The sequence below is a fragment of the Canis aureus genome, chromosome 28 (assembly GCF_053574225.1).
Source record: "Canis aureus isolate CA01 chromosome 28, VMU_Caureus_v.1.0, whole genome shotgun sequence".
Classification (NCBI taxonomy): Eukaryota; Metazoa; Chordata; class Mammalia; order Carnivora; family Canidae; genus Canis; species Canis aureus.
Genome location: NC_135638.1, coordinates 18,624,319 through 18,696,407, shown reverse-complemented (window position 1 = coordinate 18,696,407; position 72,089 = coordinate 18,624,319). Strand labels below are relative to the sequence as shown.

Below are 72,089 nucleotides of genomic sequence, written 5' to 3'. Positions count from 1 at the left end.
ACTAATATGAAAAGGACACTCATTTACACTATGAAAGCTAAAAGAAGAAGGTAGAGTGTTGCCTTGTTTGATTTCAACCTGGTATGTATGCATAGGGTGACTCACATTTTTTGCTGCTCTACACATGTCCAGGAATAACCACACAAGTGCAACAGACATGGAATTTGCAAACTATCAGGCAAGTCTGCAAATGCAAGCTCTATGAATAATAACAATCAACTGTAAATATTGTCAACAATATCCTCACCAAACCCTTTCCCCTGTGTTTTATTTCTAGATCTTGATCTGGGTTAAGGTTTGCACGGTCAGAAAAGAGGCTCTGGGGCCACTCCCTTTGTAATGTGGTGATTGAGAGCCTCACTTTGGAATATGACATCAGTTGTCTTTCAGTGGCTCATAGAAACACGGATTTTAACAGTAGGTGAAATATACTTTTGGGATTGTACTAGTTGTGTTTGCCTTTGCAAGAACAGAAACCAAATCCACAAACTTAAGCCAAAAATATATTAATTAAGATTATATTAGGAAGAAATAAATAGAATTTTAAGGAAATCTAGAGGACCTCCCTTGGAAAACAGGCCAGAGTAAGGGAGACTGGGTTGCAGCCAGGACCATTAAGGAGCCTGCAAATGAGAGCAGTGCAGCTGCCAATGACCATGGCTGAATAGCCGCTACTGCCCTTTGTTTATTCTTCTGGATCTTACAGAATCACCTGCTCCCAAAAAGGATTCATATTTTTCTTTGTCAGCTCATTATACAAAGTCCAGAAGAGGTATATATGATTGGCTGAAGTAGGATTATGAATTCCATGTCCTCCATGCAAAGGAAACCGTGAAAATAAAGATGTAGCGTTTTCAGTTTCTTGAGTGGGAGAAGGGCTCCATTTCCCACAAAGACTCATAAAGTGAAACATTTACCATTTTAAAAAGACGGTTCAGATATTTGGCATCAGAACATGAGGACTCATGCTCATAGACTTCTATGATAGAATCAGAAGAAAGTACCAAACTCTTCAATTTAGTTCAATTAAGAGATCCCCTTCTAGATCTCCTTCAGAATGCTCTAGAAAATAAATAATCTTAGGGCCTTTGCTTGAATTTTAAAAAGGAACTCTTCACATTGCCATAGTATACTTTCTAATCTTCTGCAATTCTCATCCAAAAAATTTATTTTGATTTCTGATTCAGGAAATAATTTCTTTTTTAGTTTCCTTGACTATGCAGTTTGTCTTTATAGGGATGCGCTGTAGTTTCTAAATGTCCTGCTTATTCTATGGCAGTCAGACGTGACTATAGTATTTTCTCATGGGCTAGAAATGCAGAGGCTGTTTATTTCATTAACAACTTGAGCTTGTGTTGGCTCTTTCAAGCAACCATAGCATAATAATTCATAATAAGCTAGATATTTTCACCTTCTCTCCTTTCTCATTCATGATTTTATTAATTTGAGTCTTCTCTCTCTTCTTTTTAATAAGGCTGGCTAATGGTTTATCTATCTTATTAATTCTTTCAAAGAACCAACTCCTGGTTTTGTTGATCTGTTCCACAGTTCTTCTAGTCTCTATTTCATTGAGTTCTGCTCGAATCTTTATTAATTCTCTTCTTCTGCTGGGTGTAGGATCTATTTGTTGTTTTTTCTCCAGCTCCTTTAGGTGCAAGGTTAGGTGGCAATGTGAACTGATACAGCCACTCTGGAAAACTGTGTGGAGGTTCCTCAAAGAGTTAAAAATAGATCTGCCCTACGAGCCAGCAATTGTATTGCTGGGGATTTGCCCCAAAGATACAGAAGCAGTGAAACGCCAGGACACCTGCACCCTGATGTTTATAGCAGCAATGTCCACAATAGCCAAACTGTGGAAGGAACCTTGGTGTCCATCAAAAGTTGAATGGATAAAGAAGATGTGGTCTATGTATACAATGGAATACTACTCAGCCATTATAAACGATAAATACCCACCTTTTGCTTCGACGTGGATGGACCTGGAGGGTATTATGCTGAGTGAAATAAGTCAATTGGAAAAGGACAAACATTATATGGTCTCATTCATTTGGGGAATATAAAAATTAGTGAAAGGGAATAAAAGGAAAGGAGACAAAATGAGTGGAAATATCAGTGAGGGTGACAAAACATGAGAGACCTAACTCTGGGAAATGAACAAGGGGTAGTGGTAGGGGAGGTGGGTAGGGGGTTGGGATGACTGGGTGATGGGCACTGAGGGGGGCACTTGGTGGAGTGAGTACTGGGTGTTATGCTATATGTTGGCAAATTGAACTCCAATAAAAAAAGAAAATATTAAATGGTTTCAGAGCAGATTAAAAAAAAGAAAATTCTTTGTTGGGGGACAGAGGACATGTAAAATGTTTAGTAGCATCCCTGGCTTCTACCCACTAAACAACTGAAACATCACTCCATCCAGTTGTAACAATGAAAAATGTCTTCAGACATTGCCAAATGTCTTGGAATAGAGTCCAGGATAGAAGAGAGAAATATCACCCTGGTTGAAAACCACTGCTCTAACCATAAGAACTTTAATGAATTGTCACATCAATGTCATATCATTGTTTAATTGTAATTATAAAATATGTATATGTGAAGAACTCTTACAAGTCATAGAAATGAAGTGATGCACTTCATTATTCACTTATTACAACCATGAAAATTTCCATGATTACTCAAGTCCAAAAGGATCCCATTTCAGTTTCCTAGAAAGTCTCATAAGTTGACAATTAATAGAGATATGTTTTATTTAAATATCATATCCATACTTTATTAAATAAGCAGAATTTCCTAGGATGTTATATGAATTCTGAGGCTCCTTTAGAGGGTTAGATGACTAACATCTTGTTGGACACTGAATAGTAGATTGTAGATTGTGGTAGGCAGTCCCCCAAGATGGCCTCCAAGATCCCACATTGACTTGTGTGATCAAAAAAATAATCAGACCTCTGTGAAAATGAGAAAACTCAATGTTCTTCAGATATTCTGTTATTTTTAGTAATTTGGGGGAATGAGATGGTAAATTATATAGGGTATGGAAATAAAATCAACTAAGGATGATTCAACAATTTTTACAATCTCCCCTCCCCTCCCTTATCCTTACCTCTAGCCCAGCTAATGTCATGATATGACAGTCATCACTCTGGATTAGATATGATTGAGAAGCATCAGATTTTATTCAATAGATTCCCAGCCCTCATTATTGTGAGGGACAATGTTTATTACATATGAAGCATTACAAAAGTATATTGGTCATCCATGAAGACATATAGAAAAGAAATGATTCATGTATTACAGAGGAACAAAAAGTTACTGATAATATTCAGTTAAGCCAACTAAAAACCAGGAACATTTTAATTATTTTTTTTTCTGGCCATTCTTGGAAGTATTCCTCTTCAAGGGCAGCATTTTCTCACTGAAATAACAAAAGCAACAATGCTGGCACCATTGCTTAGTTATGTCTTATACATTTAATGAGTTTATTCTTCCAAGGAAAAGTTGGGAAGGTAGAAAATTTAGTGCTACCATTTGACCATATCCAATTATACTAACAAGGAAAAAAATCTTACGTCTCAAGCTTTAATCTTTGTGTTGATTGGTCATAGGCCATTAGAATAAACTCAGAGATGCATGTGATTTCTGAACTTATACCCTGAATTTAAAGTATAGAGATTACAGAGAGAACAAAAGCAATAACCTCAAAAATAATGAAAGTTTTAGGTCTCCACAGTATAGATGAATATGGAATGTTGGAAAAACTCATAAAGAGGCCTATAATACAAGGTAAACATGGAGATATCCATTATCTTGACAGATTTTTTACTTTGTTAATTGGCCAATCCTTATCAAACCGTTCCACAAGTCTTGGAAAAAAAAAAAAAAACCTGCGCCAACATTCTCCTTTCAAATATGAAAAGCTGAACAAAATCTTTAACCCTTTGTTGCTAAAATTAACTGACAAGGAGCTTTTTCACTTCCTGGATGATGCAGGAAGTGTAAGACTAAAACAGACCAGATCAGATTCCTGTCAGAAAGGATAATTCTTAAATGCCATTTGCACGGCTACTGGAAGTTAGTGGTGAGTTCATGACCTTTATCCAAAACTCATGCTTGGTGATATTATCATAATAATAATTGCTTAAAATCAAATTACTATTGTGAACACTTAAATCATGATTCCATGTACTAGGAAATGAAATTAGTGAAGAAAATAGTTCTTCCTACTTATTAAATAAAAGAATACAGTTTTTGTTTTGACAGCAAATAGCAGAGAAATTCACTGTAATTCAGCCACACAAATTGCATTATTATAACTTAATTGATCGGTCCACTGTGAGAGAAAAAAGCCAATTCCTCAAAACAATAGAGCTGATGGTTTTAAAAATGGAATTGACTTGCTCATTAACTGGATTAACTAAACGAACTTTTTTCTTTTTCATTGTGAGAATGGTTTATAAAACCAAAGACTATGATACAGGGAGACACAAGGAACAATATTAAGAAAAAACCCACTTAACCAATGAAATAATGCCTACTCTCTTGGTATCCAGCTGACCAACCATTGTTTGCTTTGAAATGATACTAGGGGTGAGCACACTGAAATAATGACAGGGAAAGGAAAGAAATAAAAATGCTCATGTGGAACCTGCCAAGAAAGTCTTTGTATCCTTTTGGGTTGTTTTAACTAGGACAACGTCCGCAGTTATTTTCTCGGATAAATCTGGGACATTTAACAAAAGGAACATCAATAATAATGTTGAGCTCCTGCTTTGAGCTAAGTTTCCTGCCAGGTGATTTATATAAAATTTTATCCTGAAAATAAGTTAGGTGAGCACCATTACCCAAATTTTACAAATAAGAAAGGTAAGGCTAAGAAGGTTAAATAGCTTTCCCAAGGTCAATTTTAGTAAGTACTTGAGATAAGACTCAATGCTAGATCATCTCATACAAATTACACTACCTTGATCTGCTTTGTTGGAATATATATTCATATATTCATATAAATATCAGTATTTTTACATACTGTTTTATGAGCATAATGTTCTAAAGACTGATGCTAACTTGACGTATGATCTTTTCTATCTTTGGCTTTTGATTTCCTCAAGTTTTCAAAATTGGAACAACTTGTCACCAAATAATATTTAAACTATTTGAGATTGTTGGCTTAGAGCAACTGTCAAATTAGAGGACAAATCAAGGCCAATGGAAAAACATTCCCCAGGAGGGAGAAAAGTTTCTAAATCTGAGAAAAGGAGTTGAGGGGGACTTTGCATATTTCTCCAGCCATGGCAGAAACTTCTGAATAGTGAAAGAAAAGATATCTATGTTTCATTTGCTTTGTTCTGCATTGTTTAGTGTAAACAAAGTGGAGCTTGATGACAAAGGTCTCTCTGAGGGTACCATCTTCCCCTTCTCTGCCAAATTTTTAGAGAAGCCAGTATCTTGGAAATCAGTCAGTGACACTCAGAAGTCCTACTTGAAAATAAATGGACATAGTCACTAAATGTATTCAAGGAGGGTCCTTCAATGCATTTACTTATGATGATGCTTTCTAAAGCATTAGAAATGAATTCTTTACATTGAGACCACCAAGGTGCTCTGACTTCTAAAGGCAGGCAGTCTTCACATTTGTCTTTATTTTTCCCTATTCTCAGTTAAGATGAAATCCAGACACTTGGGGGCTTGGGAAAATACCATGTGTGGTTTGTTTTAATACATTCTCCTCTAGCATTCTGTTGCCAGCTTGTAGAGCTGCCCCTTTACTCCCCCCCCCCTTCCCATGCATGCACCCTGTGGCCAGAGAGCCAAATACTATGAGCCAAAAGTATTTTCAATAGAAATACCAGGAAAATGTTGTTTCTAGTGGCATGAAAAAAGCAAACAGAATGAAGGCCAACTTTATGGAAATCTCAAATCTAGACCTCTGAAGAAGGAAGGTGTAAGCACAGCCGAGTACAGTAGGAAGAACATTCCTGCATTCCAACAGGAAAAGTGTAAGGTAATGTCTCTTTTCATGTTTTTAAAATGAAATATGTCACATTTCATATTTTAAAAATGAATACCTGCAAAGTAACATATCAGAAATCTTATTGTTATGATTAAATACATGAATATTTTAACCTCTTTGTCCAAAAAATAGTTATTATTTACCTGTTTACATGAGCTTTATTACAGGTACAGAGGGGTCACTTCTTTCTTTTTGCTGTATAGAATTATGTCTCTGAATGCACATGTGACTTTCCTATTAGATAAGGTCCATTTGAGACAAAGGAGGGCTCACTTCACTTATTGTTTCCATAACTCAAAACATTTTCATTGGTTTATAAAGTCTCAGATTCCAGGGACTTACCATCAAGTAGGAGAATTAAATATTTATGGTAATAACATGAAACTAGTTATGAAATATTGAACCATGTTAGTGGAATGGCCCATCTATGATTTTGCAGTTCAGATATGGCTGCTTCATTGGGGATTATGAGGGATCAGGAAATGTTCAAAAGAAAGTGATGCTTATGCTGGCACTCAGAGAAACAGGTGGGATGTCCACAGGTATAGAAAGCAATAAAAAGAGCCTGAAATAAGGAGGGGATACAGGAAATGCAGGATTAACCCTGTTCTATGAGATGAACTGTTCATGAAGTTCAATCCTAAGCATGATTTGAAGTATATTTATAGTGGGAAACAACATGCAATAAACCAGTCTTCGAATCAGATGAATACAGCTTCTAAGTCTGGCATGAATTCTTAGGTATACTGTTTACCCTTTGTAAGATTGACATCTTTGGCTATGTAATGAGATTATTGGTACTCTTAACTTATTATATCCCCACTGCCTTCAATATTGCTTTTCATAGAGAAAAAAGTCAAAATAAATATTTGGTGAATGGATGGTCATCAGAGGAACAAAAATTAAATAAAAGAATGCAGGAGTGCCAAGTACATAATATGTACTCAGTAAATAAATATTGGTTCCATAGCTTTCTTCTTTCTCTTTCCTGTTCAGAAAACTTTATTATCTTTGCATGGCATGATCAAGCTCTCATTTACCTTTCTAAATGCATTTCTCATTATTTTTGTGTACAGAGCTTACATTTCCACCGAGTATATCATTTATGTTTACAGTTACCTATATATTATCCATATCTGTATTAAACTATCTCCTTTTCCCATATTATTCTTTGCCTTCATCTCCATATGTCTAAAAACTTGTCCATCCTTCAAGGTCCAGCTGAGACACTAGCACAAAGAATTCTCTGATCCTTGAAAGCAGATTAGGGATGCCTTTGTGGCTTAGAGGTTGAATGTCTGCTTTTGGTTCAGGGCATGATCCTGGGGTCTGGGATTGAGTCCCACATCAGGTTCCCCACAAGGAGACTGCTTCCCCCTCTACCTAAGTCTCTGCCCCTCTCTCTGTGTCTATCATGAATCAATAAAATCTTTAAAAAAGAAAAAAAGAAACCCAGATTAGTCTTTCCTTTCTCTGGAATTCCTTAACAATATACATTTTCCTTTGTGGCACGTAGTATTTCTGAACCTGAAGTATGAGGAAAAACTGATAAATTCATTCTGATGGAAGGTTTTAATGTATCTTTACCACTTACCAAGGAGCCAAAATTGACACAGACCCTAGTCTGCTGGGGTAGGAGGGTAGCAAACCAAGAACCACCAGGGTTCAAAGTATCTTCATTCCCTAAAGGGAATGAGCTTGTTAGTCAGGACCACAAGACAGGAACTGTTCCCTGTCACAAGTGGCATAGAGAGAAGTCATCCAGAATCCTGAGACCTAGGGATAGATAGAGCTGGCAATTAAAATTCATCATCACGGGCAAAAAGATCTAATTTCAGGACATATTGGATACAGAATGTGAGTACTTTTATATGTAATGCTCCAGTCTAGAATGCATCTAGGTCCATAGACAGAACTGAAAAGCATTCCTACTGAGGGGAGCTGGCTAGGCAAAAAGAAAGGAAACACACTGGGGGCAAGCAATGAAGAGAAGGGAGTGAAGAAGGGCAGTCTTAGGAAGATCAAAGATAAGGAAACATGTGTAACAGATTCCTCTCACCTAAAACTAAAAGTCCACAACTTCAAGAAACTAAGCAGTTACAGAAGTGCTGTTGATCCTACATCCCTTTGTTTTATTATTTAAATAAAATATTCCTTGCTATGAAGGCAAACAGAAAAGCCGGGTCTTTCTTCTAGTATTGTTATCATCATTTTTAAGCACAATATTAGGAGATAGAATAAAATAAACAATGTTTTTTGAACAGATGTTTTTTGCTACTCTGCCTGGGAACAGCTGATATATATGAGGGTCCAGTCTAAGACCCAGTTCAAAAATAATATTTTAGTTGGACCAAGTACTCTTGTGATTTACACCTAACATTGCCCTTAACTCTGACTAAAAGCCAAATTTTAGCAACCAAAAGAAAACTAGTGTAATTTCCTGGTTTTGAGCAACATTGAAAAGCTTGCAAGGACACTAATCTAAGATCTAAGAGAACTTTCCCATCTTGTCATCAGATGTCTGTGGGTTGATAAACTCTGATTGTGACTCTTTAAAAATCTATGGTCAAAGTTTCCCATGTACGTTGCTAATCCACTTGTGATAGTAACGGAGCTGAAGGAAAGCATTATTTATCTCCCTTCACGAATCCTTTGTGCATTTTCAGTAACTCAGAAGTTGAGCAAGCTAAATTTTGAAAATATTAAACAGTTCCTAGCTTTTCTTGATTCTCTATTTTCTCTGATTCTAGGAGGTTTATTGTACTTTCCTGGAATTCTTGACTCTGTTCTCTATGCTTTACAGGCTATAGCTTCTCTGTTGTTGTTTTTTTTTTCTCTGAATTCTTTTCCTAATTTCAAGACTTGCTCTTTGAAAGCTTCTGCAGCCATTATTTCATCAAATTTTCACATTCTAGTCAGACACATGAAGTTACCTACTGGGTAGATTTTTCTATGTGAAAATCTGAGTTCCTTATTTGGGCTGATCCTATTCAGGAAGCAAATATTCATTGTAATAATTGCATAAGAAATACAAATGAGAATATAAACCTTTTATTTAAAAAATTCCTCAAACAAAAAACAGTGGTAAATTATTAACTCACTATAAATAATTTTTATAGTAGTCACTATTGAATTAACTATCCTATATCTCACTTCTATAATGGGAGTATGTCAGAATTAAATATATTGTATTATATCTCTGCTTTACCCTCAAAATAAGGAAATATATGATTCTCCCTTCAGGAAAAAGTGTTGTTCATCTTAAACTCTTTCCTGAGTCACATGTATTTGAGAAAAATATTTCTTAGAGAATTCTTGATGTTGCTGAGTTGACTTTGGAGTAAGAAGAAGTATGCCCTTCCCCCAAGTGCTTTCAGAATGCTGTGTCAGAAGTGTAAAAAGAAAGTCAACTGAAGGGAAAAAGAGGGGAAAGGAATTGAGGAAAAAGGGTTGGAAGAGTCAGACACAGGACACATTTTAATGCTTGCGAACATGATGATGACATCACACATGGGTCTACATTAGCAGAACATCAGTTTAAGCAAGTGTAGCATTGACTTCTCTCCTATATTTCATTAAGTTTTTTGCTTTGTTCTGCTTTAAGAGTTGCATCATTTGGTTATTCAGGTGTGAAAATGGTTTTGAAAGTGAAGTAATATTTATTGGTCAACCACTTATTTTCCCATAGTCATTTATTCCTATAGTCTCTGTATTACATCATTTTTTAAAAACTCAATTTGATTTTCTTAACAGGTCCCATAAAAAACCAACTCATGAATTGATTCATTTGATGTATCCGAACAACTGTGATAAGCTTGATTGTTTTATATTTTTTTGTTAGTGAATTTTTGAGGTGTATTTGGTGGCCTGGTCATTATATTTGTTTTTTCATACTGATCTCATTATTCTCATAGATTCTGTTGACTACAATGACCATCAGTTCTTTAAAAGACCTTATACTTCACTTCAACCATATTGTAAACTTGGTGCAATTATTCCTTGCAAATTGTAAATGTTTGCCCTTCATATTTTATTTCTAAACCTCTGCAGAGTTAATCTGACTCAGAAATTTTTGGTCTAAATTAATTGTAAATGTTCCCAGTGCTTCATAATTTATTTATATTTTTTAAAGCTGGCAATAATCATTTATCAAATGAGTAATTGTCTTTTAACCAATAAGTTTTCTGGGATAACCAGTACACTGTGGCCCTGTCATTGTCTGTGATTGTGAACACAAACAAACAAACAAAAAAACCCAGTTGGGAAATGCAGCTTCCCAATAGCAGAGATTTAGAATTAGCGGTGTCCAGAGTTCTAAAGATGGTTTGGAATACATTTACAGGCAAGGTTCTCATACTTATCTAAAACATATCAAAACAATCTCTCTTTTTGGCCTCAAAAAAGACCAAGCTATCTAAAAAAGTTTTGAAGTTATACTCAATCCAGCAGAGTATAATCAGAAAAAGCACTAGACTTGGAGTCAAAAGAATTTGGCTGGAATCCCAGCTTTGAATTTATTAGTTTATTTAATCTTTGACAAGTTAATTTACCTTCTGAAACCTTAGTATATTGGAGTGTAAGTTGAGGATAATAATACTTACCTTAAAGTGTGATTTTCAGACTGTTCCTTGTATAAGCCTAGTCTGTATTAGATACTCAATATATAGTAGATCGATCTTAGTCTGATGCTAATTTGACACAATGGAAATATCCAGTAAGACTGATAATAGGCAATCTCATTTTTTATGTACTATGGTTCTTTACTTTGAGTCATCTGAAATATTAAATTTCATAAAAATAAACAGACTTCAGATAATTTTTATTCCAAAATTAACATTATTCATGTCTGATTTGTAGAATTAAGGATAGTCAACATTGGTTTGATCTTTATCTAAATCCATGGGTTTCAGATAGATGACTAATTACCTCTATTGTTTTAAACCATTCCATTACCTTTCCCAGAATTGTGGAAACTTCTAAGTAATTTTTGTTTCTTAGTCTATGCTGTTGACAGAAAAAAATGGACCAGTATTATTAATATGATAATTATATGAGATCATAAAGTGAGAATCATGATTTGTCACATTGCTAATACCTGATAGCATTTGGGCAGTTTTATTTACTGAGACTGAAAAGAAGGAATAGCCATTTTATTATATTTTAAATATTTTATTTATTTATTTATTTATTTATTTATTTATTTATTTATTTATTTGAAAGAGAGAACTTGAGCACAAGCAGGGTGGGGCAGAAGGAGAAGCAGACGCCCCACTGAGCAGAGAGCCTGATACAGAGCTGGGATCATGACCCAAGCCAGAGTCAAAGGCAGATTCTTAACCAACTGAGCCACCCATGCATCCCAGGAATAGCCATTTTAAAAGGCCATAGTTCTAGGTCTACACAAGAAGCAAGTAGAAAATTTTACTAACTGGATATCTATTCAAATATTTGTATTTTCTTCTTTACACGTTTCTCCCTGTTACTCCTTCTTTATCTCAAAAATTTTAATATCATTTCTTTATACTAAAAGAAGGATAATTATAAGGAAGCCAATTAACCACCTCCAAATATCGTTCACTCTTATTCTCTCCCCTCCTCCCTTTTGCTAATCTCCTATTTTCTCTAGTGTTTCAGTAATGCCCAGAACTTTCTACACTGCACTGACTTTTACAGATTATGCTTCTTTCATATTCTCTCTTATTTTCATTTATGTCTATTCTGTAAGGTCAATCAACTTTGTATCTTCACTGGTTTAGTCTTTTCCCAAAACTGACTGAATCATTTGCTATTACTACCATGCTAGGCAGTGTCAGAGACAACAAGATTAAGAATATGTAGTTTTATCAATTTGTTTAGTTGATAGGAAATTGAGACATATGCCCAAACAACCACGTGTATTTGTTAGGATTCTTCAGAGAAACAAAACCAATAGTATGTTTGTGTGTGTGTGTGTGTGTGTGTGTGTGTGTGTATACTTAGCACTTGGTCACATATTCTTATGTATTAGTACATTATTATTTCACGTTTGTTAGCTTTGCATCTCTCAAATGCAGTGTTTATGTATTATACTTAATAATACACATAAATATTTAATAAAAGTCTTGATTAACTGGTAAAAATGCTCACTCTACTTTTTCAATATGAAATATCACAGACTTTTTCCAAAGATAATTTCAGACTTTTGGACTGTGGTACTTGTGTTATTTTAAACTTTTTAGTATTCTGCTCCCAAAATATAATACTTTAGCGGGAAATGACCTACAGTATCTGTGTATATAGCTCATGAGTCAGGGAAGGCATGAGGTAATTTCCCAGTGGAGGGAGAGCAAGACTAAATATCCACATCTGGGATTTAGTTAGTAAATGAAAGAGAGAAGAAAGGTGGGAAAAACAACTGCATACCTTATACATTCTGCTTTCTCTCCAGGGTGTCCAGATGAAATAGAGTACTATATGATATACATATTCCTAACTGATGGGAGACATCAGAAATGCATATCCTATGTATTATATCCTAAAACTTTTCTAAATAAACAGTTTTATAAGATGAATCAAAAGTATAAACAATGCAGAAAAAATGACCATGAAATCCCACTACTGATTAGGCTTGTGAGGCTAGGCTGAGATTTCCCATTTAATTTGAAGAAGATAATTAGCAAGTGAACTTGAGTTGCTTGGGCAATTACTGCATCATGAAAACCACCTGCCTTGTTAGGCTTGCTGAAATCTAGATGGGCCTTTGCACTAAACAAAGACCTTTCTACTAAGCCATCTACACATATTCAAACATAACCTTTCTCTGTTAAAAGTGTGTGTTGTGGCTTATTAAAGTTTTTTTTGTAGGATATTCTTTTGTTTTAATAATAATTAATATCGGGGTGCCTGGGTAGCTTCGTCAGTTAAGCATCCAACTTTTGATTTTGGCTCAGGTCATGATTGCAGGGTTGTGCAATGGGCCTCGAGTCTGGCTCCACACTTGGCGCAGAGTGTGCTTGAAATTCTCTCTCTCCCCCATCCCTTACCCCTCTCCCCACTCAGGATCTAAATAAATAAATAAATAAATAAATAAATAATAAATGAAATCGTAAAAAAACAATATTTTTGGTTATCTCTTACTATTAGGTCTCTAGTTTGATAATTAAGGAACTATTGTCATTAGACACCCTTCAAAATTTATAAATATAAGGTTCTGTGATTTAGTAAATAGACTATTCAGTGCACAGGTTTTCCTTTTCCCACCCATTAATGAAGCAGTGATATAAATTACATTTCTGCATCAGTACAAGGACATACATAGAACATACAATCCTTCTTTGTAATTATGTGGTGGGTAGGTATGAGTTTAGAATAGATTGTAGTCATCAGTAAAATGTAGTAGGTTTGGATTGAGTAGAGATTAACAGTAAATAAGTGGCATGACCTATATATTCTAAGTATCAAGAGCTGTTTGAATTGCTTCCTTAATGGTCACTGTAACATTGCTGGCATCTTTTGTACTCACTTCAAAGTAGAAATAGTTGCTGTTGTCCTTGTAAAAGGCCTGGGCTTTTCCTATAGACTCTTGACAGGCATTTAGGTTAATCTTATTACCTCCAAATTGCAAAGTGACACAAAGAGATGGAAAATTATTCCAAGCTCATGGATTGGCAGAATTAATATTGTGAAAATGTCAATGTTACCCAGGGCAATATACACGTTTAATGCAATCCCTATCAAAATACCATGGACTTTCTTCAGAGAGTTAGAACAAATTATTTTAAGATTTGTGTGGAATCAGAAAAGACCCCGAATAGCCAGGGGAATTTTAAAAGAGAAAACCATATCTGGGGGCATCACAATGCCAGATTTCAGGTTGTACTACAAAGCTGTGGTCATCAAGACAGTGTGGTACTGGCACAAAAACAGGCACATAGATCAATGGAACAGAATAGAGAACCCAGAAGTGGACCCTCAACTTTATGGTCAACTAATATTCGATAAAGGAGGAAAGACTATCCATTGGAAGAAAGACAGTCTCTTCAATAAATGGTGCTGGGAAAATTGGACATCCACATGCAGAAGAATGAAACTAGACCACTCTCTTGCACCATACACAAAGATAAACTCAAAATGGATGAAAGATCTAAATGTGAGACAAGATTCCATCAAAATCCTAGAGAAGAACACAGGCAACACCCTTTTTGAACCCGGCCACAGTAACTTCTTGCAAGATACATCCACGAAGGCAAAAGAAACAAAAGCAAAAAAAAAAATCTTACTATTTTTAATATCTACATAATGCATGAATTATTTCCTTTGGTTGCCTGAATCCTGGAAACTTTGAATATCATCTATACTAAACTTAAGAAGGCAGTCAGATCCCTTTGGCTTCTGAATCATTTTGGTCAGCTTTATGTTCATCCACTTTGTAATCTCTATTTTAAAACTTCACACTTATTTTGTGGAACATCTGCATATCAGATTTACTGGTTACATATATATTCATAACAGAAATCTTCCCCCCTCCAGGAACTACAAGGAAAATTACTTGAAAATGCTTGTTTGTTACAAAATTTTAACTCCAGAACTGTATCAAACATATCCAGTGCTTTTTAATCCCTTCGTGTGGATCCAAGATTCCATTTGGTACATTTCTCTTTATCTTACAGAACTTCGTTTAGTATTGCTCATAGCATGGGTTCACTAGTGTTAGATTTTTCTCATCTTTCTTTGATCTGAAGCATATTTATTTCCTCTTTTATATTTGAAGGATGATTATATTAGATGTAAAATTCTAGGTTGATAAGCTTTTATTTCCAGCACTTTAAAGATGTCATTTATTTTCTTTCAGTCTGTTAATATTGTTGTTTTCCCCTTTAAGTAATGTCTTTTTTTCCTCCCTGGCTGCTTTTAAGATTCATCTCTCTGTCTTTGGTTTTCATCAGTTAATGGTGTGACTATGTGTGGTTCTCTTTATAGTGATCTTTCTAGGGGTCCTTTGAGGCTGAAGTTCAAGTTCACATTCTCACCATTTGGGTTGCCTCCTTTGGATAATCAGTAGGGTGTTGTTAGTTGAAAAATGTATTCAAGAATTAACCACAAAACTAGCTTCATATCAACAAATAATAGTGACAATGAAACTAATAATAATTTTAAGTTACTGAATAGGTAGGACTTAATATTTCTTAGGCTGGACACCATGCCATTCACAACCCAATCCAAGGTTATTAGCTTTATTTTCCCAGCAACACTTTTGCTTCACACATTTTGAAGTCTTTACTATATAAACCGTTGCCACAAAATGGGATGTTGTAGATTAAGATTTTTGACATGCAATTAACCAGACTCAAAATGTGACTCTGGGAATAGGGGGTTGTAAGATACGGAATGAAGGTGAAAGCTGCTAAGGTCCCAGAGTAGAGATACTAAATTTAGTGAAGATACTTTACAAAGTAAAAACTCTAGGAAAACTCTTCTGTGAAATGATAAACTCCCCTAGGATGATATCAGATATTTGAACAGAAAGAAAGGCAATACATCAAGTAGCAAATTCTCAATGACTGAGGATGAGTTACCAAGAGGTCAGAACACGACAGTGATGAAGGGATAAGCCAAGTACTTTTTTGTTTTTTGAATCAAAAAGACTTTTATCACTAGTTTTCAACAACTTCTTTATTAATTGATTTATTCAAAGTATTTCTTGGAAATCCTTTGAGAGTGATCTACTCTCGTATTTTTGCCTCCTTCTGTAGGCCATTTCCTTTGTCCTATAGTGATTCCCTTGTCTTCTATACTTAGCAGAGATGCAATTTTAATATGATTTCACATTAAATAGCATGGATCTGCTGAGAATTTATGTGTGACATTCATATCCAATTCTAACCCAGGAATCTGCTTAGTACTTTCTATACACTGACACTTAACAACCATTTCTTTTCATCTGATAGAATCCCATTCTACACTCTAAACTAGAATTATTAGCAATTTATTGTCCACTAGTCATCATTTCTTTTCCATCCATCTGAGTCATAAATATATTTTCCTTAATTATCACTAAATCTTCTCTAATTCTTTAACCTTAATTATATGCAAATTAACATCCTTCCTAAAATATTTGGGGACTAAACTTCAGCATCATATGACATCAAACAAATTCTGATCACTCGAATTCATCTAGTTTCGTCTTAGCACCTTGGTCTCCCATTTTCTCAGGTCACACTGTTTTGCCTAAAGCTACTATTTCTTTAGCATGCATGACTTGAAGTTGTCTTCTATCTCTTTATCATCCAACATGTGCCCTTATTCTTATTCATGCTCCATCCATAGATAAAAATGGAACAAATGTCATGTTGTTGATTTTTCCCCATTTATTCACATTATTAAGAAGCATTTCATGCAGCTTTTTTTATATTATAGAGACAGGTTTAAACTTAATTGAGTAGAGATGTTCATTTGTCTGTTTTGCTAAGTGAAATGAGATGGAATAATTTCTAAGACAATTTCCAGCTTTCACATATAATTGTTTAAGGTGACTGCAAAGCAGGTTTCCTCTCTTTTTCTCTGAAAGTATAAAAATTTAATATTTTTATTTCCGTGCAAGTAAACTCAATACCATCAGCTAAGCAGTCATTGTTTTGAGATCACTGTCTTTCTAAACTCATTATTGTCTGGACTAATTTTATCTCTTGCTTTCTTTTTTGTCTAACCTCATACATTTTCCTAATACTTTCTATTACAAAAATGTAAAATGCAGAATAAAAATATTTACACTCTAAGAATTGGACACAATAATTGTTAGTAAAACTTCCAAAATAGTGGTATATAGGAATGGTTAAAGATTCTGTTTTCTCACATTGAAAAGAGTATGACTATCACATATCATCTTATTATACTAAAAGAAAAAAATACCACTTTAAGTCCCCTCTCCTCTTTAGTTTTGCTATTTCCTTTCTTCAAAACTAGACCTTGACAACTTCCTCCCTCAAAACCATTATAGATAGAACAGTATATACAAGCAAAAAGAAGTCAACAGCATTTTATAGTTATCATTGCTGACAAAGTTTCTCTGGTTGCATTTCCAGATGTGCATAACCATGAACACAACCTCATCTGGCTAAAATCTTATTAGAGATCACTTTGCCATGCGATCCAACCTCAGCCAGAAGAACTGATTTGGGATACTTCCAGGGATTATCTTGTCATTTGAATATTGAGGAAGGAGAGGCTGGGTGACCCAAGACTCTGGAACTCCTTACCATCCTAGAGCTCACGATCTCAGAGTTTTTGGCTCAGAACCTCTGCCAGAGTGAAGTTGTGGTTCTTTGAGAGATGGGGTCATTGTTATTATTCTTCCAGTCTCCAAGGCAAAATACATCGTATGACCAGCTATGTAGGTAATGCCAAAAACCACCTGGAAAAGACCCACAGTTGTCACAGGGCCACATTGAAATGTGAATCATTGAAACTGCTGATCACTACAAAACTATGACAATTTTATTTTTTATCCTTCACCAGATGATGGTTAACTGAAAGGACCAAAGAGAAGGCACTTAAAGGAAGAATTCAGCTTGCTAAAAGTGACATTTATTTTCTTCTGACTTACTATGGCCCACATGATGTTATTCTAACTGACCTATTTAGAAACACTTAAGAGTAATATAACAAGCAGTTGGTGGAGGATTGGCAATTTTCTTAAGCTGGTTCATGCGTCACTCTGCTTTTGTTTGTCCAGCTGCCAGTATAAATTATGATCTGTTGAAGTGGATCTTGCTTGGCACCCTCTGGAGTTGGCTCGAACATTTGGATAGTCATATGTATCTCTTTCTGAACAAGTGCATCATTCAATGGACTCATGTAGTTCAGATGATGCACAGATATTCTGTGAGCACAGAGGTCATCAGTATTGGTGGGAAAATGGAACAAGGAGAAAGACCAACGGACATGTGAATCTGTTCCATTCTAAACGTTACTCAATGTGCTAGGACGGTGTGACACCAAGACCTTATTGGTGGTCCAGCCATCTGGGTTTTCCCAGACATTCTGGCTGAATCACTTTGCTGCTGGTTACAGTCCATGTGTTCTACACATTCCTGTCTGCCCTCTTCCTCAGTTCCTTCCTCCACTTTTCTCCATGTGAACCTTCTTCAGGGTTTGGCATATGCTTCTATAGCAGCTAGTCTGAGCGCCTCACACTGAGACTGAGAATGACATAAGCAGTGTGGGAAACTGTGTCCCTAAGTTATACTTGTTTCCTTTAACCCTCTTTCTTCTGTCTTTCATTAACATTAAATTCACACTTTAAATTCATATATATTGGGCAGCCCGGGTGGCTCAGCAGTTTAGTGCCACCTTCAGCCCAGTGCCTGATCCTGGAGACCTGGGATCGAGTCCCTCGTTTGGCTCCCTGCATGGAGCCTGCTTCTTCCTCTGCCTGTGTCTCTGCCTGTGTCTCTGCCTCTCTCTCTCTCTCTCTCTCTCTGTCTCTCATGAATAAATAAGTAAAATATTTAAAATAAATAAATACATATATATTCAGTTAAAATTTAAATTCTATTACTCACTTTATGATTATCTTCTCAACTGTGTACCACTTATAGAAAATTAGAATATTGTAAGAATGTGTTTTCCCTTTTATCAACAATCTAGATATTCTCTTTCCTTTTCTCTGTTGTCTACCTCCCCAGACCCATAATTTCCTTCCATTTCCCAGGGTTTTTGGACATAGGCAGAGACACCCTAAATGTGCTGTGGAAAGTGTATGTATGTGTGTATGAATCTGTGTATTAAATATTTTGCGTATGTTACTTCTTTTAATTCTCACAACTGTGTGAGGTAGGTGATTATCCCTTTTTTAATGAGAAAAAAGTTTGGGCTTAAGAAAGGTTGGGTAATTTGCTGACAATCTGAGTGCTGGGTAGTAGTGTAGTATGTGTACCGGGGGGTGGCTGTGTGTTTCCAGAGTAGGTGCTCTCAGCTACCTTGCTATATAATTTCTCACTTTAATCCCTGCAGTGTATGAAAATCTTATGGTAAATGTGTGGCTTGTGCTTATACAAACATGGGGTATTTTAGAGCTAGGAAGAGAAAAGAAAGAAGACTCCCTGCATGTCTGATGGATTAATACTCACTATTTTCTGGAAAAGAAAACCATAGTTTTTTGTGTTTACAGGGTTTTTCAACTTTTTGGTACCACTTTGTTACTTTTCAGGTCCTTGAGAAGTTGGCTGGAAGATGTGGCTTTCTGCCAAGAACACAAACTTGGAGGAGTTAAAAGACTACATGGCTGACGTTACACCATAGTGGGAGTATCTACACATCAAAACATTGTTTAATAAACAACTGAAAATTGCAAGAATAGTGGGTATTACAGGATAATTTCCCACCACAATGTTGGGAAATTGTTCTTTTTGCTTTAGTTACTATTAGTCAGAGATAAAGATTGCATGTGGTGGTTTGTGTAAGACAATTTCACTTCAAATGTTAAAGGGCATTTTTATAAAGGTAACTTTTAAGTGTTTAAAGGTTTATACGAATCACAATTCAAACCTTTTAGTTGTTTTTTTTTTTTTTTTTTTTAGTTTTCTTCCATTCATAGTATGATCTGTACTTTTCATTAAGGTAAGATGTGTTCTTTTAAATTTTTAGGTATGTAAATAGTAGCCAAAAAGTAGTTTTGAGTTCATATTATGTACTAACTACTTTTCTAACTTCTATAGGTAGTGTGAGGCTATAGATGATACAGTTCTTATCCAAAGGGAATTTATGATTATGTGATAGATTAATTCTACACATGACAGAGAAGGAGTAATAAATCATATAATCATATACAGAATAAAATGGTATCAGTAACAGGTGAGTACGTGTTGGTCTGAACTCCAAAGTGAGTAAAGGATTTGAGATAAAGGATTTGAGACAATTTGTAGAAGTGATCTAGAAAGCCTATAGAGAAGATATGCAGAGGTAAAGAGGAACTGAGGACACACCCTAAGCAAACCCACCAATGTCATGATAGGCATTGTCTCATACGGAGGCCACTGAACTTATAAGCCTAGAATTAATTGGGAATAGGGAGAGATAGTATTACAGAGAAAGAAGAATTTATATTTGTGGAGTAAATCTTTTGGAACTTCAAACAGAGGAATAATAAGATGTAGGATATTTATGAAATTCCGGTAAATAATAGGTTAGTTATGTAGGCATTAGGAAAAAACTAAAGCCAAGTAGTCAGTTGAGCATGTGTTTGAGCATCTCATCTCATGGTTGCCTAAGACAGGGTGATCAAAGTTCAAATGGAGAATGAAAAATGGATATGCAGTTTGGACTACATTATGTACTAGGAATAGGCAACCAATAGTGACATGAATGGAGACAGAAAAGTTGACAGAAATCATTCTGTTAAGTATATAATAATCATTCTACTATTGTTGAGTTTGGAGTTATCTAATAGAAAGCAGTGTGGAGCATGAAGCTGTGACTTGGGTGAGAGGTGCAGTCTGAAGGTAAAGACCTCAAGACAGCCTTCTTGATGAGGTACTGTGCAGTGGTAAAGGACTGGGGGACTAAAAGTATGCCAAAGTTATGAGGTAAATGTGGAGGGAAGATGAGTGGGCTAACGTGTTGGAAAACAGTATTCAAAAACTGTTCTAAAATAAGCAGGATATGTATAAATTTAGAGTCAGGGAAAGGTAAACAAGTAGAGACAAAATACTAAAATCCTGGAAAGGGAAGGAATAATTGCAGAAATGTCTCACTTCTACAATTATTCCTCCCAGAAATGGAGGAAATTAAGGTCACAAGTTTGAAGATTTAACTTTCAAGAGAGGAGGTAGTTCTTAATTCTAAGTAGGAGGTACAGTAGGGGATACTAAATTAGAGGTTAAGCATACACATAGGAAAACGCCTTGAGAGATAGAAATGGGGGCAACAAGAGAAGGTCATCTCTTACCTTATTACTTTCTGAAGGAGATAAGTATGAAATTAACCACCAACTCTTTAACAACACAAGTAATTACAATCTTCTTCTAAGTTATAGCCTTCAGAGTTCCCAGACCAGCAGTATTACCATGACCTGAGACTATATTAGAAAAACAAATTCTTGAGCCTGCTTTGATCACGGACCAGCAATCTATGTTTTAATCTGCCCTCCACATGATTCTATCATGCTAAGGTTTGAGAGCTTCCACTCTAAGAGGATTAGGAAGCTAAGGTGAATTACAAGCTGGGAGTGGGTTGGGTGGGGTTTGGGAGGTCCTTGGGCAGGTCACCTCTGACTTTCAAGGGATATATGGCAAAATCAGCTATGATATCAGTGTGCTGATAGGGATAAAAGATTAAAAGTTGCTTTTAGGTATCATAAATACCTTTTGTATACATTTGCCTTGTATTTGTTGCCCATTTCATTAGAGACTCTAATGTGGGCATTCACATCAGAAAAGGGATTTGGGGCGGGGGCGGCCTCGGTGGCTTAGCAGTTAGCGCCGCCTTCAGCCCAGGGCGTGATCCTGGAGACCTGGGATCGAGTCCTAAGTCAGGCTCCCTGCATGGAGCCTGCTTCTCCCTCTGCCTGTGTCTCTGCCTCTCTCTCTCTCTCTCTCTCTCATAAATAAATAAATAAATAAATAAATAAATAAATAAATAAATAAATAAATAAAATCTTTTAAAAGAAAAGGGATATGGGGCTCTGCCATAGTAAATAGTGGTAAATATTCAGTGATAAGTAGAGTCCTCAAATTTCTTCAAAACACATTATTATCAGTAACTTACATGTGCATGGAACACCAGCTCTACAAAATGACACCTTCAAATATATCAAAGCTTTTATTTTCTATAATACTAGGTCATAGAGCTTATACTTATCTATTTTTAAATAATCTTTAAATGAAGATGAACCAGGGTGAAACATGGTGTATGATCATAGTTGAAAGAAAGCCAGCACAATTCCTGCTTCTCCTCCTTGTCTTAATCATTCCATCATGTCTCTCCTTCTATTTTCTTCTTTTTGCTTCTAACACGTATCATTTTCCAAGGACTGTTCTCTGACTTCTCTGTCTACCAACACTACTTTAAGTAACTGGTACAATTTCAAGGATTTCGGTTGCATCTCTATTTTGAAGATGATATTTACTTCTAGTCTTAGAATATTTTTGAAAGTCTAGTGCAGTTTTTTGTAATGATGGTCTACTAAATTTTATCGAATTTAGTCTTTGTTTACTTCCAGATGCACACGATCTTGTCTAACCACCCATCCATACCTAGCAACATATAGTTTAGGCCTCAAATGAGAGACTGTATATTCTGGTTTTACTCCCCCCAACCTCTAGATTTTTCCACCTCTTTTTCTTATTTATATAACCTTCTCAAACCTTATACCCCTCCCTTGCTTGGACTAAGATAAGATACTTATTCACATATTAACTAATTCTCTAGTGTTGATAGATTTCTGAACAGAACCTGACCTGCAGTATTTTCTGTGTCCTGTGCTCATCTGTCCCAGTGTGATAAATCCTGACCATTACCTGATTTCCCCACAACTTGATATTTCCAAGTGGATATCATTTCAAACTCAGCACATGTAAAGTAAGCTTCCCATTTTATTTCTCAAATGGGATTTACTTCCCAAATTGTTAGTCATATTTTTTCCCCAACCTTTGAGGCTTAGAACTTTTTGAGACATTTAAAACTTAATAATGAAGACTTATTAATGAAACTGTATTCCTTGACTGCATCTAATCACTTTGTCTCATAAAATTGCTGTTGTATTTTGTCCCTCTGCCTAATTTCTCTCTTTTTTTTCTTTCTTTTTTTTTTAATTTTATTTATTTATTCATGAGACACAGAGAGAGAGAGAGAGAAAGAGGCAGAGACACAGGCAGAGGGAGAAGCAGGCCCCACTCAGGGAGCCCTACACGGGACTCGATCTAGGGTCCCCAGGATCAGGCCCCGGGCGGAAAAGCGGTGCTAAACCGCTGAGCCACCCGGAATGCCCCATCTGCCTAATTTCTACCTACTTCCCTTATGTGAAGGCTCTGTCTTCACCTCCATCAATTTTATTCTTAACCATCTTCTATATTTAGCTTAATTTTCCATTTCTTGATAAGAAATCCCCAATTAACTTAATATTGGCTGGTTTTCCTCTATTTAAACATTTCCAGATGACTTTCTTCTATTACTTAGTACATGAACACATTTAATTACAAATTCTCTTCTATATCTTTTTCCAAAACTTATATATAAGACTCTAAGAATGCATGATGACTGATTTCTTTATTATTATTTCTGTTGTGATCTTTAGTACTTAACAGAGGCTTGAAAGTTGAGTAAACAATTCGTAGTTGTTTAATAATTGATGGCTTATTTATGTAAACCTCACTTTGTTCCAAAATGATGGCATACTATAACAACTAAGAGATCAGACTCTGCTCTCAGAAAAATATAGGTTTGTATCCTAGCTTGAACATTTTCTTTTCTTTTTTTAATGGAACCAGCTCAAGCAATTTATAGGTCTCTGAACATAAGTAAATTGCCTAATCTCATTAAACTCGTTTTCTTAGCAGTAAAATAAAGATGCATGGAAACTACCTTATAGGTTACAGATTGTTGTGAGGATTAAACTTATAAGAGTTCCTATTATAAGAAGTCTCAATATGTCGTGGAAATTATTATTTGCTATTATTAATGAATATTATTAAGGAATATTTGCTATTATTAAGGCATACTGATAAGGAATTTTTTAAAGGTTTTATTTATTTGTTCATCAGAAACACACACAGAGAGAGAGAGAGAGAGAGAGAGAGAGAGAAGCAGAGACACAGGCAGAGGGAGAAGCAAGCTCCATGCAGGGAGTCTGACGTTGGACTCGATCCCTGATCTCCATGATCACACCCTGGGCTAAAGGCGGCGCTAAACCTCTGAGCCACCAGGGCTCCCCCTAATAAGGAATTTATTTAAAAAATAAATAATAATAATATTAAAATAAAGGTAAAAATTTTAAATCATGGCTGGAAAAAATATAAATAGACCAGGAATAAAAAGCCAGATGGGTATGTAGATATGCAAACCTAGAGTCAACGGCAGACACTGAAATAGACTGTCAGGTTCTGTTAACCAAAATAGGAAAGGAAACACAATGAATTACAAGGTTTGAAATGGTCATAAAGTAAAAATATACAAATTCTGGTAGAGAAATAAAGTTTTTTTCCTATTATCTATAAGAAATAAGCTTTTCATACTGAGACTTCTGATGGAAACACTAGATGATGTGGTTGACAGCACACTTGACAATATCCCTGGAATTATTGAGATCACCATTCCCCTTTCAGTTAGCACTCTTACACCTGAGTCATAGTATCAATGCTCAAGTCAGATAAAGCATTATTGAAGCAGGTTGAAAGAAATGTGCTCCAAAAGTGTGGCTCTCTGTTAACATTTGGCTTAGTCCAGAGATAACATCTAGACAGTCTAGATGGGTCCTCCAAACAGTCCTATGTAAACATCTGCAGAATGTTTCAGAGTTTACGTGTCACAACTCAAGATTGTTGTAAAAACGGTTTAGCTCTTTTCTTTTCCCTAATCTTTTCTGAAAGCCCTCACTGCTAGGTAGTTGTATTTGGGGACAAATATATCCCTCAGTTTGCCAAAAAAAAGGAATTTCAGACTCTCACAGATTAACTCAATCTCTTTTGAGTAAATACTCAGTAGTTCAGGGTTTCTCCTCCGTCCTACCCATGAAGACACTAGGGATAGAGGAACTCTGAGATAATTTCATGATGATAGGACTTTTTTTTTTTTTAAAGATTTTATTTATTTATTTATTTACTTATTTATGTATTTGAGAGAAAGAGAAAGCACAAACCAGGGGAGGCACAGAGGGAGAGGGAGAAGCAGACTCCCTGCTGAGCAGGGAGCCCAACTGGGGGCAATACAAGGACCCCCAGGATCATGATCTGAGCTGAAGGCAGAGACAACTGACTGAGCCACCCCCGAGCCTCGATGATAGAATTTTTAAATTCTGCATCAGTCTTTACGTCCCTTGGATGCTAATAAGTTTAAGTGTCAAAGTTCCCTGGAGGTTGAGCACATTACATTAATATCTGCTCTTAAAATTGTAGTAGACAAAACTTGAGTCTATCACTTAGGACAGAGTCCAGTGGTCCTTCCTTGCCGATTTGCCCACACTGGCACTACAGCTCCTCAGGATTTCAATCAGGTTGTTCTTTCCCACTCTTGGTTTGGGTTCTTCATTTTCGCCTGCAGCCTCTTGTTACAAGGTTACCTCATTCTTCACTGTTGTCCTTCTTCTGTGCTTCATTCTCTCCACCGCTAGAGCATACTGAAAATTGCTGTCTGTGATACTTGTGATCAGAGGGAGATTTGGCATATACCACATTTGCTCTTCTCTCTGCTCAAATATGCCATGCTATCAATACCACTACTCCATTCAGTGGGAATTGCATACTGGTATGGGGCACTCTTCAATGTGCTTTCCTCCTAAAAGCTCAAATTTGAGTGAGTCAAAGTTTTTCTACTGCTGGTCTTCTGCTCTGTGTATATCAAGTGTCTACCTTTTTGCCATCCACACTTCATTTTCCAGGAATGGAACCTGGAGTTATAGCTACAGCAATTATCTTCTTGTTTTTCTTCTTATGTTCCCCGGAACAAGAAATGCTTTCTTTTTATTCTTCTTCTGTCTAGAAAAGACTTCTTTTATGTGATCACTTCCTCATCCTTGAGATATCATTAACCCGTTCTCTTCCTTGGGGCCATAGTGGCAGGCAGACTTTGTGGGAACGTTATTGAAGGGAAGAATAATAATTCTTTCAGCTGATTATTTTTGGAATATTAACCCATTATGTATCATTTTACTCAGAAGATCTGTCATAATTGTGGATTACCAGATAGTCTAAGGTTACAATCAAATGTCTGGAATGACACATATTTAATTTTCTTTCCATCACCCTTCACTCGAGCTGCCTGATTACACACCTCTAATCATGGTCTATGTGAATGATAAATGATGGACTTTGTGATATATAATCTGATAAACGGCTCCACACAGCCTAATGTAATCATCCCATATGTTCATTTCTAAATTTTTACTGGGCAGCTAACAAGACTTTCCCACAAAGTTTATCCAGACCTTCTTCATGGTGAGTGAAAGGACCAAGGAGAATTGATGACTCTGGCTGGAGTGCAGATGGCTTTTGGAAAGCCCAAGTTTTTTCTGGCTGTGTGCTGAGGTCTTGGATTAGGAAAAGGCCATGCTGATATAGCATTTGTTTATTTATCAAATTTAACAAACATCTTTTGGATGCCCACTATAGGCAAAGTCTGAAATTATGCCATGAATAAGTGCATTAAAATCTCTCAGTCTACTTGACCACAACATGAACCTCTTGGATTTTATTTTGATATATTCTTGGCACATGGAAAATAAATATCTTATCTTTGGGTCATTGTGCTGTTGTTCTTTTCTAGCATCAACTTCCTAAACGTTAAGAATTATATATATTCTTATATATATTCCAATTATACATATATTCCAAGAATATATATATTCATATATATATATATATATTCCAATTGTATATACGTATATGTAATTGACTAGAATAGAACTTTAGGACTTTTCATCTCTGTAGGATAACCATACAATTTCTGTATGATCCTAACATCTGAGTTCTTTTTCTCTTCACTAAATGACCAACATGTATATCCTAACTCCATCTGCCTTTAAAGTACTTTGGATTCTTCATGTGTTTTACCAGATATAACTAACATTTCATGCCAGAATTTGCCGCTATATCTTTTATCTATTCACCATGAATGTGATTTTGTATACCTCCTGGAGCCAGATAGTTACAAATTCAATTATGCAATCTTTCATACCCATTAAAGTCTAATGGTCTAATGTATCTACAAGCCTCTTAGTGGAGAATAACATAGCTCTCCAGCTGGCTAATTTGCAGACACCAACACAAACACACTGGCTGTTTGAAGAGTTCCTTCATGCTTGTCCTCCTTCAGGGCTGTCAAAGTCCATAAATTTATGAAATCTAGTTAAGCTATGAGATTCTTCTTTATCCACCAGACCCATTGGTCTTAAGAGCCTTGAGATTATTACCCAAGATTTTTGAAGGATGTCTAGGAGAGGCAGAGAAAAGTATGTGCCTGTATTAAGGATTGATTAGAAAACTGAAAGAGTACCTTTTTCTTTTACTGACCTTAAAGAAAACATAGACAATACGCTTTATTTTAAAGCATTAAGACAAACCCTGAGATGAGTTAAAGCTAACCCTCTTATTCAGGGCCATGAAATATCCACAGTAGCACCCTACTATATCCATGTTTATTTAGGACCCCATTTCCTCTGTGAATTACAGAAAGATAAAAGCATAGCCTCAAATTCAATAGGATGAAAAAGGTAAACAAGGACCCTTCGAAAAGGTAGGGTTATTTTAGGAGTGTGGCTATTGAATTATTAAGATAAGAGGTTCTAGTCTGTTAGAAGCTCCTGTAACAGAATCAAACCCAATGAGAGAGATCCTAAGCAAACTCCAGTGTGGTTTCACTTTTATCTACATCTCTGGTTTTGTCATCTGTTTATTAGTTCAATTAACATACTTTAATTTGCCAAATTAATTTTATCAATAAAGTAATTTACTTTTATTCTAATTTAATAAAATTAAACTAGAAAATACATTAGTACCATGTCCTCCTTTCCACCTACATTTCACCTCCCTAGAAGCATTCGCTTTCACCTTTTTTAATGGTTTCTTTTGATAGTCAACACCGTATTTCTGAATAATATTCAAACTTTGATTTTAAAAGAATTAGTTATCTTCCCAAAACACTCTGTGGTAGCCATTCTTCAAGATGACACTTAGTGACTCCCTTCTACTGGTTTATGTCCTTGTGTAGTCTCCTTCTGTATTGAGTAGGTTTGAGCAGCTCACATAGCCAACCAACAAGATACTGTGGAAATGCTGATATGCCACTTCCACATGCAGGGCATAAGACACATTGAATCTTCCACTTGGCTCATTCACTGGAGACGTCAGTTATAGTGTTGTGAGGATGCCCAAGCAGCTCTTTGGAGAGGTCCATGTGGTGAAATCTATATGTACTGACTTCTTGCTAATAGCCCAACTTGACAGCCAAGTGAATGAGCCATCGTGAAAGCGAATTCTCTAGCCCCATCTGAGTCACAGCCAACATCTTGACTACAACCTTACAAGAGACCCTAAGCTATTCCCTAATTCTTAACCCACAGAAACTATGTGAGATAATAAATATTTATTGTTGTTTTAACCTATAATTTTTGGGACAATTTGTTCTGCAATAATTGTTAAGTTAAACATTGCCTATAATAGAAGGTGAGTATTAAGCTCTCTTTCAAGCCCACCCCCTTCCCAATTAATATACAAATTCACACTTCTCCTGTTTTCATCTTACCATAGAGTAATTGCATATTTTGGGGTTATAGCACTATTCATTGTTTATATTATTATGCATTTATAAATATTCACAGCATAATCATGTAGTATTCTGTAATTATACTTCTTTCCTCCTACAGTGTTTTATAAATATACTCTCAGCATATCTAAAAAGTATTATAAAATCCATCAATTTCAGTAATTTTTTTCCTCTAGAAACACTTTATATTGGGACTCTTTCTGCTTCTTTGCCAATCTAGACTGGCTGCTCTCCAAGCTACACAAAGCTTTTATTCTAATAATTCCCTTCACAACCATCATCATTGAAATTCTCTTTAAAAATTCGCATGTAGGGACCCCTGGGTGGCTCAGCGGTTGAGCATCTGCCTTGGCTCAGATCATGATCCTGGGATCTGGGATCAAGTCCTGCATCGGGCTCCCCACAAGGCTCCCTGCCTGCTTCTTCCTCTGCTTGTGTCTCTTCCTGTCTCTCTGTGTCTCTCATGAATTAATAAATAAAATCTTTAAAAAAATAAAAAAGATAAAATAAATTAAAAAATAAAATAAATAAAAATTCTATAGAATTTGTTTTTTGGATTACTTATCTATATTTATTGCTTTGTCTAGTTGGAGGAAATTCTTCAATAGCTTCCCCTTTTTTGGATGAAGGGTAAGTTCTAAAAATCTTATATGAATATAAAACAATTTTTTCTACTCTTACATTAAATATTTATTTAACAATTGTTCTTTATTGTTTTGTGTCTATTTTAAAATCAAGATTTGTCAAGTACTTAAAGGCTGCTTTGGAACTATGATTTTCACTACTATTTCCAATGAGAAAGCTTATTTGGTCACACTTAATTTTTATGCTTTTAAAATACAGAAAACCGAAAAGTTTTGTTTTTTTTTTTAGTTAAAGAAAAATAAACACAGAAGTTAGAATAATCACTCAATGTGACATTTAGTTCCTAATCATTTTCTTGTAAAAATGATTTTAAAAAGATATAATGATGAATTAAAATGCAGATACTTGAATCTAGTTTCACAATACTGCATAATATAGTAAAATAAATTATACTATATATAGGTAGTATATATATTTTTATATAATTTCTCAAATATTTTTAAAATGTGGTATTTTGGTATCATAATTATATATATTTATTACATAATATATAAACTATAAACTTTATATATCTATATATAGTATTAATTAGACAGGGAGCTCAAAATTTGAGCATATTTTGTACGTTTATTGTACATTTATGCTGCACATTTTCTGAATCCAATAAATTCATGATTCTCTATAACATTATAAATGGAAATACAGACTAGACACCAAAACTCTATCATTCTTACACAACCCCCACTCTTCATCAGTTATCTTCTAAATATATTTTAGATGGATTAGTAATTATTAATGGTTAAATTGGTGAAAAAGCTTGCAAAGTTCACTTAGACATCTGTAAATGTTGATGAGTCTAGAATGCTACTGAGACTTGTAATTAAGTAAGAAAAAATGTTATAAAAGAGAATTTAATACACTTTATGGACAGTTAGAGTTTACTGAACTTTTTTTATAACATATAAAATTATATGTAATAATTTCATTATCAGATACAAAAATGATTAACAACACACATAGGTTTGCAATCTTACTGAAGCTAACAGGAAAAAGAAAGCGGTTAAGTGTAGTTGGGGTATAAGTCATAGCTGGGGTATAGAAATAGAAAGGGGTAATTGCAGCAAATAAGGCTCAAATAAGTAAGTTGATTTATATTCTCAAGGCCCTTGTGAGGAGGTCCAGGCACTTGAACTTGATCCTATAGACAATGGGCAGCCAAGAGTGTCACATGTTGGTCAGTGAGATGATTCTGTTTGTTTAAAAAAGGTAACCAAAAGCAATGTGACAGACAAATGAATGAGAGACACTAGAGTAATCCTAGAAAAAAATAATGAGATTAACTTGAGAAGTCAGAATAATGATTTAGAGAGAGAGAGGAAGAGAAACCAAGAAACAGACTCTTAGTTGTAGAGCACAAACTGATGGCTGCCAGAGGGGAGATGGGTGGGGGATGCATGAAATAGGTGATGAGAATTAAGGAATGCACTTGTCATGATGAGCACCAGGTAATGTATGGAATTGCTGGATCGCTCTACTGTACACCTGAAACCACTATAGTATTGTATGTTAACTAATTGGAATTAAACTTAAAACTAGCTGAATAAATAAATTAAATAAGTGAAAAATAGAGAAATTAAAAAAAAGAAGACATAACAATGTTATTAAAAAAGAGGGTAGATTCTGAGACTTTTCAGAGATAAAATCCATAACTGTTGGTTGCCAGGGGAGATGGTGTGAGAGTTTGGGTAAAATAAAGCAAAGGGAGTGAGAGATATAGGCTTCCAGTTATGGAATGAATAAATCATCGGAATAAAAGCTACAGCATAATGAATACAGTAAGTGATATTGTAAGAGTGATGATATAATGGGGCAGATGGTAGCTACACTTGTGGTGAATGTAGCAAAATGTATAAATTCATCAAATCACTAGGTTGTACACATGAAACTAATGTAACATTGTGTGTCAACAATGCTCAAATAAAAATAAATAAAAATAAATCCACATGTTTTATAGACCTTGTGGATGCCTGAAACAAGGGGAGAAAGTGAGGAACAAAGAATGATTGGGGCTTCTGTCCTGGGCATAAGAGAATACAATTATAGTTTCTATTACTATAACATGTCACAATTTACAAAGCACTTTCATGTATACTGCATTCCATTGTTTCAATAACCTGTGATAAATTAGTATGAATTAAATAACAATCTTATGTTATGAATCTTATGAATTAAATAACAATCTTAATAAGGCTCGGACTGCTACCAAGTAATTTCTTTGAGAGATACTATATGTAGGTACTTTCTCCAGTGACCTTTCTTCCTTATAAAGCACAGTCAACTTGTGTTCCCTATATCAAAAATACCTATACAGCTATATTGTCTTTGCTTCTCCCCATGTTACCAGATAAATGGATTTTTACAATAGTTTATTTAATGGTCATATGGTTGTGTCTCTGTCTCCAAAAAAAGTGATTTAGTTAGTATTTCTCAAACCTTAAAAAAGAATGAGAATAATCAGAGAATCCTAATAAAATGCACACTAATTCAGTGGTAGGGCCTGAAACTGAATTTTTAACAGGCTGCCTGGCCATGTCAGTGTTAGTAGTTCATAGAACAAATTTTGATTAGAAAGGATTTATACCAAAGCTACACATACATTTGAATACACACACACACACACACACACACACACACACACACACACACCTGGTTAAGCAGGTGTGTCATTCTGGGATATTTATATCTTATTTCATTTTAAACATCACAACCATTTCCTCACAGATTTCAAAGTAGACAATAGCTGCTACCAAATGTATATGTAATATGTGGGTTTTTGTTTTTCTTCAGTAATATAGCTACATTCCATTTCTGTCACTCTTGGTAAGCATTCCCCTAAGGTTTCTAAGCATGTTAGTGGTCTTTTTCAAGAAGACAACTCATAACTACCTCATTGTTAGTTGTTCATTAATAGTTCTCTTACTGGCAACTTGGATGTATGCCTCTTAATATTGCAAGTATTTTAAAATTAAAATTACTTCCAAAGCATTTCAAATACTCCTGGCAAAAAGGTCCACTTGGAAGCAGAATTTTTAATTCTCCTCCCACAGGTCTTTTCTTTTATGATTCCATAGCCTTGTGGGTTTCCTTAATAGTTTGAAATTCCACAATATAAACCATGTGTGTTGAAAGACATCTGAAATCATTGACATGCCTCAGGGTCTCAGGATTAAGCAACTATCAGCTCTGTCCTCATGTAATTGAACTCAAAGAGGTAATCTCCCATTTACATCCAGCTTACACGTTCCTTCTTTTTCTTTCTTCTCCTCTATCCCTATATTTCCTCTTAGAGGAAACCCATTTATGGTTCAGATACATTTCTCCCTTAATGTATTTTTATCCCCAGGGAAGTCCCTTAATTCAAACCTCAAAAAATGGACACTAACTCTTAGTATACAAAGAGGTAATCTTGAAAGCAATGGTTGATTTTTATGAGACTCTAAGAGCTCAGCCAGTCTGGAGAGAGAAAGGCTCATCCCTGATGGTTAGGCAAAAAGTCTTTAGTCCCATTTATGCTGAATACATGAGATACGTTGAAAGGTACAGGCTAATCAGGGCAAGCACTAAACTCTCAAGGGTCCTGGGATCCTTGAATAGGGTGGCCACAAAGAGTATGTTGCCTAACTTCTTATTCGATTCAAGAATCCTTAACACTGTGTCCTTGAAATTCATTCAAGGTGCCATGAGTACCTTCTGAAGGGCTGAGACCCTAGCTGGACAGCTCCAGTTGTTAAACATCTGTAACTGTGAGCAGCCACATGCATTCTCTCCAGCTGCTCTCAGGTTTTATACTAGTCCTGCTCACCTCCTGGGCTTTTATGTTCTTGCCTTTTCAGTTCTATAGTGTTAATTAATTCCTGTTTACAGCTTTCAGTAATGTACCATAAGTGCTCCTAAAATCACTTTGGTTAGGAGCTTAGTTTTCGTTAAAATATAGTGAAACCTGAACTTTGACACGTTAACATCTAAGACTACATCTCATCACTGTACTTTGAAATTCAGAGAAACTTCTGGTTTCAAATGCCTTACCGCTCTCTTAAGGAATTTGATGATGTCGATCTAACCATAGGATACGTACCTTTTTCCTCCCAGTTTTGGCCGCACCATTGAAGAATTAAACAATATGCATTAGGCCACACATAGTGCTGAAGACCCAACTGGGAATATAGCCCAGGAAACTTGGCTCCCAGTCTGGTGTGTTTCTAACCACATGACCATCATTTCTGAAGACTGTAAATTCACATAGTACTCTTCCTGCTGAGATATGCAGGAGACAGTCAGGTTGATAAACTGGACACGTCAATGCATGCTAAGGAAGTCCGTTAACTGAATAGTGTGTATTCTCCAGGATTCCTGTTGTCATTGACTGTGAATGGTCCACATTTTACTAGTGATATCATGACACACGGCATTTTTGAGGGTCCTTTCATTATAGATCGCCCTAATATTCCTAATATTCTTGGCTCCTTATCTTTCTGGTCACAGATTTTCCTCCGTCTTTCTGAAAAGGCACTCCTAACGGTTGGCAACTGGCTGTGGCTGTGTTGCATGTGTACCATGCCCTCCAATAAGCTTCCTGAGAGGCTGAACCACTCTCTGCTGAGATTTCAACTATACGCCTTTAAACCTGAAACAGATGTTATCTTGGCTGCTGTCATTTGTCCTGAGCTTCTCTATTTGCATTGTATACAAGGCAGGTAAAAGGCAGGTGATTTGCTGCCTCACTCTGTGGAGAAAGAAGAAAGGGAGAGAGGGTGAAACAGGACAGAGGGAGAGAATAGACACAGAAACTAGAAGAATTAAGCCACATGGAGACAGAGAGTACAACCACTTGAACATCTATTATCCTAATATCATATGCTATAGTTTGGCTACTACTGATTTGCCTGGCATCCCTCTTGAATCATATTTGTGGCCACCCAGATTAATGATGTGAGCTGATCTCTTGATTTAATATCAGCTTGCTCTTTTCAGCTCCCATGTCATTTACTGTCTTAAAAAAAAATGTACTGCTTGTTACTCAGCCGTCTGTGTTTTCAAGAACTCAGTCTTTTTTTTTTTTTTTCCTCCTTTTTGTATGGGAACCAGGAACTAGAAAGCATTAAATGAGGAAAATTAACCACTCACAGAAAAGGTGAAAGCCCAGAGAAAAGGGGTTTGTCTCTTATGGTTTATATTTTGTAAGCTGTGGGTGTGACTCAATTTCCTCACCACCCACATAAAAAGGTTGCCACCCAATCACTGTTTTTTTCTATCCAAAACCCCTCCCCTTTGATTTTGGCTAGGAGAGACCCTAAGAAAGACTGCCCTTTCTGGAAGTTGCAGCCTGTGACATATAAAAGCTGTTAGCTGCTCCTGCAGCCAGCAGCATTCAAACCTTGCAGAGTTTTGCTCTCTGAGAGCTTGTAATAAGACACACTCTTAAAAGAGTTCATGCTACAACCTAGCAAAGAACTTTAAGTTTTTGGAAGAACAATATATTCATTTTGGCATTCTGCAGAGGTAAGCTCTTTAGCTCAACAAGTTTATTTTGCATGCATTCGTTTTATACTAGCTCACATTTTTATTTTATTTTATATTTTTAAAAAATGAGATTGACTTATTATAACTATTTTTTGTGTGTATTTTATCACTTGGTGTCCATATATGTCTAGGACACATTTTCAGCACATTCTCTGTTGTTACCTGTGATGCATTTTTCCTTCTCACTCTCAAAATTAATTTCAATTCCTAAAGATTTCCCTCTGAAAATATGCAGCAATGCATTATGTGGTGCAGGCATTTGGGGCAAGTGGTTCACATTCATTTTAGGGTTAGTACTCATGTTGTTTATTTTTCTCTAGCTATAGGAAGTTTCCTTCAGGAATCTGCCTCATAACACCAAGTAAAATGTGTAACAACTACCAATAGGTTGTTTCCTAGGCTTGAGTTCAACATCTGTTTGAATTTTTCAGAGAAAATCAAATCAGGTGATGCTCCCAAATGATGACTTTGTAAATTCATACCCACTGCCCCCCCCTTTTTCTTTTCTCATAGACCCTAACTCTACCTTTCTGCTTTAAAGCAAAGTAAACCCTGCCTTCAAACCTCAAAATGATAGCAATCTCTGCAGTCAGCAGTGCACTCCTGTTCTCCCTTCTCTGTGAAGCAAGTGCCGTCGTCTTACTCAATTCCACTGACTCATCCCCGCCAACCAATAATTTCACTGATATTGAAGCAGCACTAAAAGCACAACCAGATTCTGCGGATCTCCCCAAAGCCAGGCGGAAGCGCTACATTTCGCAGAATGACATGATCGCCATTCTTGATTATCATAATCAAGTTCGCGGCAAAGTGTTCCCACCAGCAGCAAACATGGAATATATGGTAAGAGGAATTTGTTTTCTTTGAGTTCTGAGCGAGGATGCTGGATTTAAATTGTTCGTCGAAGAACCTAAAGAGTGTTTCTATGTTAAGGGGTATGGGGCTCTGGACACATTTGAGCTAAGGAAAGGTTCTTTATGTGTCTAGTAAGCTTAAATTTTGTTCCATCCTGGGATTAAAAGAGAGGGGCAGGTTCTCATTTTCTTTTGGGACTTCCATAACCACTGATGAATCAGGTCTTATATAAGAAACAGACATAAAGAACGGGGTGTGTTGACTGACCACATTTGAAAGGTACATGTTTTTAAAAAATATTCACATGGAACTTTCTCTGTGCTCTGTTTACCTAATAGTCATATTTATCAACTAAAGCATTTCTTGAAAATATTTTTTTTAATTTATAGGTTTTGTGTACATGATTTGTTCTCTGGGTAGGTGTCTCTTCCCTTTCTTGGACAAAACTCTTCCTAATGCTAATCTATTTGTGTTCTCAGAGAACATGCTGACTTTTTCCTCTTTGTGATTTACTGCTTTGTCGTTCAGATAACAGTGAGGCCAGCACACTTGCACACTGTTCCAACTTGCCATGAACACATTCTTTTGCTCTTTTAAAAATAGGCACTCTGTGTTTAAATCAGTCTACTTAGGAAGTAAAAAACAAAACAAAATCCTTGGTTTGGTATTGAAAGGATAGCTGTGTTTTTAAAGTTATTCTATTTTCTGTTTTATATTTATGCAAGTTTATGGCTTAGAGTACAGCATCTTCTAAGAGCACAGCTTGGAGCCTGTTTAAGGCAATGAAGATCACCAGTATGGTTTTTCTAAGTTGGGGGAGGGAGGTGGTGCCACTAACAACTTCTTACAAGTGCTGGCCTAAAATTTGGTATTTCTATCAGATTCTAAATTCATCTCTTTTATTTAAATAAGCTTTTTAAGTTTGACTAATTGCAGATGTCAGAGTTACAGGAAAAATAAAGACTTGCCAAATATAAGAGAGTCATAGTTCATAGAAGTACAATTTAGACTATGAAAATGCACTTTCCCAGGATTTTTCTAAAGAAAGAGGAAAAGGAGATATAATCAGTCCTGGTGTAGGAATATCAATATAGTCTTATGATTAAGAATATGGGCTTTGGAATCTAAATGCTTGTATTCAAACCTCAGTCCTGAAATATAACCTGCATGAATTTCTTATTTCATTTTCATCATTTCTTATATGAGGATAAATGTCTAACCTACCACATAGGGTTGTAATCAGGAAAGTATGAGTTGAGGGGTTGAGCAATTAGACCAGAGCCTAGATCAAAATAGACCTTCAATAAACATTAGCACTTTCTAGAAGGTGATATATCGATGTAGAAAGAAAAACAAATAAGGTTTCTTTTTTTTATGCATAAGATTCCATGTGAGATCAGAAAAGTATAGTGTATAGACTATGGGGTTAGGAAATACTTCCTGGCTCTAATCACATCGGTATGCAGACAAAAGTAAGGTTAAGATAGCGAAAGTGTTTTAGAAGCGAGCTCCTCTGAGTTCAAACCTTAGACTGCTGGTTACTTTGTGACTTCATGCAAGTTACTTCATGTGTGTGAAATTGTTTGCAATTGTGTGAAATTGTGTGCAATTTCCTTATCTGCAAAATGGGAATAATAATATAGATAATAACCAGCCAATATAGAATACAATCCACTATTTTAATGATATTGAAGGCAGAGGGATCATCATGAGTAAAGGTGGGGTAAAACACAATAGAAATGGTTGAAAAAAAGCCCACACTTTTCTGGTTATTTTTTTCCCCACTGATCAAGAATTCATTCATTTTGCATGCATTTATTTAATTTTTTCTATGTGCCAATGACTTGGCTAATTGTTTCCATAGATGATCTCATTTGATAGCTCATATTCTTCCTACAAGGTTAAGATTGTGATCTTCATTTTACAAGTAAAATCACTTAGACCTAGAAAAGCTAATGACTAGGCCAAGGTGGTATGAACAGTGAATGGTATTAATGGAGCTAGAATTTAAGTCTATGTAATTTCAAAGCCAATGTTTGTGTTGGGAAGCATCTTTCCATTTGCTAGGTTTATTAAATGCTCCATTGGGGGAAACCCCTGGAGGTGTCAGGATATCTTTGTTTCCTCCTTTAAAATGCCGGCTAAAACCCTATAGTATTCATATTCTATTCTATTCTTATTTCTCAAATATAGGATCTATGATATGATTTCTTTTGTAAGAACCAGATACAGTGCTGGTTATGTCAGTAGATGCTTAATAGATCCTCCTTCATTCAGTAAAGTTAATGAGAAGCAGTAATTAGATCAGTAAGTTCTATAAAATAAAATATGACTATCTCAAGTTGTCATGTATATACAAATACTGCATATAATTCATTTGCACATGTATTTATTTATTTAATATTTGTTGAGCATTTACTATATGTCAGGCACTATTCTAAACACTGGGGATATATTCATGAATAAAATAGAATCCTTGACCCCCTGGTGGGAAACCTCACAATAAATAAGATAAATAAAGTACATAGTACTTTAGAAGGTGTAAGGTTGTGGTGAGAAAAATTAAGTAGGTTGTGGTTAGATTGTGCAATTTGATAGGGTGGTCAGGAAAGGCCTCACTAGCAGTGTCCTGGAGGGAGGTGAGGCAGTCTACCACATTGATAGATGAGGTAAGAACTTCCTAGATGGAGGGAAGAGCAAAGGAAAGGCCATGAGAAGTGACAAAAGTGATTAGTTCAATTAGAAAAACATGGTCAATTTAATGAAATTGTAAGTCAGAAGGACTGAATCAGTGGAGCCATTGAAATAATTCACATGGATCCCTCATGAAGACTCAGAGAAACACTGAGGGAAGTAAGCATAATAGACTGCTTGGAGGTTGGAGTAGAAACTGTAAATGACTAATCTTTGGGCCAGGTGAAAAATATAGATCTCACCTTACCGCTCATCTTTATTTTGACTTGTTCAATGTTGATTTGGATTGTGAGCAGTCTACAAGTGAACTCCATCCCTAACCTTTACTCTGTACCTCAAACCCTGAGGACCCTTGCCTCACTAGGACCACTAGCTGCATGTGCAAATCCTTATCAGTGAGTGATAGCAGCCACAGGAGCCTCATTGAAGATGGTCTTTAGTTCAGGGCTTTTGTTGACCATGCTGGCCTGATTTGGGTCCCTTTCACCCACAATTTTCTCTCTAACCCTTTTTCCCTTGCTGTCTCTCTCCATCAGTCTCTTCCTTAGCTTATTCCATGATTTACAAGGCAAACCTTGTAAATCAAGTTTTGTATCCGAATGCTATTTGTTGATATATATTTTTTATCCTTACAAGCATATTCGATTTCTTCTTTTTGGGGGGAGGGAGAAGGCAGAGGGAGAGAGAGAATCTTAAGCAGGCTCCACACCCCCAAGCACAGCCCCAATCACAGCTCAATCTCAGAAGCCTGAGATCACGACCTGAGCCAAAATCAAGAGTGTCGCTTAACTGACTGAGCCACACAGGCACCCCATTAATTGCTCCTTCTTTTAACTGCTACAAAATAACCCTTCATATCTGCTATTCTGCTCTCATCAATCAATATCAAACTCAATCTATACTTATTTGTATAGTTCTTGCAAGCCTTCTAATTTTAAGCTTTCAGGATGCTAAATCTATGTGTAGTCACCTTTGTATCTCTATTTTTTGAGACAATTCTTGAGTATAGACAATAATCAACCTTTATTTGATGATTTAGTTGAAGTCTCTATAAATTGTTATATGTTTATAAGTACCATAAATTTTAATATATATTTTAATGGAAATTTTTATTATCATGTATGATATTTTATCACATGCACCTAAGGTTTAAACAAAAATTTTTCCTAAATTCTAAAAAAACCCCTTAAAATTAAGTGATTTTATCTTATTTTAAGTACTTGGTTATGTCAGTGTACTCTTGACTAAATAAAGTAGAAGCACTTTGGACACAGACTGTTGACATCCATGTTATAGTTGTATAATATTTTCTTTGGATATTTTGTTCATGATTTTAGTAAAAAATACATATTTGAAATATTTAACTTTCTAAACACAGTACCATTTTAAAATAATAATAGTATAGATAGGGCTTAAGATACGCAAGTCAAACTTCTTCACTCTTGGCCTCTGTTCCACAATTAGTTTATTGACAAATTTCCAGAGCTCCTTGGACACCAGCTGTTTTTCATTCTTCTAAGGGCAGCTTAAACCATGACTCTAAACCACAAACCACACTAGTTTCTTAGAATAAGAATTATCCCCAAAAGAATGAAATTGCAAGACTCACACATGGAGTAAAATTTTTAAGATATTCCTTGAATTCAAGTCAATTGAATAAATTGATTTTAAAAATGTTTAGTACTCTCTATAAGAGAATGAGATCCATTATAACAGTAATCTTTGTCTTTAGAGTATAAACAAAACTAAAAAAATACAAAACAAATAAGAAAGAAAACCCTTAGCATATAATTCAGCATAATACACTGCTGCATAGGTTTGATGTAATCAATGATGTACAGATAAATCATGGAGAAATCAAAGAAAGAAGTGATAATCTTTTGTTGGCAGTATCATGAAAGGCTCTTTGGAGGAAGGACATTTGAGGTAGATGTTCAAGAGGGGCAGGGTTGGCTGTTAGAGCAGATAAAATAATGCAAAAACACCAGGAAAGAAAGAGCATAATGCTTTAGCCATGTTTTCGAGGAGTTTGAAAAAGTACTGAGGATCACTTCATACAAAAGTAACTAGGGAGACTGTAGAAGTTTTAGAACAGCATCAAAACTGCATTTTAGAAAGATGGCCCTAACAATTGATGCAGTTTAGATTCCTGGTGGAGTTGGCTGGGAAGTGGCAATCACTGAGTTGGTAGTGCCAGTCCTAAGCAAGGTAAGAAGGTGTTGGACACCTGTGCCTACACAGCAGCAGGTGTGAAGAACTACCTAAAGCATGATGCATGAGATACCAGTCTTTGTAGTCAGTATACAGTGATGGAAAGGCAGGTGAAGGACAGTGAAAATATAATGTGGAGATGAGCTGAACAACTTAAAGCTAAGAGACTGTAATATAATTTCAGTATGTTGATAATATGGCCCATTTCATTGGTTTGGTGTCTGCAAAAATTCTATACAGAACTAAGAGGATAAGGCTTCCTAGACTTCTTTGGAAAAGAGAAAAATACTAGTTACCAGTCACAGCAGGTAGTAAAGTAACAGAAATCATGACTCCAATGAATGAGTGGAGAATAGATTAATGCATCCTTGGAAATAGCCAATAAACTATTTGCCTACAGTAATTTGTGGCTCAGAAAGGATGAAAAAGCTGATTTTGTTCATTTGGGCTTCATGTGGAAGAGGATGTAGATGGTGTTAAACTCCTTTTTTTCTTTATTCAGTAGTTGACCAAACTCTTGTGATGTCTATCGTTGTCTTTTTTTTTTTTTTTTAATGAAACCATATATTGTCCCAGATGGCACATTTCCTCTCATTTGGGAAGGATAACTCAATTTTCTTGTTATAAACAAGAGAAATTTGATGTGTCTAACCTAAATCTTTTCAATGAATGCTTTTATGACTACTAGAAAGCCTCGTGAGACCCGTTGCCAGCCAGCGGTGAACTGAGAAAGACTGCTGACAGGAAGGCATTTCTCCAGTGCTTTTGGAACTCCACATTCCTGTTCTCATAGATGTAGAGCCTTTTAAGTGTCTTGGCTTCCATTAGAGACTGGGCACATTTTGTAGGAATTTTCTTCCAAGGTGCACGTTGCTTAATATTACTTAGTGTTACTTATATATGAATGTTCAACTCTTCATGTATGGAGCCAGCTGAAGGTTGAGAACATTTTCTTTGTGACCATTTTGAATACAGGCTCTAAAGCGCAAATGGAAATGTTAACACAGTATGATTCAGAACCTCACCATGAGGTGGTAGGCAGAAAAGCTGTGAATCACATGCAAGCCATATACATATGGTGACTATATTTCCTAGTATTACAACACTGCTTTTTTGATGGCAAATGATATTTGACCACATACAACAGTGTAGAAAAATAAGTCTATTGTATTTCCTGCTAAGTATTTGTAGAACCTAGCATTATATCTGTTCCACAGAGAAGACTCAATAAATATTTGTGGAACACCTGAATGAAGTCTTTTAATGTAAAGAACTTTGATGTAAAGAACTGAGGCTCTAATGGTCTGATGGGCAAGAGTCAATGGGCAAGAGTCAATAAATGCATTGTTCAGTCACTCATCTCATAATATTTACTCATGTGCTTGGCACAACTCCAATGACTCCAATGACTTGTGCTGGGGTATTCAATGGGGAGCAAAGAGGCACTCTTATAGAAAGAACTGTGAGCAGACAAGTAAGTGCAAAAACAGTGAGTTGAGTGCTAAAGTAGAAAAAATACAGGGTGCTTTGGGATTACATGAGACATACTTAGGCCAGACGTGGACTCAAGGTATAGAGGGAGGGAAGGTGTAGTAGGTGTGCTAGGGTGCTCTTAGAAGGTAAGTGGTACACTGGAAGCAAGGATAAAAGTTCAATATGACTCGGATAGTATATAAAAGAAAAAGTGGTGCTTGATGAGACTGGAAAAGGCATGCAAAACTTGTTTAGTTTTATTATAAGATCAAAACTTGTTTAGTTTTATTATAAAATCAAGATAAGGTTTTAAGCAGGGAAGTTATATGATTAATTTGCATTTCAGAAAAAAATAATTTGCATTTCAGAAAGGTCATTCTGGCTACAAGGGGAAGAGGAAGGGATTTGATAGGGCAGAAATAAAGGCCGGATGTGCACCCTAGAGGCTGTTCTACTGGTGTAGGTGAGACAACTGAATACTCTAACACTGAAGCCCATTGCTTTGTAACAAAGTGAAGTTAGGGATCAAATCAGTAAGAATAAGTGATTTGAAGGCACCTAGGTGGCATAGTTGGTTAAGCATATGACTCAGGTCATGATCTCAGGGTTGTGAGATGGAGCCTCATGTCCGGCTCTGTGCTGAGCATGGAATCTGCTTGAGGTTCTCTCTCCCTTTCCCTCTGCCCCACCTACATGGCTCACTCTCTAAAATAAATAAATAAATATTTAAAAAATAGAAGTGAGTGAGCTACATTATTAAATAAAGATTTATATGATGAAGCAGTCAAGGAGGACACCTCTGCTTTTGACTAGGACTGCTGGGTTTCTCAGAGTTAGAGAACAAAAAATCAAGGGCAGGTTTCAGGTAGTCATTGAGTGGCTGTAGGTTTATTATCCAGGGTACACATCTACAAAGGTTGAAAAAAGTAGCTAGTATGTGGGAGGGAACATTCTTCAACTATAAAAATTTTTGGATAGGAGTATGCTTTTGTAATCAACGTGTACCGCTCTGCATAATAGGAGTATGGTAGTGTCATGGAGACAGCATGGATGGATGATTTTATGTCTGGGAATCTACTCAAGAATTTTTGCAAGGAAGTTTCGTGTATCTTTTTTTTTTTTTTTTTTTAAAAAAAAAAAGAGTGCTGAGGCTTAAATCAACACAAATCCAAATCTGTTTCAGGGGCCTAGGTAGTACCAGGCCCACCTAGTTCTTTTAACATGCTCAGGATAAAGTTTTCTTGGAAACTAATCAAAGGACTTCAGAATAATAGAAGTTGACTATTTTGGTATGGTGTCCTGAACTTAGCACATGGAAAGCATGTACTAGTCAGTGGCCATTAAATAGTTATGAACTTGAGATGTTTAATAGTCTATGAGAATTTCTGAAGAATGGTGTGCGAAGGGGTTAGAGAAAATCAAGACTAACAGCTTAAACTGGTCAAGGAAAATGTTTGGCATAAAATGCATCATAGACTGAGGTTTGGAGGGATGAGATTCAAATTTTTCCAATCTGTATTACCCATAGTGTCTAAATCAGGTACCAAGCATTTTTTTTGACATGAATATGGAACAATGCCCAACAAGTTGTGTCTTTATACTAAATTTTTCATGACTCTTAAAATTTCACACCACATACTCCAAACTGAAACAGTTGGGGAATGTTGCTTAAGGACACAATATTTTCTTCTCCTAAAAAGTGCATCATATTCATGTTTTATAATTTCATTAAATATGAACATTCTACCAAATCGGTCTCTCTGCATTCCAGAGAGATCATGTTTTCAGCAGGCAGTAGGTAGGCGGAAAGGCATTTGAATTCCTCTGACCACGTGGGCAATGGTAAGGTTTAGGGTTTGCATGTGTATCATAGGATAGTTTAACAGTCAAGAAATCAGTTTTTAGATTATTAGAACACTGAGTTGGTGAAAAAACTTAACCACAAATGAAAATGTCTTCCTGGCTCATGATTCCAGTATTAAATGGTAGGTGAAGGGTATTATATTTCCCTGGAAGGAGAATTCTTGCTAGAATCCATCAACAAATGATCTTAAAATTTAAAGATAAAACCTATATTAAAGAGGGATTTAAGGAGGGGAATTGATGTTTTAAGACATCTAAAATGTTCTCTAATTTTTATCTTTCACTGTCTGATGTTATTTCCCCTGGAAGCAAGCTCCTTATTATCTATATACAATTCTGGTTTTGATTATTTAGTTGCTTCAGGGTTTATCTGTTTTTACTTTATCTGATTGCCTGCTTTGTTGAGATTAAAGCTTGATGTCTCTTAGACTTTAGGCTGCCAGATAACATGATCAAAAGTGCACCTCACACTGCTTCCCATTTTAGGTGGCTTTCTAGTTCACTTGTCATCACCACCATTCCAGTGCCTGCATTCACTCTTATAATAATTTCTACCATTAAGTATACCCTTGTCTTCTTAGGGCTGTGCTAAATACTCTTCAGTCACAATCTGGTCTAACTCTCAGAAAAGTCTTGAGAGATGAGGACAATTTTTCTCATTTAGAAACAGGAAACTCGGGGCTTGGAGAGCATAAATAACTTCCCCAAGGTCACACAGCAGGTAAATCAAAATGATGAGAATATAGTTCTAAATGACAACAAAGCCCCTGCCTTGAAAGACCGTATACTACACACTCCCCTTCATGTGTGCATCTCCTGCTCTTGAGACCACTGGCTAAGGTATTTCTCTATAAGCATTTTCTCTGAAGACCTCATTGAATATTAGAAAGTATTTCTTCACATGGAATCAAATCTTTCTCCCAGTATTCTTTCTACTCTTCATAACCATACAGGAAAACTCTGCATTGTGATAGTGCTTCAAGTCTTTTTTTTTAATTTTTTAATTTATTTATGCATGAAAGACACACACACACACACAGAGAGAGAGAGAGAGAGAGAGAGAGGCAGAGACACAGGCAGAGGGAGAAGCAGGCTCCATGCAGGGAGCCTGATGTGGGACTCAATCCTGGGACTCCAGGATCACGCCCTGGGCCACAGGCGGCGCTAACCCTCTGAGCCACCCAGGCTGCTCTGCTTCAAGTCTTTGAAAGGTGTAAACATTGATGCCTTGGACCCCTGACCCCTGACCTTCTTAGCGTTCAGCCCTTTTGTGTTAAGTATCTATATTAAGCACCTCTTGCAGAGTATGGCCAACATAACCTATCAGGAAAAGTCGCACAAAATATTTGCCTTCTGCAAATACTGGAAAGGTAAGAAGTTGTATTATTAAGTAAATAGGAAATCAGTGTACTACCCCACACTTTTTACCATACATACACACATGAATGGTGCGCATTATTGTGGGAAATGGAAGCAGGGTGGCTCTGATCAAGGAATGCCTTTTGTCCTGTTGTCATCTCTAGTTGCATTCCGATATGTGTGTGCTCTTCTTACAGGAAGGTGCCTAAAATATATATGATCTGACAAGTGCAGAGTAACAATGACCAGCTCATTCTCCGTTAATTCTACTTCTATGGCTGCATCCTATAGTTAGGTTTTCAGAATCAGTGGGCACCTTCTCCTGCTGATTTGGATCATATTCTTGTATTCTTATGAGTTGCATATTGGTCAAATGTATACTTTAAATGCAAGTTCAGTGTCATTAGAGTGAAAAATGCTTCTTAAATTTTGTATCTTTTTTTCAAGACTGGATTTTCAGAATGCTTTGTATGTTTCTCCCATGTGTTATTTGTAATATCTTAGTTAATAAAGTCATGTACAATTCCCATGATATCTAAATAAACACTGTAAATCCATCTGTTATTTCTATATACATATCTATGTGAGCACAGAATACATGTTCCTTTCTACTGAAATTGTCAGTGTCAGAGTGAATGATGTTGGCTGATTTATATAGCAACAAATACAACGATCTCTCTACCTCTTTCACCAATAATTCTGTCTTCCAAGAATACACAGAACAAATATCATCATAGAGTTTAGCACCCAGCATTTGTGACAGTGAGACTTTTTTTTTTTTTTTTAGATTTTATTTATTTATTCATGAGAGACACAGAGAGAGAAAGGCAAAGACATAGGCAGAGGGAGAAGCAGGCTCCATGCAGGAAGCCCTATGTGGGGCTCGATCCCGGGACTCCAGGATCATGCCCTGAGCTAAAGGCAGACACTCAACCACTGAGCCAACCAGGCATCCCGACAGTGAGACATTTTTGTGATAAAAAGCTATTTTTAATTTGTATTTAAACTTCAAGCAATAACATACTAGAGTTTAGAGGAGGATACCAATGTTAGTGCTTATATGTGAAAACTACCACATGTTAACCTTTAGAAATGTCCCCTTCTTCTTAAGCATCCCCTGTGGTATGGCAGGGGGTGAGTAGGGTTGGAAGAAGAGAGAAGAGGCCCAAAGTTCTCTGCAACCAAAATGACTCTCCACCAAATAAAGCTTTAGACAATAATTTCTAACCAGAAGAAAATGGAACTACTTTGTAAACACATATTCAAAATCCCCAATCTTAACATTTTGATTTGATAGGTCCAGGATTGGGCTAGGCATCTATCTTCTTGAAAGTTCCCCAGGAGATCTTGGAGTAATTTCTCAGGTGAGAAATTTCTTAAATCATGGTTTAGGATACAAAACTGAGCTGAGGAAAATATTATGTGGTTTAAATATCCACTTGTTTGTTAAGAGACTATATATTGAAAGAATTAATTGGCTAAGCCAAAGGAAGAATTGTCTCAGTGATAATTCTATATTATCAAAAAATTTCACTTGAAATTATTCAGCACCTCCTTTTACAAAATATCATGTGGGCACTGTGGGTCTGCAACATGAAATGCTGCTCATTTAGGAATATACTTGACTGACGAAGGAAACTTTAAAATAAGCAAACTTTAAGTAGCACATGATTTAAGTAGCACATGATTCTTTTGGAGTTTTTTAATGTAATGCATTATATACATTATGTATAACGTGTTGTATAATAATACATTTATATGATATTTACAGTTTGCAGTTCATTTATTCGTTTGGTATGTTTTTGTTATCTGTCTCTTCCCTAAACTTTGAGATAGAGTCTGTGTCCACCTGCTGGCTGTTGAATTCAGAGTATCCATTGCCTCCCAGTGAATATTCATTTACTGGCTGTGTAGATGAATGCATTACCTAAGGTCCCATTGGTTAATCTGGAAATGTGTATTTCTTGCATTTTCCACTGTTGAGGACAAAACAGCAGTCCATGCGTGGTAAGTCTGTTGTAGGAGGTTTGGGGCAAAGGTGGCTCCAGGGACACTCTTTCCTGCCACCACCCATGGATATTAGGAGGGAAGATGTCACATCTATGTCAGCATATTGGAGATAATGATATCTTACATCAGAGTTCATAAACTATAGGTCCATCAAACATTCTGATTAGTGAGCATGTTTAATTTTCTCTGCAGGATATTGAATGGTAGGAATTTTGCATTTTTTAAATTTATTTGCCAAATGTTAAAGTTGATACATCTCATATATTCATCAGGATTTCCAGATTATCCTGAAGAGTGGAAAGTTCTAGAGACATTGAGCCTACTTCCTACTTGTTAACAATTGGTTAGAGGGGCACCTGGGTGGCTCAGTGGTTGAGTGTCTGCCTGTGGCTCAAGGTCATGATCCTAGGGTCCTCTGCCTGTGTCTCTGCCTCTCTCTCTGTGTGTGTCTCTCATGAATAAATAAATAAAATCTTTAAAAAAAACAATTGGTTAGAGAGGAGTAGCTTCTTTGGATGGGGAAAATTTGCTCATTTCTGGTTCTCTTTTTTTTTCTCTATGTAACTGTCCATAGGTCAAGCAGCAGTTGCACTTTGCCATCTTACACCCAATCCTACTTTATTCATTTTCCTTACAAACCGTCCCCTCAGCATAGTGATTTGAGTGCAACTATATTTATATAGTACTCTAATATTTTCAAAGCACTTGAGTCAAATACAGTTTCTTAGTGCAAATTTAGTCATGCATAGATTTAAAGAGCTGGAACTTTATTTCCTAAACACTAATTGTATTTAAATACTCTTATTTCAAATTCTGAATGTATTATCTTTTATCCATGCCCTCATTAACATATATTAAGGCCTCATATATATGAAGCACTCCCTCAGTTAGGTGTCTCTTGCAATGACCTAGATGACAGATAATGATGGTTTTGACCAAGGTGGTAGCAATAGTGGTGTTGATCAGTGGTTGTATTCTGAAGGTACAGTATTTTGAAGGTAGGATCAACAAGGTATGTGATGGAGCAGACCAAGATTATGAAGCAAAGAAAGCATAAAGAGGACCATTTATATTTTTGGCCTGAGCAACTATAACAGCATTTGGTAAATTTCTTCTGTAAAGGATCAAATATAAGTATGGCATATGTTGTACCTACTCAATTCTGCTTTTGTAGCACAGCAGCAGCCATAGACAATATTTAACAGGCACAGGGACTGAATGAGAAGATGGGAAATGCCATTGACTGGTGGACGAAACACTAAGGAGTAGCTGGTGAGGGGATAAAGAGTGGGATGGGACTGTGAATATCTGGAGCTCAATTTGGGTATGCTAAATGGAGGCTTAAAGTAGATAGGTAGGTAGGTAGGTAGGTAGGTAGGTAAATTAGCCTGGAATTCGACTGAGTGGGCTGGAGATAAAATTGGGAACAAAACCACCAGCATATAAATGCTATTTCAGTCTATGAGACTGGATGAGATTACCTAGGCAGTGAATATGGATGAAACAACGGTGGGGGGGAAGGGAAATATGGATGTGGCCTGTGTCCTGAGAACCCCCTAGCACATGGAAGTTGGAACAATGAGGAAGAATCAGCAAGCATATGGAGAAGCAGCAACCAGAAGAAATCAAGGCAAGTGTAGGGTTATGAAACCAAGAGATGGGGGCAGGGGGTGTCCAGAAAGAGCAGGTGGACAGGCATGCCACACATTGCCAATAGAACAACTGAGATGGTGACCAGGAAATGGCCACTGATGGCATTGATAAGAGCTGTTTGGGTGGAGTGGAGGTGGGGTGGGGAGTCTGCCAGTGTGGACTCAATAGAGAAGAGAAGAAGAAAAACTGGAAACTCTCAGTTAAGACAACTCTCAGGGAATTTCATTGTAAGAGAAAGGAGAGAATGATGCAGTAATTGGAAGATGAAAAGGGATCAAGAGAGGCCTTTTTTTTTGTTTGTTGTTAAGAAATTTATGTCATTAGCAATGATCCCCTCTAAAGAAAAGTCTACTTCACATCATCTCTTTATAGAAATTTTTCTTTCCCACCTACATGAAAAGTAGTACTCATCATACCTGAGGACAGTCATTATCTTCTTTTAAGCATTTAAAAAATGCTTAGGACCCTACATTGGTATTTTTATGATATAATGTGTTCTCATATTTTGTAGTTATTTTTGAGGCTTGAGGAAATTTTTTTAATCAAGTTCCTTTAACTATCTACTTCTATAAAGTAGAATCGGTTTCATGAGTCTAATCAATGTCCAGAATTTCCCATATGAAAGCCCTTTCTTTTCCTCTTCCCTACCCCACCTGACCTCACCCTCTATCTGTCTAGCCTTACCAAAGCTCCTTCCTACCCTCCTGTCTTGTTTAACACTGGGTCTGGTGTATTCAGCTCTTAGTGTCCTTTACCGATCACGGCACAGTCATTTCTACCTAATGGGGACAAACGAATCTATTTCAAATTAGAACCACAATCATGCCTGTGAAGCATTTTAAAAGTTTTTGGCCACCCTCAGAGGAAATAATTTTGTCATCACTTAATTTCTTTGTAATCGTTCTCTCTCACTTTTATAAATCAGTATTCTTTTTTCCAATTTGACTAACCCAGGAAAAGATCAGTCTTAGAAGACTTATTTCTTTAAAACCTCAAAGCTTGTCTATCTAAATTGACTTAGTTTTTATCAGAATATACAAGAAATGACAACATAAATGTCAAAAAACACAAAAAACATGGCTCCAATGGCATTGTTACCATAGCGTCTATGACAATAACTGATTTAGAAATGTGTCTCTTTTTAGCATTTTATGTCTTTGAAAATGGTATTCACCAGCAGAACAGATTTTCCAAGAGGTCAAATTGATATTCCTGGTTCTTCCTTAATTTAGATGCAATTCATGTATCTTGGTCTATTCATAAATCTAGGATTCTGACAAACACATTTGTTTGATATTTATTACCAGCAGATTTAACTAAATTTCCTAAACTGCCATTTATACACTTAATATATTTGAGTTCTAAAAGTATTTCAATTGATTCATTGAAAATAATTTTCATATGTTGAAGTGTCTTAAAAGTCTAAGAAATACAGTGACTCTTAAGTTCTAAATTTTGAAATACTATTTTAAAAATTTAAGATTTTCTTGTAATTTTCAGCTTAAAATCACAAGCTAAATAATTACTCAGTGATTTACTTATGTAATTACAAGGGTAACCTGTTGCTTTAATGGGCACATTTTCTTAACTTTTACTAATTATTACAAATTTTAATATCAAGTGCACACAGGTTCCTTAGCCAGAAATTCTTTGCTAATACCTCAAATTTGATTCTTTCAAACATTCCTACATTTAAATCTTATGTGTAGAATTAAAATATGATACCATTTTTAAAGGAACACTATTTCATTTCAGACAATGTTGAGGATGTATTTCCAAGTAATTTTTAGGGTTGCCTTCCAGTCTGACTACATTTCTTGTCCAAGATGTTGACTGGGATTTAAGATGGGTGCTTCAGATGTCAATGTGCTTCGTGATTCTGGCTGTCACTGTGTTGTGGATACCAAAACTTACAGATGGCTGGCAAAACAACCTCATCCCTGGGCTGGATCATATCACTATCCAATTCTTCTGTCTGCTTATGAAAGTCAGCGAACTTCTCCCATACTGCAACATTCTTTGATTTGATTTGGTATTTCTTTGGCTCAAGCTCTAAAGACTACTAAACTTGATGAGAATCTACATTCTTTTCATACCCTTCCTATTTCTTGGAGCTACAACTCTTCTAGATATTCAAATGACATCAGTTTAAATTTTGGATATTGCTCATGGCTTAGTGCAGCAATGCGGTTTCTACAGACAAGATGCTAACTTTATTTACAAGTAGAATAGTTCATGGTGAACATTTTAGTCCAAAGATAAATCAATAATTTTATAAGCTGACCAACTAAATGTCTCTAACAACAAGGAATGGAAGAAAACTTTGGAGCAGTAGGGCATACCTACAAGCATAGGATTGCTCTGACACTGTTTTAAACCATCTTTATTTTGTGCACTATCTAATTTAATCATAATACCTAAGTTCTAGTGGGTCTGATAAATGTTTTTGGGTATCCATTCATAATATTTCTAATTTTTGCCTCCGTTTTAGGAGGCAAGATCAAATTTTAAGTGCTTATAACTAAATTTTTTGTGAACTCGTATTACCTATTTAGAAGGGCAAAACCTAAAAATAAGAATGTTCAAGCTGGTTGAATAAAAGCTAAGTAAGTGTCAGGTATTTAGTATTTCCAACAAAAGGTAATAAATAGTATGTTGCATATTTACTAGGCATTCCATAGGATGTTAAATAAGTGCACATGTGTGCCCTTTTATGTTGCTGTATTTGTAGGATCCAATATAAAATTATTTCAAATAAATGCTACACATACTCAGAAAAATTCAGCAGATTGCTCATCAAGCATCCAGAAATGTATATGCTAAGTTAAATGCTTAAGCAATTTATATCTTCATTTCATGAACTTTGTAAGTTGCTAAAATTATTTTACATAGTTGTACTAGCCACATTCATTTCAGTTTAGAGCTTCTGGATAGGAAAATATAGATCATATTGGACCACTCCCTACAGTCCCCATTTAAAAAAAAATTTTCTGTTGTTATTAAATAAAGTTATCATTTCTTGCTATTTTCAAACCTCAAAGATTTCTCATCATATTAGAGAATTTAAATACCACTGGATATTAGGGGATAAATAATATACCCATTTTCTCCTGAAAGTTATAACCAATGGAGAAAGATAGCAAATGTAGATCTTAACTTTATTTGTAGATGTGATTGACATAATTCCTAAATTTCAGAGCCACCTACTCAAGCTGGATCTCCCCCTGTCTACAGGATAAGTGTGAGTCTTGCTTGAGGTCAAAGAGTCAAGAAAGAGTATAGCACCTTTGACTTCCCCTGCAGTGGGTATCAAAGTATAGTAGACCGTGTGTCCTACAGGAAGTCAAAATGATTAGCTTTCCTTGGAAGATCTAGCCCATGCCCATTAAGCTCTCTCATATCTTCTTCCAGGAACACAGGGACACAGAAATCCCTCCCATCAGTTCCCTAAAAATAATCATAGAGAGAGAAATTGATTATGCCTTCTCCTCCCTAACCATCTCCAAAACTTTTATTGTAATATTTATACATAGAAACTCATGCCTAAAAATGTAGACACTAGTAATGCTAAATACATTGTCTTCTTATCAAAATCCCTTATGGTTAACAAAATATGCTCACGTAAGATATTTTTCAGGCATGAACTTTGTGCCTTATCTTTTTGACATATACAAAATTAGGTTGTAAAATATAAGAATGAGTATAAAGATAGAATTATATATGCTAAATTATTTGTAAATTCTTAACAGATTTAAATATTATTAATTATTTTGAAAAGAATCTAGTTTTATTCTCTTGATGGAATGGAAAGGGCTAGAATTGAGCAAGTTGTAGGCCAATATTACATACACTGTACTGGCTTGGATGCTGGTGCTGGTCAGGTATATTAAATCATGAGAAGTGAAGATGAAAGATACCCTAGAAATGACCTCATCCAATCTTATTTTACAGATAAGTTAAATGGGAGAAAGAATAATTGACATGTCTTGAATTATAGACAATCTCAGCAGTAGAACTAGGGTTAGAACACAAAATTTTTATTTTCAGGTCAATGTTATCTGTGCCATGCTGTGCTGATACTTTAGGAAAGACTATAATGAAGTGTTTTTAGCAGTTATCGATCTGAGTGTATATTGTAGTTCAATATTTAAATAATACTTAGATGCATTTTTTCCCCCAAGTGATCACAATTAATTTGGAACCCATCAGTGGACATAATTTTTGATGCCATTCCATCTGGAATTCCTTTGTGAATCAATTGTGCTATTTTGTCCCTCAGTGAAGTGTAATCCATATTTCATAAATCCATATTTCATTAAAAATGTAAAAAGAGTAAATACCAGATAAATCTATTATCAGCCAAACAAACGTTTTTTTTTTTTAAAGATTTTGTTTGTTTATTTATTTATTTATTTATTTATTTATTTATGAGAGAGGGAGGGGTAGAGGGGGAGGGAGAGGGACAAGCAAACTCCTCACTGAGTGCAGAACCTGATTTAGGGCTTGATCTCAGGACCCTGAGATCATGATCTGAGCTGAAATCTAGAGTCCCATGCTCAACTGACTGAGCTACCCAGGCACCCGAATGCTTTTAAAAGTTAATTCCAATCCTAGGATACTATGCCTTTCATTATAAACTTATTTTGTACTGTTTGATACACTTTGCCTAGATTTTTATAGATAAAACAAAGGACAAGTATGAAGCAATAATTCATAAAATTTGTGTCTGACCTAAGCAACTGAGAAAGCCATATTACAAAATCTACTATGATAGAGTATTTTCCATTTTTGATACTATATTTAACATTGATTACTTACTGATTAAAAAGGCATTGTGTAATGTTTTGTATATTTAATTTAATCCTCGGGGCACCTTGGTGGCTCAGTGGTTAAGAGTCTGCCTTTGACTGAGGTCGTGATATCAGGGTCCTGGGATTGAGTCCCATATCAGGCTGCCCACCAGGATTCTGCTTCTCTCTCTATGTCTCTGACTCTCTCTGTGTGTTTCTCATGACTGAATAAATAAAATCTTTTAAAAATTTAATCCTCAAAGTTGGCAGATGATATTCTGGATAACTAAGGAAAGTATGTCTTTCTATAGCTCCTTAAGTGATGTACCTTTTTATATGGACAATCAATTTAAACACCTTCTTTTTTTTAGAACAATTACTATTTTTCTTTATTTAATTGAACTGCAGGGATGCCTGGGTGGCTCAGTGGTTTAGCGCCTGCCTATGGCCCAGGGCATGATCCTGGATACCCAGGTTCGAGTCCCACATCGGGCTCCCTGCATGGAGCCTGCTTCTCCCTCTGCCTGTGTCTCTGCCTCTCTCTCTGTGTCTCTCATGAATAAATAAATAAAATCTTAAAAAAAATAATTTAACTGTAATATGCTACATTTTCATAGCAGTTTTATGTAGCACAATTTTTTATTATAATTTTTTCTAATTCATACCAACTAAAATTTTATTATTATTATTATTATTATTATTATTATTACTAAAGATTCAAATGCTATAAAATATGAAGGCTCCTTGGGAATTATTTTACTACAATATAGTTTGACCTTTAAAAATTGCAATATAATATTAAGCATTATTAATTTTGGTAAATTGATTTGAATAAATAATTTGATGATATTAATGTTTAAGATATGTTAATAGCATGCCTCCTCATTGCTATGAAGATGACCTCTAGGAACATCAATGGACTTTAGTGGATTAAAAATTCAGTGGTCAGTATGAGGTGTTCCCCTGGCTACATCTAGATGTCGTATTTTTGTTAGCCTATCCTTTATAAAACTGATGTTTGGACTTCAGATTTCAATGACACTGTAAAAATAATGTTTTCTGTGATATAATCATATTATATTACGGAATTTTTTATATCAATGGTCTGAACTTGCTTTCTTTAATGAAAATAGTCTAAGGAACCAGAAGTGAAAGAACTTTAGGAAATAGTAATACCATTTCTTCTATCTTTTTGTCAGTTACTAGCAAAACTTGTAAAGCTGAAGGTTTTTTTTTTCCCCTTCACAGGTTTGGGATGAAAATCTTGCAAAATCTGCAGAGGCTTGGGCAGCTACTTGCATTTGGGATCATGGACCTTCTTACTTACTGAGATTTTTGGGCCAAAATCTATCTGTACGAACTGGAAGGTAGGAATCAGTTTCATTGATACTGTTCATCCACACACTTTGTTACTTATGGATCCCAAGGGGAGTGACACCACTTTCAAGTAATATCAGCAGATATATATTGAGTGCTCACTCTGTGTCAGGCAATGATACTTGGCCTGTGACTGTTTCAGATAGTTTCAAGGAGTATTTAATTTGTTAAAAAGACCTAAAAAGACCAATCTCCCCTTTCACTTTTGGAACACCCTTTCTTAGTCCATGTCCTCCCAGAATCTTTGAAAGGATCAAGCGATGCTATATACTGCACCCTGATTTTCCCACCTAAGGAAAAAATTTTGAATATAGCAGAAGCCATTCTTGTGTTTATTCAGCTTTCCCGTGGTTACATCTATCTGTATGTCTGTGTGTGTTATATATTTACATATATATGAATACACGCACTTACACACACACACATGTATAGGCAAGTATGTGCAACTATGAGAAAGGCCGTACCCAGTAATAGGATAATTTTTCCACCACTGTGGAATGTCATCATCCAACATTCCAAAGACCTATTCTCTTCCATATACAGGAGAAAAATCAGTTGTGCTATTGTTAAAATTAAAGTGATTCAAGTTTAAGGAAAAAACACACTGAGTTCTAGTATCACAACTACTTTTATATATCTAATTTTTAGTTGCATATATGATTCTGGTGGGAGAGATTTTGACATTGATAAAACAAGAAAAATATGAAGATTCCTGAAATATTTGTATTTCTCTTTTTGAAACAACCAGACATGTACTTAAACAAATGTAGGCTCACTTATGTTAGTCCCGAGCATTTTCATGCCTGGCCCTACTTGGAAGAATAGGTGATGATGGTAATTGTGAGGCTTGGATTTGCTCTTGATTCATCATGAATAATCTGCAAAAAAGAACTATTAACTTACAATTTAACTTGAGTCCACTATAAATTACCCCTGCTACACTCTAAGTTCTCATTGTTTTTCTTGGTATCTAGATATCGCTCTATTCTCCAGTTGGTCAAGCCATGGTATGATGAAGTGAAAGATTATGCTTTTCCATATCCTCAGGATTGCAATCCCAGATGTCCTATGAGATGTTTCGGTCCTATGTGCACACATTATACGCAGGTTATTTCAATTGTCTTGTTAATTTTTGATTCATAGTTTTAAAAATGCTCTTACTATTTTGGGGAACATGCATTTACTTAGCTTTTACTTCAATTATGATGTATTGGTTTATTTTTGCAGATGGTTTGGGCCACCTCCAATCGGATAGGTTGTGCAATTCATACTTGCCAAAACATGAATGTCTGGGGAGCTGTGTGGCGACGTGCAGTTTACCTGGTATGCAACTATGCCCCAAAGTAAGTACTAGGCTGGATTCTACTTCCTGGAACCTTTTATGATATTAAATATCTCCAGTCTGGTAGTTATTTTAATGTGAATAAGATTTAATTACAATAGCCTCCAATTCTCAATTCTCCTATCATCCCAATAAAAATAATGAGATGAGCAGTTATTTTTCACAGAGACAGGGATTTGGGGCAAAAATTGTAGGCAAAACAATTTGAGATACAGAGATTCACTAAATTCTCTTCACTAACTTATTTTAGTCATGATCATTGTAAAACAAACACTGTACTCTCAGGCTTTTGATAGTTCTATAAAAGTTATCAGAAAAGAATCTTGTAGGAATTTATCAACACTGACAATATTTTCTTCTATCAGTACTGGAATGTTGGCATATTTTTTTCACTGGAAAAGCAAAACAAGAGTCCTTTCTTCTTGCTTTTAAGAGTAAAGCTTATAGTTTACTAATTTTACAGCTAAGGAGTCATTCATTGCCAGAAAGGAAAATTAAAATGCTATGACTTCTTTTTAAATTAAAGCTTTGCCATGATTTAAATTTCAGTATTGAAAATTTAAAAATTTTTCATTAGGGGAGCCTGCGTAGCTCAAATGATTGAGTCCCACTCTTGATTTCATGATCTCAGGGTGGGGCTCCGCAGGGAGTCTGCTTGAAATTAGCTCTGTGCCTCTACCTGTGCCCCTCCCCCCCAAGTGTGCATGCATGTGTGCACGCTCTTTCTATCTCTCTCTCAAATAAATAAATCTTTAAAAAAATAAAAACAAAACATTAAATGTATTGTGAAAATTGATCAAAGATTATAAAATATAGCCATATTTATAAATATTCTTTATAAGATAAAGATAAATAAGCATTTGTTAACATTTGATAAAATGCCTTCTTGATAACAATAACTCTTCAGATGATAAAATGTTCCAGTATTTATACATGAGTCTGTTCCCATTTGGAGTAAATAGCAAAATGTGCAAAGGATTTATGACACTCTTGGTGTCTTCCAAAGTAAGTCCCAAACAAAGATTTTCTCCAGCTTTGCCAATATGGGGAGGGAATGAGAAAACGTTTCACAAATAACCACATTACTCATTTCTATGGTAGTATGCCAGTGGCAGTGTTTTTGCAAAGTTAGAAAAATAGCAATTTTCCCCATGGTCCCCCTTCACAATTATTAGAATAATAAGATTTGGAAAGTAGAATGTGTCTGCATTACAAAAAGCATTAAAATTGCGCATTTGTTTGATATTTTCAGTTTCACACTTTATATTTTCCTATTAAGTCTTTACCCTTCTTCCTGACATAAATAGGCCAAGTAGGACTCAAATAGTGAAAGAGATTTTTATTTCATTTCTTTAGTTATTCTGTTTTTAAACACTGATTCAAATTTTCTAATATTATTGATGAGATATTTGATTCTTTTATAAGTACAGGAGATTAAGATACTGTTTTAATATGCTTTATTTGTTGTAAAAAGAACCATTATTTTGAAACCTAGGCAATGAAAGAAGTTTTAAAATCCTGCCTGATATTTGAGTATGAATTTTCCAATGCCAGTATAAAGTTATCTCAAGTCTGTTTTTTAGGGGGAATAAAGAGAGAGGTGGAGAGACAGAAGGAAATACAGGAGAATTTAGATGGAATAGAACAAAAAAATAGAAGTATGAATAATATGTTTATTAGTTGACTGATTTAGTTTTGAATATAATTATCCTCTATTGAGTAAAAATCTGTGATTTATGTAAAAGTTTGTAATGTAATATGTAATACTTTTTATGTATAATAAAATTGTATTTCTAAGTTTATGTTACCAAAAATATGTGCTATATAATTTCAGAAAGTTGTGTAGAATAAATAGAAAAATATTAAAATAGCATTGGCTGGGCCCATATACACTTATAGTTTTGGGTAAAGATACAGAGAGAAATAAGATTATGAATATAAAATAGAAGAGATTAGGATAAAGGAGTGAGCTACACTCATAAGAGAATGGGCCTCCCTGAGTGTTTTGGAGTAAGCAGGCATCATTATCCAAATTATGCTCAAGGAAGCTTATCCAGAGGGCAGAGTATAGAATAAACTAAATAGAGATGGGTGCTCTTGAAATATGAAACGCCAATCAGCATGTTTACTATTTTTATAGATAGATAAATTTTTCTCTATAAATATTTTATAGATTTTTTAAATGGCTCAATTTTTAACTGGCTGATTTAAGCAGATATTTTATGTAGATATACTATAAGAGTCACTACTTGAGTTTCCTCAGATCTTAAAGATGAGAACCACTTGCTTCTTATTTTAGCCTCTTACCCACTGTTGTCTTATCTTCAACTCTGAATTTTTACTACTATGAAATCTCCTCCTGACCATTCAGTTGCCTTCAAATTGCTGGCTGTTGCTATTTCTCAGTACTCCAGGTACTAATCACCATGCCACTGAAAATACATTTATTATTTTTTCCTTCATAATTGACCAGTTAGGCATTGTGACTGTTTCCAACTATCATAAATGATGAATGTGATCAGGGCCGTAAATACAGGTAACAATACTGACAACACAAAATAATTAAGTTTCATGTGTTTAGCATTATCAAAAAACAAATAGTATCACTAAAAACAAAAACTGTGAGTTTACACATGTGTAAAGGTTTTGAAATCACCTTTAATTGCATCCCTGAGCCCTTAGTCTCTTATCAATGACAACTTATGACAACCTGCTCATTTCATCATTTCTAAGCCTCCCAGAAAATACTAAGTGCATGTATATATTACCATCCTTAGCATTAGCAGGAGTTTTAAAAATGGGAATATGAAAAATAAATAAATAAATAAAAATGGGAATATGTCTTGCCAATGTACTCTAGAAGGCAGTTTTAGGGCAGAGACAGATCCAGTGACTGAATAAGCCTTGAGCCTGGCATCAGACAACTAGTTATGTCGCCATTCATTGTAGTGCTTCACTTCTTATCTCCAAATTAAGATAGTATTAGGTGTTCCAGAGAGAAATATTTAAAAAGTAAGATATCTAGAATAATAAGTTACTGTATAAATAAGAAATGGAGGCACACCTGGGTGCATTAAGTGTCTGCCTTTGGCTCAGGTCATTGTCCCAGGGTTCTAGGATCCCAGGGTCCTGGGATTGAACCTAGGTTCCCTGGTCTCTGCTCCACGGGGACTCTGCTTCTCCCTCTGCCTCTACCTCCCCACTCACTAGTTCGTGCTCTCTCATGCATACACACACTCTCTCTCAAATAAATAAATAAAATCTTTTTTTTTAAGAAATGGATATAATTTTCATTGCCTTTCTAAACTGACAAATGTCTCAAAAAGATCATTACATATCAAGCCACGTGGTCATGTGCATAAGGACAATCATATATTTTTTAATGGGCACGAATGTAGCACTAATGTTATCTTTGTACTTTCTTTTCTTCTTTCTAGGGGAAATTGGATTGGAGAAGCACCATATAAAGTAGGGGTACCATGTTCAGCTTGCCCTCCAAGTTACGGAGGCTCTTGCACTGACAATCTTTGTTTTCCGGGAGTAACGTCAAACTACCTATACTGGTTTAAGTAAGCTTGTATTTCCTCCAGGAAATAGAATGGTTTCTGAGAATCATAGGCATATATATATATTGAGTTTTGCACATATTATACATATTTTATAATAATCTTTTCCCTTTTATTATTCATTGTATAAATTAGTGTTTGTCTAGTATGTTTGTTTCATCTATGAGGTAATCAAAACATCCATTTCTATCTTCTGACCTCTCAAACCAAGTTAAAATGTTGTATATGTAGTATTGACACTGTCAATACATCCAATTCTAAAAATTGCTTTCTGAAGGAATTATGTTAGATTTGTGAGGAAAAAAATATATATTTGACCTGTAGTTTATATGTGTGTATGTAGATACATGTACACATATGTGTGTGTGTATATATACATGCACAAACATATAATAGATGATGTAACATAGGCAACAATGGGAAATTTAAAATTTTAAATTATGGTGAATTTAAAAATATACAATTCTGAAATATATATGAGGTGGTGGGACATCTTTAGCACCCATTTTATAATGGGTTATTTGCAAAATAACACTCTGTGCTTTCTGGACAAAATAATTTAATTGAGCCACCAAGGATTTCATTCTGGAGGTATTTTGTCTTATTTTGGTTCACCAAAGGATATGCTCAACTTATATGTTTCAAGTCATGCCTTTTGCTTAATCTCTTTTACTGAATTAGTAATCATGTGTTGAGTGCAAGGCACTCTGCTAGTTATTTTCTGGTAATGTAAAGAGAATGAGATATGGTTCCTGCCTTCAAGAAGCTCACAAAGATATTCAGGAAATAATGCAGTTTAAGATTTTGCTGCAAAATTACATTTATTTTGACAAATTGATTTTAGTGTATGTTTGAGGAAGTAGATGCCACAATGGTCACCTCTAGATGGGTTAGGTGATGAGGCTCACTGTGTAATCTGTACAGCTTTTGGTTAGCATGAAAATGTAGCTACACCACTTGGAACTAAGAGAGGCAGAGAAGAATTAATTGCCCAGGGATTACTGTATTAGAATAAATAGTTGTGAGTTTGGAAGGACACACTAAAAAATCTGACTTGGCCCAGGACAATTAAGATTTAGGAGATAGGTATGAAAAGTCACAGAAGTAGGGTTACTCGTTATAGACGAGACCTTCAGAAGGGTCTTTCCTGAGTCCAAGATATCTTGAGGCCTGTCAGCAGAGGGTAAAGGGTGCCAGAAACATGTTAGAGGCCAAGGACATTTCCATCTTTTCGTGTCATTAGCTGGCCAGCATCAGTCCAATAACCACGAGCCTCTGGATATCACATTAAAGATCCTGCAGGCACACCGCAGTTATGGATGGGCAAAGTGGCCTTCTTCAGAGGATTTCTTAAGGATTAATTAGCAAATCTTATTTCCATGTCTATGTAGAAGAATAATTTTCAGTTCCCCACTGAGTTTGATTGTGGAAGTTAAATCAAAGTCACAATAAAATTTTCACTCATGTGATTTTGGAACTGCAATGTTTCCTCATGCAGGAAATCACTATTAGAGAAGAAAATTTAACATCTGGGTCAAGACACTTACATTATGTGGCGTGTGTGTGTGTGGGGGGGGGTAGTGAATGAAAGAAGTGAGAGAGAATGAAAGAGAGGGAGAATTGTGTGAGTGAGATTCAAGTTATGTAAAGCTTTTGTAGAATTACAGATAAGCAAACAAGTTAGTTCCAGAGTGCAAATAACAGAAGGAAGCTACTTGTTTAAAATTCTCTACACATTTGCAATTTCTTAGGGCGGATGCACTGAAAAATGGCAGTTAATTAAATCCAGTCAATGAGGGAAAAATCCACCATCTGGAGTTTAGGTTTACATGATGACAAACAATTGGCCTGATTTCTTTTACAAATTGAATGTGGTGACCAAATATTTTGATATTATACTACTCTGCTTTTGTGGGCACATATATAGACTTTATTAAAAACAAATATTTTTGGAGACTGAATGGAGAAGAGGAATAGTTGTAAGATTCAGGCCCCAGTCTAACTTTTATCTAACTATGGGCAATTGGAGAGGAGGCTAATTAGTAGGATGTTTACTTGATTTATCTAGAAAGTATTTTCAGCTTTCATTTTCCTATACTTGTTCTACAGAAGGAGCAAAAGTGCTATTAAACAAAGATGACTATTCTCAGTTCCAGTCCTGTTACTGGATTGCTTGTGTGGCTTGATTTCTCACTTCTGAAAAAGGATAATGATATTTGCTACATATTTCACAGAGGTTCCCCTGAGGCTAAAGTTATGCTATTAGTAGTAATTTATGAATATTAAAAGCATCATGAGTGTGAAACTTATTTGGGACAAATTAAGTTTATGAGCTTCTCTTTGGCAGAAACTCTGTCTGATTCTTTGTATTCATCCCAGTTTCTTATATACTGGCTGTAATGTAATAAGTATCTAATAGATGTGTCTATGGGTATATTTTTAGAATTAACTAAAAAGTCTAGAATTGCAACAATTCAGAGGAGTCCCACCTTTCTATGTTTTATTAAGACAAAAAAATTCTTAACTATAAAGCTCTGAACACATCAAAAATCCAGATAAATCATCAAACATACCAGATTAAGACTAGGGTCAAGGTGCGTATGACTTATACCATAGCCCTTTCCAAATCACAACGAGAGCTATAGATTTATTTATAATTTAACAACTCAGCTGAAAATATAACGGGTATTTTTGTTATGCTATGTGTACTTCTTAAAGTTAGTAATATAAAGTAGGCATGTGAAATGTTTTATTTTCCGGGCTAAGGCAAATGAAAATTTGCTGGTGTCAACAGTGTGTCCTGTTTTTCACAGCATTCAACCATGGTGCTAGGATAGCTACTTCTCACTGTAATTTCCAGGGGCAGAAAGAGTGGGCATCAGATATTTCTTAAGAGCTGCTTCCAATAGTCAATGTTGAGGCTTTCATTTCAAAACCTATCACTCAAAAAAAAAAAAAAAGAGCATTTTCCATATTCTACATTCTACAGCACTGATCCTCTCTATGGCATGGATTTTTCAAATCACCCTCTGATTCAGAAAAAGAGTAAGAAAACTTCTATCACAATATAGTTTTTCTTTTTGGCTTCTGTGTCATCAGAAGACTGGAAAAATTACAGTCTTAGCTATGAAACTGATGGGTTTCTTTATAGAATTGTGCTGGTGTTGTGGAGGCAACTGTTAGTGTTACTGATTATGACAGATAAGCTTGCTTTTAAAATGTAATGGATATGATTTCTGTTATGATCATTGTTGCCACTGTTTGATAGCCTAAGCAGTGTGATTTCTGCGGTCTGTCAGGGTTTCCCTACCAGCTTCATTTGGCAGCACCATCATGTACACTTGAAACCTTTGTGGAAACATGCATTTGAAAGCTCTGTGCTGCTTCAGCACAGAGCTGACCAGACACTAAGGCAAGTTCACCTGATACAATTCATTCAGACTATTTAAATTGAAGCAGCATGCATTTTTCTCTTTAATAATGCTTGCGTTAAATCAACTTATAACATCGATGGAAGCAGAGTTGATACATTTAGACCAGCTGAAGTGTTTTGTGTTCATACCCTGCTTATTAAATGAATATATAAGCTAAACAGATCATTTGAATGCGTCCAGGAACTCAGCCTATGGTCAATGTTCACCTCTCATATAACAACATTCCCTTGTTCCTCAGTATCACAGGATGCAAATTTTGACATAAATGGAAGCTTTTACCTACTGAAGTGTTTACGGAGAGTGAAGTTAGATTTCTGCCATAAGCACACACACACACACACACACACACACACACACACACACATGACTTACATTGTCATTATATGTGTGGGGGAAAGCATATTTAAACACATGCAAAATTATTTTTAAGACTTATGCCATGATATAATTTTGAATTATGACAGGTCAATCAAAAACTTAGAAAGTTTAACAATTCACTCATTAATGGTGCTGAAAATGTGTTACAACGACCATATCCTTGCTACGATTTTGAGGTTTCTTTTCAGTTAAGGTTTTTATTAAGTGTGAACTATCATTATTGATTCTGGTGCTATACACGTGGTGCTAAATGAATCATTAGCATTAATAGCTTTAGTGATGCTCTTTTTATTCATTGTTAAAAGTGGTATCCATTCAATTTCTGATTCAGAAATATTAATAAAATCCTGTTAAATTAATCTTACCCAGAAAGAGGCCAGTGAACTCTCTTTATGTCTAACTGCCCAACATTATTTAGATGTTACAGAATGTAAATATGCTTCTTTAGAAGTCATCAATTTTCTTTTTTAAGGCATTTTTTGCTTGGCAATGTCCAAATTCAAGTATCACCTGAAGGGTAGAGTGCACCTACACCAACCATGCTGCAGGCACTGGCGCCCTCTGGTGATTGTGAAGATACATTTTTGATGGCTGCTTGGCCTGCAAAAAAGGCCATTTCTTTGGTTCAAAAAAATTTAAGATTTTCAGTATTGGAATTCTTGAATACTCTTTAAATCTGACAACATTTGAAGATGCTTGGCACTATATAGATAAATAAATTTTGAAGAGAATAAGAATTTATCTTGGCATCCACTTTCCTAAATAATATTTTTTTATGATATTTTAGTTCTAAGGTGCTTATTGAAGTGGGTTTTTTTTAACTAGATATTGATAAAGTATATTCTCATTTGGTTTAAATCATAAATATAATTAGAGTTAAAATTAGCAAACAGAATTATAAGTGTGTCTCATTTTCAGAAGTGATTATTTTTATTTAATATAATACATAAGATTAAGAGGAGATATGTCAAAAAATGAATTTCATAAAAAGGGATTATCCATTGGTCTAAAATTTGATAATATTCTTTGCTCATACTATTTAGCTAATGATAAAATCATATTCCACTCAAAGTCCTTCTACCCTAACAAATGTACATACAAACTTAGAATTATATCACCGGATATAGTTAATGAAAACAAAATTTTTAGGTAAACTTCCAGTTGAGGTATGTTATTGACATTATGTGTATGTATCACATAATTGTGATAATCTGTTTTAACAGAAATGTTTCTTAAGCTATGTTAGCATAACCAAATGAAATATATTTTGAAGCAGTTTTCCACATTAGTATTTTCAAACTTATTTTAAAGCAAGAGAACACTTTTTATGATCTCAATTATATATAAAAGCTCTAACGTATACTACACACAAAATGGATCTGCTTCTAACCCAAACCTTCCCCAGTGCCTGGGAAGTTTCATCTGAGAGCCATAGGATTCTATCAAGCAGAAAAACATTGATCTAAAACATCTAATTCCCCCAATTTTTCTCTAAATCAGGTAATTAAAGCAAGAAAAAAATGAGACACTAAATCATTTCAATACCCACTTCACTTTACATATGTTAGAAGCTTCTGGTTTGATGAAGTATTAAATACTGATTTTAACTGGTGCTTGGAGATAGATTGCAGGATCTTGTGTTTTGTTATTTGACAAACAGAATTTTGGTACCATAGTAGTTTGAGAATTGGAGATCATTGTGGTGCACATATGAAAATAATGCGTTTTTACAGTATCTAAATATTTCAAATATGTACATAATCCTAAAATACACTATATCATTTTAGATTTTTTTAAAGATTAACTTGGATAAGTTTTATTCATTACCTAACACTGTGGCAGTAAAAGGTGCTTTGATGTTGTGATATGTCATGAATGTGTATATACATAAAACCTGTGTAAACCTCTCCTTATAAAGCATAGCAAGTGTAGCTTTTTGAGCTCTGCTGTATTTTCTTTCTTTCAATAAAATATTATAATTGTTTTGTTTTAAAAGTATGTCTGTTTTCTTTTTGATAGTTTTAAAATAGATAGTTTTAAAATAGATGGCATGATAATTTTGATAAGCTATGATGAACTACTTTTCCAAAACAACAATGATTCTATCTTTAATGCATCACTGAAACACACCAAAAATCTTCTATTTTCCTTTTTTCCCCTTTTTTCTTCCCTTCTTTGCCTCATCCTTTCCTTCTTCCCTTCTTTTTCTACTCAATTCCAATAAATATGTTGAAGTGCAAATATAAAAGGCATTTCTATGGAGGAAGAGAAAAAGATCAATGCATCAAGAAGTGCTGGCTGAGGAAAATTGCAGCCATTTGAACATTAATGTTTTTACGCTTCCCTACATAGAGAGCCTAAAGAGAAACCATTGATATTCCTGGGGGAGAGGCACACCTCAGGCCACTAACTGGCCAAGGAGAAAGGATTAAGTCAAGGATCTGAATCTAGGACTTTAAATTTCTCCTTACCATATGTGATACCGTGATTTATTATAAGAAATACATATTTGGTCCTCCTCTGGTTTCTGGCTCACAGCTCCCCAAACACTTGGAATTTCTAAGTTTTGACAGAGTTAGAAAGGTGTGTTTTGTTGTGTTAATGAGGTGACTTTTGGAAAGTACTTAAGAATGGCGGCTGGTTGGCAAGGGAGCCAACCATGTAAACAGAGGCTTGGAGTTTTCAATCCCACCTACTGATCTCTTAGAGGAGAGGGGCTAGAGGTTGAATCAATAGCCAGTGGTCAATGATATAATCAATCAACCCTATCTATTGCCAGCCTCTATAAAAACACAAAAACCACAGGGTTCTGAGAGCTTTTGGGTTGGTGAACACTTGGAGGTGCAGGATAATGATGCACCAGAAGAGGGCATGGAAGTTCTTGCCCTTCCCACATACCTTGCTTTATGCATCTCTTCCATCTGTCTGTTCCTGAGTTATATCCTTCTATAATAAACTGGTAATCTAGTAAGTAAAATGTTTCTCTGAGTTCTTTGAGCTACTCTGACAAATTACTTGAGCCCAAGAAAGAAGTGCTGGGAACCTCTGATTTATAGCCAGTTGGTCAGAAGTACAGGTAAAACCTAGACTTGCATCTTAACTCTAAGGAAAGAATCACATGAACCCCAATCTATAGCTGGTGGCTGGGAAGCATCGGTAATACCTGGGCATGTGGCTGGCATCTGAGGTGGGGAGCAGTGTTGTAGGACTGGACCTTGACTTGTGAGATCTGATGCTAGCTCTAAGTAGATAGTGTCAGAATTGAGTTGAATTCCTGAACATCCTGCCAGTGTCTAAGAATTGCTTGATGTGTGGGAAGTCCCCTACCCCCTCACACACACACACACACACACACACACACACACACACACACAAACACTGGAATTGCTACCACAGCCAGTTTACTATATTTCACCCAAGATAAGAAAACCTTACTAACCTGAGCCTTTTCAGAGGGTCTCCCCCGGAGCCCTGTGTCTTTCTGTTAATTGCTTCTCTTTCTCCTGCTAGTTCTCTTTTCATGTCACTCCATCATCTTTCAAGCCTCTAGTTTCCTATCCACATGTCTGGAAAGTTACAAAGTGGATTGGCTGAATGGTATGTCCACATAAGGAAATACTATGTAAATGGAAAACAGAACGAGAAAAACCTCTGTACCCTGGTAGAGAGTAGTGTCCCAGCATATCATACTAAGTGAAAAAGCATGATATACAAGTATATAACTAGAATGTTCTCCTGGTAAATATTCGTGGAAATAATACACATATACACACATGCAGTTATAATATATGTTTGTTTTTATTTGCAAAAAGTAGAATCATAAATTTGAAAGCATAAAAATGATTACCTATGAGAGTAAGAAGGGAATAGGATGGAGACAACAATATTTCAAATAACTTTGAAATATAATGAGTATATATCCTTAGTGGAATATATTGTAAAGACAGAGCTACAAAGAAACACTTTACTGGCTCTCTGTAGTAGTATGAGTAGAGAAAGGAGGAGGGAAAATACTGCAACTCAATAATTAGGGTACTCTTTTTAGGAATCAAAGTTTTTTGATGTAAGAAAAAAAGAAGCATAATTTCCAAAAAAGTTAAGTAACACTAAAATATTAAAATGAACCTGAAATATTAAATATGAATTATTACCTCAAGAGATCTTCTTTTTGAAAATTAATATTTTTAGCTTTGAATGGTAAAAAGCCCCAGGGTCTGTGGCAGTCCAATACCAATAAGTACATTTATTGCCCAGATTGTTATCTCTGACACCATTCACCACTCGAAGTAATGCTTGACATCACCTCAGCTGCCAACAGCCTAATCGAAGCCGCCATTGTTTCTCACAGATTAATGATGTCCAATGTGGCGTTTGTGCTCCCACAGAATGCACAAGAAGAACCATTAGAAAAGTGCTTAAAAAACACAAGAACTCCTACTTCTATTTAATTTCATCTAAGGAAAAAAAAAGAAAAAAGATTACCAAGATTTTCTATAGGATAAAAGGTTGACCCCCTCCCCCTCCCAGATCCACATATGTGAGGCTGCATGTCTCCAGAGGCAAGTGGGGTGTCCTGAAGGATTGGTGGGCTGTCCAAGGCAGCTCCTCATGCGACTGTTTGCTATGGATTTCTCTGCTTCCACTTTCGCTCTTTGATAGTCCACCACTACACAGTTTCTGTATTGATCTTTTTGAAAGTCAACTACATTCAATAACTTTCTGCACAAAATCTTCCAACGTCATCCAATGCACTCAGTGCATCCAGTGCACTATCATTACTTATTATGTAACTTCTATTGGGCTAGCTTCTGCTTCATTTTCCATCCTACTCTACTCTCCCGCAGACTGCTCTTGCTTCCTTTCTGCCAAATTCACCCTGTATTTGGGCTTTTGCACTTGTTCTTCCTTCTGACTGGCATATCCTCCTCCTAGACAGTCACGTGACTTTTCTCTCTCTCTCCCTTCAATCTGCTCCCCACCCCATAGATAGTTTTCCCGCCTTCATCACTCTCTCTCTTTGCATTTTTTGCTTCCATAGAGCTACCACTATGATAACTGAGCTAAGACCTGCTGTGTGCATGCTGCTAATTGCATCACATGTATTGGTCTACTCTCTATCTCTCCCAGTAGAATGTAAGCCTCATAAAGGCAGGCACTTTATCTTATTTATTACCGTATTTCCAGGGCCCTAGAATATACTTAGGACTTTGTAGGTGCCCAGTAAATATTTGTGAGGTAGATCAATAAATGAATGGAGATGCAAAGATTAAATGAGTAATGATGTAAAGAATTCCTTGCATACAGCAATTAGTAAGGAATAAATAAAAATATTTTTACAATCACTATTATTTTTTCATGATGTTCTGAAAAAATAACTAGGCCTTAGAGAGTTTCTGGTAACAGAATCAATTTGCCACAGAAGCAGTTAACCAAGCCTGTTTTTCCAGAAAACCAATATCTCTCATCTAAGTTACTTTTATTTTTTAATCTGTAGCTGAAATCAGAATTAAATTAATATCCTCTTGGGAACAGGTCCATGTAATCTGAATGGTCAGCTTATGATAGAGATTGCCTAGAGAGACATTTTTATATTGACCCCTGATTTCACCCTTATATGGGAAAGAATGAAGAAAAGAATGCTAGTTCTGAGAGAACAGCACCAAATTCTTCAGCTTTTCCCTGCACTATTTGTACTTAAAAATGAGAGTAGGCCACAAAGAAAGAAGAAATAAGTAAAGCAAAGTATGTCAAGGTTTGCATTTGCTCAGTAATTCCTTGTGAATCAAATAGGACAAACTGGAAATAACATAATTAATTGTCATGTGTACAACCTGGGTCTTTCCCTATAGCATCTAGTGAGTTCTTGTACACAGAACACTGAGACGATGAGAAATCTATTTTGACTGGATTCATGAACTGAAACCATCAAACCAAATTGAAGGGGGAACATATTCAAGTAGGAAAAAAAAAAACAAAGTCTAAGAACATGAAATACCTTTTTAGAGATAGAAAATAAAATGATAAATCATACTATATAATAGAACAACTATCTAAAATTATAATTAATAAGTTTTCAAAAAATTAAAATTTTTTCCTGAAGTAAAAAATAATGTCCATTTCTTTTTAATACTTTCCTGTTTATTAATAAACAGACTCATTATAGGTAGCCATTCTGTGTTTTTACAGATAAGGAAGGACTATTTTTTAGTAGTGTTTCTCAATAAGAATGATGTTGAAAAAAAAAAAAAAAGAATGATGTTGACATTTGGGATAGGAAAATATTTTATTGCTGGGGACTAGCCATGGCCTGAAAGGCATTTATCATCCCTGGCTCCTCTGAATGCTAAATGCCTATAGAAATGTCTTCAGTTTCTACAGAATGATGACAACCAAAATTACCTGTATACATTTTTAAGTGCCCTTAGAGGGGGAAGGGTGCATAATATCCTTGATTTAGAGTCATGATAGAGGCATTCATAAGTAAGCATATCATAACCAAATTAGTCTGATGAATGCCTTAAATTTCTCTTTGGGGTGCTCATTCCCATATTTCATTGTAATTATGCACATAGGCCCTCATTTTTCTCATATTTTTTGAGTCCCAACTATGTGTCAGATTCTATTCTAGGTTTGGGAGCTCTGCAGTGAACAAACCATAAAAATCCATGCTTCCATGGAATTTACATTCTAGAGGTGGGGACATTGACAATAAACAAAGCAGGAAAGCAAGACATGGATTATGTCACAGAGTCACAAATGTGATGGAATAAAAATAAAGTAGATGAAGAGTGGGAAGTACAAGAAGGAAGTGTACTCAATTTTACATGAAGGGTCGGGAAAGGGCCTAACTAGAGTAACATATCAGCAAAGATATGAAAAATTTGAAAGAGACAGCTATGTGGACAATATACCAAGGTACATACAATGTGGATCTCTGGGGAAGAAGTTTCCAGGCAGAGGTTGGCTGTGTCACAGACTTGTGGCAAAATGAGGGAAGAACACAATGGTAGAATGAAGTCGCAGAGATTCCAGACCAGGTTGTAGGGGATATAGAGTATTTAAGGTGTTTGGCTTTTATTCTAAGTGAAATGGAAAATCATAGAGAGTTTTGAGCAGAAAAGCATCATAATCTGACACATTAGAAGGATCTCTCTGGCCATCTACTCTCTATAGAGTCAGGGAGGCTTTTTTTTTTTTTTTTTTTTTGAGGTCTTGCTACTTTTTTTTTTTTCTATTTTAATCAGTTGGAATTTTTTTTTAAAGAAATGCAGACATTTAATTTTTTTCCCTGTCCCCAACCTCCCTCTTCTCCAGAGACCCTCAGTTTGTTTCCTATGATTAAGAGTCTCTTATGGTTTGTCTAGTGGCTATCTTTATTAAGACTTTGTTCTGTCAATCACTTTTTCTTTCTCTTATATTTTTACTCTTCCTCCAAGCCCAGAATAGCACAAAAGTCACTGTCTTATCTGCTTTTCAATCTCTCATTACTCAGCTTGTTCTCTTTCCTTTTTGAGAACCAATAGCCCTTGAACCGTGTCTATACACTGGCTTATCCACTTTTTAATTCCCTACTGTTTATCGACTCATACCATCTGTACTCACTGATTTCAGATCCTGGTTACCCCTTTCGTCTTTGATGCTTTTCAATTCATTCATTTATTCTATAAGTATTCATTGAGCATATTTACATATCAGCTAGTATTCAAGATAAAAATCAGACAAAGTAACTGCTTATCAGAAGCTTACATTGCACTGGAGAGGGAGGAAATAAACAAATAAATACCTAATAAAATGTCCAGGGGAGGTAATTGTTATAAAAATAAATAAATAAAGCAGGGAAAGGAGATAGTGGATAAAGGGTACTTTCGATGGTGGTAGTCAAAAAGGGGCTCACTGAGGAGGTGAAATTTGAGCAAATACTAGAATGATGTTTGTTCTTCATCAAATGAAACAGCCTGGGAGCATTTTTGTGATCTATTTACTGAAAACTAGTAGCACTTCTTATTTTCTTCAGTCTTTCTGTTGCTTTCAAGGCAGTCTTCATTCTGCTTTGTTTGTTCATTTGTTTTTAATTCTTCTCCTTGGGTTCTATACTCTCCTTGAGGTCTATTATCTCTGGGACATTTCAGTGGTTCAAGTGGGTTCTTAAATATGATTGTGAAACTTTATTTATGGTATACCCAATTGTTAAATTAGTCTCTTTTAAAAATATTTTATTTATTTATTTGAGAGAGAGTGCACACAAGCCTGGAAAGAGGCAGAGAGACAGAGGGAGAGAGAGAGAGAGAGAGAGAGAGAGAGAGAGAGAGAGAGAAGCAGACTCCTTCCTGAGCATGGAGCCAGACCAAGGGGCTCAATCCCAGGACCCCAGGATCATGACCAACTGAGCCACCAAGGCACTCCTGATTCAGTCTTTGTGAGGCCAACCCTGACATGTATCTTCCCTATTCAAATACTTTCCTTTGC

At 35.6% G+C, this 72,089-nt stretch overlaps 1 protein-coding gene across 2 annotated transcripts; it reads left to right on the top strand.

Annotated features, from left to right (window-relative positions):
* The first annotated feature begins 34,422 nt into the window (after positions 1–34,422).
* On the top strand, positions 34,423–65,618 carry PI15 (peptidase inhibitor 15). 2 transcript variants are annotated; one of them, XM_077876517.1, is made up of 6 exons: positions 34,423–34,597; positions 35,160–35,461; positions 54,775–54,893; positions 55,878–56,010; positions 56,131–56,246; positions 59,683–65,618. In XM_077876517.1, exons 2-6 carry the CDS (start codon positions 35,189–35,191, stop codon positions 59,816–59,818), a joined length of 777 nt encoding a protein of 258 aa, XP_077732643.1. In that variant the 5' UTR covers positions 34,423–34,597; positions 35,160–35,188; the 3' UTR covers positions 59,819–65,618. The 2 variants fall into 2 exon arrangements, with proteins under 2 accessions (XP_077732643.1, XP_077732642.1); XM_077876516.1 differs by having other exon boundaries at positions 35,132–35,461.
* The last annotated feature ends 6,471 nt before the right edge of the window (positions 65,619–72,089 follow it).

Bases quoted from the DNA above. Each gene is read 5' to 3' on its own strand.
- PI15 (XM_077876517.1), top strand. From the start codon at position 35,189: ATGATAGCAATCTCTGCAGTCAGCAGTGCACTCCTGTTCTCCCTTCTC. The intron at 56,011-56,130 runs GTTATTTCAATT...TTATTTTTGCAG, and splicing joins TGTGCACACATTATACGCAG to ATGGTTTGGGCCACCTCCAA. The intron at 56,247-59,682 runs GTAAGTACTAGG...TCTTCTTTCTAG, and splicing joins GTATGCAACTATGCCCCAAA to GGGAAATTGGATTGGAGAAG.